General features: G+C 36.6%; 3 protein-coding genes and 1 non-coding gene across 5 annotated transcripts; 2 read left to right on the top strand and 2 right to left on the bottom strand.

Moving 5' to 3' along the window:
- Positions 1 to 20,729: 20,729 nt before the first annotated feature.
- Positions 20,730 to 32,923, top strand: LOC137712722 (villin-3-like). Of its 2 annotated transcripts, XM_068451867.2 has the most exons (25): positions 20,918 to 21,185; positions 21,601 to 21,711; positions 23,632 to 23,763; positions 24,096 to 24,195; positions 24,592 to 24,660; positions 24,762 to 24,998; positions 25,143 to 25,320; positions 25,515 to 25,647; positions 25,952 to 26,111; positions 26,200 to 26,350; positions 26,430 to 26,530; positions 26,633 to 26,791; positions 27,518 to 27,586; positions 27,658 to 27,726; positions 27,820 to 27,957; positions 28,831 to 28,959; positions 29,316 to 29,463; positions 29,564 to 29,574; positions 29,672 to 29,812; positions 29,883 to 30,008; positions 30,770 to 30,832; positions 31,118 to 31,219; positions 31,726 to 31,975; positions 32,090 to 32,286; positions 32,368 to 32,923. In XM_068451867.2, the coding sequence occupies exons 3-25, from the start codon at positions 23,708 to 23,710 to the stop codon at positions 32,479 to 32,481; spliced, it is 2,901 nt and encodes a 966-aa protein (XP_068307968.2). In that variant the 5' UTR covers positions 20,918 to 21,185; positions 21,601 to 21,711; positions 23,632 to 23,707; the 3' UTR covers positions 32,482 to 32,923. The 2 variants fall into 2 exon arrangements, with proteins under 2 accessions (XP_068307967.2, XP_068307968.2); XM_068451866.2 differs by lacking the exon at positions 21,601 to 21,711 and having other exon boundaries at positions 20,730 to 21,185.
- LOC137714010 (U1 spliceosomal RNA) lies at positions 28,221 to 28,375 on the top strand. The gene has a single exon (XR_015956063.1). It is a non-coding gene; the product is annotated as a U1 spliceosomal RNA (small nuclear RNA).
- Positions 32,924 to 51,574: 18,651 nt separating the features above from the next.
- On the bottom strand, positions 51,575 to 53,383 carry LOC137712143 (uncharacterized). The gene has a single exon (XM_068451276.2). It carries the CDS (start codon positions 53,231 to 53,233, stop codon positions 51,698 to 51,700), a length of 1,536 nt encoding a protein of 511 aa, XP_068307377.1. The 5' UTR covers positions 53,234 to 53,383; the 3' UTR covers positions 51,575 to 51,697.
- A 12,894-nt stretch (positions 53,384 to 66,277) lies between these two features.
- Positions 66,278 to 69,037, bottom strand: LOC137713921 (uncharacterized protein At1g65710). The gene is made up of 2 exons (XM_068453278.2): positions 67,497 to 69,037; positions 66,278 to 67,310 (listed from the first exon to the last, which is right to left on the bottom strand). The coding sequence occupies exons 1-2, from the start codon at positions 68,751 to 68,753 to the stop codon at positions 66,435 to 66,437; spliced, it is 2,133 nt and encodes a 710-aa protein (XP_068309379.2). The 5' UTR covers positions 68,754 to 69,037; the 3' UTR covers positions 66,278 to 66,434.
- Between the last annotated feature and the right edge of the window lie 3,052 nt (positions 69,038 to 72,089).

Raw genomic sequence — 72,089 nt, 5'->3', positions numbered from 1 at the left:
CTTATTTTCTCTCACTTAAAACCCATCCTTTTTATTTTTTAAGACTTAAACCCCATTTACTAGAGTTCAACTAAGCAAATTTCCTTAACAAGCTTGGTATGTCAGTTTTTGTCACATCTCGGCCCGCGGCAGATCACTTTCCGGGCCCGCTCCACCACCGTAGCACGATATTGTCCGCTTTGGGTTTACCATTCCCTCACGGTTTTGTTTTTGGGAACTCACGAGCAACTTCCCAGTGGGTCACCCATCATGGGATTGCTCTAGCCCCCTTCTCGCTTAACTTCAAAGTTTCTACGGAACCCGAAGCCAGTGAGCTCCCAAAATGCCTCGTGCTAGGTAGGGATGAGAATATACATTTAAGGATCACTCCCCTAGGCGATGTGGGATGTTACAGTTTTTATAATTCTCGTGTTCCTAAAATACCCTCATAGATTGTAGCATGGGTGAGGGCTTGACTTATGATTAATAATAAATTTTGCATATTATTGCTTTCAATGCAATTAAATGTCAATTAACCTATTATTTTATTAAGCTTTCTTTTCTCAATTTTTTTTTTTTTTAAACTAGCCTACCTTATTAGCATGCAATATATAATATAAATAAAAATATTATGGTGTTTTACGTTGAAACATGGACAAATAATTTGTGTCAAAAAAATTGTACAAAATAATGGTTGTATTTTTTTTTTTCATAGAAAATAATTTACCTATCTATATGTTAGTACCCACTTAGAATAGAAATAATGTAAAAATAATTTACTTACCCCATAGGCATGATATTGTAAAGAAAAAAAATATAGTTAAATAGTTTGTATCAAAAGAATGTAGGTCAATTAGTTTGTATCAAAAGAATGCAGGTAGATTAGTGAATTTTTAAAATATAGGTAAATAGTTTGTAATACGTGGTTTTAAATGAGGAGCTCATTTTTCATTGCTCATTGAGAATAATTAAAGGTGCGTAATAATAATATGGGTTAATCTCAGTTTACTACTCTGAAGTTTTTTTATTTTCAACATTTAATACATGAATTTTTTTTTATCCCAGAGTAGTACATAAAGTCATAATTTTGGGATACTTTCATGCATCCGTTAAGTTTGCTGTTAAATCAGCCATTAACTGGTGACGTGGCACTCACATGGACAGTGACTAGGCGCCATGTAAAATATTTACAACTTATACCAAACTTAACGGATGTGATGAAAAAAACTTCATGTATTAAATGTTGAAAACTAAGAAATTTCAAGATAGTAAACTAAGATTAACCCTAATAATATTTATTGACATATTTAGGGCATTGTGGCATAAGTTGTAAATATTTTATGGGATAGGTCATTTTGATAAATGACGAGTATAGCACCAAAAGTAATGTGGAAAATTTGTATTGGTTGGAGTGTTCTAAAGAAAATAAAATTTTCTAGTAATCTACTTTAGAACGGATTTAAACGGAAGTCGATCTTCCTCTTGCAGATCCGGAATGATCACTAGTGTGTTTGGAAAAATTTGTGCTATCGGGGACCAAAAGTGATTATCCCAAGATGTTCTTTCGTCGAGTGCTACCCCTATAGCACCACATTGTCACTCGAGACATCTCTGGAAGTTTTGATGAAAATTAAAACTTCGTAAGGATTTTAATAAGTGGAACATTAACAGGTACTGCCAAGGACTCAAGACTATCGATGGCTTCCTAACTTGAAAAGTTTGGAAGAAATGACTAGATAGTAATGGAATTGGTAGGAAATTCTCCCCCCGGGATACACAACTATCAATATAGTAGCCCTACTTCAGGGCTATCAAGTTATCTCAAATCTACATCATTCCTTGGCAGGAAAATTCTTCCCTTATAGTTTAGAGGCATTCGCCAAAATGATCTTCTAAAACGTCGACAAGTTGACAAAACTGCCCAAAACTTAGGATAAACTAGCACATTTTTCGTATTCGACAAGGTGGCAAGATTCGAAAATTAGGTTTAAGAATCAAGAATGCTTACATCACGCGTGTGATGAACGCAATACTGCCCAACTTATGCTCTGATACCAAATTGACACAACCCGACCCGGATTGTCCACTAGGACTTCGAATTGAGTTGTGCTGGCCGACACCTAGAAGGTGATGAAGCCATAAAGTATAGTGATGTTGAATATGTGAATAAATTTAAACCTAAAAGTGCCTAAATACGAGAGTGCGCTATGAGCGGAAATGAACCCATTTCATACGTGATGTCAGAGTATAAGTAAAGTACAGCAGAGTGGATTGAAAATCATACCATCGAAGGTAATCTCCAATACCAAGATTTGCCATGAATCCTCGTCGATACAAAAACTCTGCTACTAGAACCTGGAGGGATAAAAAAAAAAAAACAAGAGTGAGTGGGCCTGAAAATAACTTTTTAATAAAGACCTTCTAAACGTTATAATCCGTTGCTATAATATCTGTATAGTTTCCAAGAAATCATACTATGAATAAGTATGAAATCAAATGTAAATTAGCAGTAAATCCAAGAATATTTCAAATCACTACATATCGGCAGCAATATATATAAACAATTAGGTGCTCATCAATCTATGATAACACACGAGTTGGAGTTGCCTAACGCAACCTGTATGACTCATATATCAATCGATGATAACACATGAGTCGGAGTTGTCTAATGCAACATGTACGACTCATAAATCAATCCATGACAACACATGAGTCGAAGTTGTCTAATCCAACTTATATGACTCATAGGCAACCTGTACAATAGTGTCGGAGTTGCCTAGTATTGCAACTTGTACGACAATTTCGATGTTGCCTATTATTGCAACTTGTATGACAGTGTCGGAGTTGCTTATAACAGAATTATAGTCAAGCCATAACTCAATCATTTCAAATAACACCTTAAACTCACCTGAACTTACCTGCGCGTCCCACGTTCACCTTAGCACTTCCAAGCATTCACAACAATTATATGCAAGGAATATGCATATGGATATGCCATGATGCAATCTAAAACTCAACCATATCATAGTATTTTAAAATATATATTAACATGGCATAAAATGCATAAATCAATTTAAAAGCATTTGTGGAACTATCGATCATATATATACTATAAAAAGGAACAAACCCACTCACCTGAGGTCCGGTCCACGACTCCCTAGCATGAATATCGAGACGTCACGAACGATCATCACCTAGAACAAATATTCAATCACGTCTTAGAACTCTTTTCAATAAAACATGTAACTTACATAAAACATATCCCAAGGATGTTCTAGAATGATTTGAGACCCATTCACCAAAAGTCAACCGTGGTCAAAGATCAACGGCAAAGTCCACAACCATACGTAACTTGATCCGGAAGATCCGTACCCCATATTTTTGATCCGTAACTTCCAAAGATCCACATTATGCTTCTAGAACAACATTCTAAAGTTTCAGTACAATCCAACGGTCAAATCTCCGCCAATTGCTAAAATTACGTGGCGGCCGATGTTTTATTTTACGAACTTACAAATCTGATTCAGAAAGATCCATACGTCGGATTCCCGATCCGTAAGTTCCTATGGTCCTCAAATATTACGTACTATAAGGTAATAAGGTTTGGTGATGATCCAACGGTCGAATCATCAATTCATGCAAGGACCTTGTGACGGCCATCACTTTGCCGATTCGCCGGAAAATTGAAAAGAGTGGTCAGAGCATTGTTGATTTTCGTCAACTTTCGTGGCCTCAAACCACCACATACCATGGTTAATCAAGGTGGTTCTTGGGTGGGTTTTGTAGAGGGGGATGAGAGCTTCAAGATGGTGTTGGTGGCGTCGAAAAACTCCATTGGAGTTGGCAGGAATTGGCCTTGGAAAATGGGAGGTCGAACTGGGTTGTGTGGTGTGCACGAGTTGAATGGGAAGGGGATGAGGTTCTTCTCTCTCTTTCCTGATTGGCTGATCCCTCGCTCTAATTTCTGATTGGTCCTCCTTCTAACATATCTAATTGGTCACTTAAATAAAATAGCTGATTGGTCCCCTTATTCTTGCTTAAAATCTGATTGGTTTCTTTCCCACAAGGTGGGAGTTCAATTTATTTATAGCTGAACTTTAAATAACCAATTTCAAATGTCCGTAACTATACCGTTGTAATCCAGACTCGCAAACGGCTTTCGTCTTTGCATTCGTGGCAATGATTACTACGCAAATACTCTAAAAGAATGACTCATACATCTCTCTAAAGAATGGCCAATGGAAGTCAAAAATCCTTGCCTCTAGGGCATTTTCGTCAATTCACACTTTTAAAATTTATAAAACGTAAAATTAGGGACGGGTTGTCACACACACTGTGTATGAACAATTTCATTTCATTTTGTTTTTTATTATGAAGTGGGATTAGTTTTTAAAATTCTAAAAAACAAATCAGTGATGAAATTAGGATAATGATCAGTTGTTTCTTCCAACATGGAATAGTTTTTATTATTTATTATTTATTTTATTTTTAATTTTTAAATAGGGCATGTTATATTAACCTGGATATGAGGTTGTTGTAAAAAACAACAAAATTTATGATCATGTAATTACTAAATTGCTCATATTTTTTACTTGAGTTCAATTTTGGTGAGGAGGTTAAAATGATAATTTCATGGAGTTTTGATTGACAATCAGGGTTATATTAATAGGTACTGTAGATATATATAGGAGGCGGATTCATGGCACCACGTTTTTTTTTTTTTTTAATACATCGATATTTTTACACTAAGGGGAAAAGGAGTTCGGCTAAGCTACACAATAGACAACCTAATTTGGTATCGAATTCACTATCAACAAGATTCGAACCTAAGACCTCTCACTTTCAAGTGAAGAGGAATACCACCAGAATGTCGTACTGAGTGGCTCGTGGTACCATGTTTTTGACATAATATTTGACACAAGTTTTGAATCATTAGATTAGTCTATTTTTAATGGTTGATGTTGTCTGCAATTTATTTAGCATAATTTTTAGAAAAATAAAACATTTTAAATAAAAATTTGAAAGCTTTCTATTTATAACATCTTTTCCAAAAACAATCCCCTTCCTTTCCGATCTTTTCGTCTTCATCCTCTCCTACCAGCTTTTCTTTTCTATTTCTGAAACTTATCTCCAACTTGATGTTGATATATACATACATGATACATACATTACACACACACACACACACACACACACACATATTCATGTCAATTGCACCAGTCAAATTAAAAATATTCCTTTCTTTATTTGTTGTAATAGCTTTGAGCTTTGTACAAATAAGAAATTAATCACTATATTTCTTTCTTTATTTGTTTATTTGGTGTGTGAGAGCTATTGGGTGTATCAGGGTTTTTGAGAAATTGCCAATACTTTGTAAACTCTCATTTGGTTGATAGTGGATTATTGGGTGAACTCTTACTGCTATGAAGATGTACTCCAGTTACACTAACTGTTAAGGAACCTCGTTAAAATCTTGGTGTCTTTTATATTTTGGTCTTACATTCAATTTGATATATTCCATGTGTGTTAACTTGAATTGGTTCTAATTGGTTTGGTGCTATCTACAGCTTCCAATACAAAGAAGGTACACAAATGATTAGACAACTTGATGCTTTTAATAATTTGATTGCCGATTTGATGAATTTAGATAAGGATATTAAGGATGAAGATAGGCCTTAATATTGTTAAATTCCTTACAGGACTCTTATGAGCATTTTGTTACCACTGTTATGCATGGTAAAGGAACTGTGAAATTTGAAGATGTGTCAAATGCCTTGATGAATTATGAGATGAGGCATAGAGATAAGAACCATGATAATACCTCTGAAGATTTTTTTGTTAGAGGTAGATCATCGGAGAAAAGATGCTTCTTTAGTAAGAAAAAATCACAATCTCGACATAGAGGAAATTCTAAAGGTAGAAAAAACTTGGAAATGGATGAATGTGTTTTTTGTCATAATAAGGGCCATTGGAAAAAAGATTGTCTTAGGTTGAAGACCAAAAGAAAAATGAGTTCTGAAGCTAATGTTACTGAGCTTGAAACTAATTTTTCTGATTTTGCTTTAACCACTTCCTCATCATTTGAATGTGCTACTAAGTGGGTGTTGGATACGAGTTGTATTCATCATATGACTCCTCACAATGATTGGTTTTCAAGCTTGAAAGAGTTTGATGGTGGTGTCATTTTCATAGGAGATTACAATCCTTGCATAACAAAAAGGATCGATACAGTTCGTTTGAAGTTGTATGATGGAATGGTTAAAGAGTTGACAGGTGTTTGGTATGTACCGAATTTGAAGAAAAATCATATTTCTTTGGGCACTTTAGAATCCAATGGCTTTAGGTTTCATTCAAATAGACAGACATTGAAAGTTACTTATGGTGCACTAGTTGTGATGAAAGCTCCTCGATGTGGTCATTTATTTTTATTGCAAGGAAGCACTGTGACAGGTGAAACGTATGTAGTCTTAGAAAATATGGGTACATCTGATTCAAATACTACTAGACTGTGGCATATGAGATTACGCCATGCTGGTGAGTGAGCTATACAAGGGCTTGTGAAACAAAGTCTTCTAAAAGGTGCCACGACTTGTAGGCTTGATTTTTGCGAGCATTGTGTCTTGAGGAAGCAAACTAGAGTGAAGTTTGGTATTGCAGTACATTAGACGAAAGTCATTATTGATTATGTGCATTCAGATGTTTGGAGTCCTACAAAGACTCATTCTTGGAGTGGTAAACATTGGTTTGTGACCATTGTTGATGATTATTCAAGGTCTTGGGTCTACACTATGAAGCATAAGAGTTAGGTATTGAGCATTTTCTTGTGTTGGAAGAAAATGGTTTAGAACCAGACTGGGAAGAAGATTAAAATTTTGTGATTGGATGATGGTGGAGAATACATATCTGACCCTTTCTTTAAAGTTTGAAAAAAGGAAGGGATTGTGAGGCATTTTAGTGTCCAGGGAACTCCACAACAAAATGGAGTTGCAGAAAGATTGAAAATTGAACTTTGCTTGAGAAGGTCAGATGTATGTTGTCTCAGTCGGGTTTGAGTAAGTCATTTTGGACAGAGGTTATTACTTATGCATGTCACATTATCAACTAGTTACCCTCAGCTGCTGTTCAGGGTAAGACACCAATAAAGGTATGGACTGGAAAATCTTCTATTGATTATGATTACATTCGTATTTTTGGTTCACCTGCTTATTTTCATGTATTGAAATAAACTTGATCCTAGAGCCAAAAAGGCTATCTTTTTTGCTTTTAGTAATGGTGTCAAAGGTTACAAGTTATGGTGCCCAGAGATGAAGAAACTTGTAATCAACAGAGATATGACACTTGACGAAGAAAGTATGTTTAGAGACTAGGAGAAGAATGTGAAAGATGTCCAATAGGTGGAGCTTGAGAAAATTGCCTCTAATACTTTAAATCTTATTTTTGTTGATCTCGAAGCCACTACAAGTGAAGAAGTGGGAGACCAAGAGGATGTTGAAGAGTTGAACTTGAAGATTCTATTCTAGATGAAGAGCAAGTTTCACCTCAAGAGTCTATTGCCAAGAACAGAGGAAAGAGAAATATTACAAAGCCAGTTCGGTATAGTGATTATGTTTCTTTTGCTCTTTCTATTATCACTGATGAGATTTCGGCCTGGTTTGGTACTGAGGTGATTCTGAAAAAAGCTGGTATCAAAAAAAGCTGGGAGCTATTTTTGTGTTTGGCAAACATTCAACTTCAGTTTTTTTTCACAGTTTTGGGTAAAAAAGCCAAAAACAAGAAGCTGCAAAACCCAGCTTTGAAAAACTGGCTTTTTTTCATATCTGTTTTACATAAAAGTTTACCAAACACTATAATACTGTCTTTTTTTTTTCAAAAGCACTTTTACAAAAAAGTTTACCAAACACCCTGCTGCTTTATTTCACAACTGTTTATTCTCACAGCACAGCAGAAGCAGCTTTTTTTCAAAGCACAGCAATACCAAACCAGCCTGTCATCCAATTTTGAGGAAGCTATTGAGAGTGAAGAAAATGAGAAGTGGTGCAATGCCATGGGTGATGAGATGAATTCTCTCTTGAAGAGCAAGACCTGGGAGTTTGCTAAATTGCCTAAGGGTAAGAAAGTTATCGGTTGCAAATGGGTGTATGCCAAGAAGGAAGGTGTTGATGAGAAAAGCAATGTGAGATTCAAAACAAGATTAGTTGCTAAAGGTTATGCACAATAGGATGGCATTGACTACAATGAAATCTTTTCTTCGGTTGTGAAGCACTCTTTAATTCGCATTATGTTAGCTCTTGTTGCACAATATGATCTTGAGTTTGTGCAACTTTATGTGCAGACGGCTTTCCTACATGGTGATTTGAATGAAGAGATCTATATGTGTCAACCAGATGGGTATAAAGTGAAAAGGAAAGAGAATTTGTTTTGCAAGTTGAAGAAATCACTTTATGGCTTGAAGCAATCTCCAAGACAATGGTATTTGAGGTTTGATAAATTTATGAGAGGCCAAAATTACTTTAGAAGTCAATATGATCATTGTGTGTACTTCAAGAAGTTGCAAGATGAGTCTTTCATTTATTTGTTGATATATGTTGATGATATGTTGATTGTCTCAAAGAATGTCGAAGAGATTGAGGATTGAAGAAGCAAATGAAAAATGAGTTCAAGATGAAGGATCTTGGTGAAACAAAGATGATCCTTGGCATGGATATATGACAGTTGTTGAAGCTATAAAGAAGGCCATTTGGATACATGGACTGATTAGAGATTTAAGGGTTGATCAAAGGCAGGTGGAGGTGCATTGTGATAGTCAGAGTGTCATTTATTTGGCTAAGTATCAGGTTCATCATGCGAGGCCCAAGCACATAGATGTGTGTTATCATTTTGTTCGTGAAGTTTTTGGTGAAGGGGAGATCATTCTACAGAAGATTCTAACTAAAGACAACCCCGCTGATATATTTACTAAAGTTGTTGGTTAGCCAAGTTTGTTCATTGCTTGAACTTAGCTCACATTTTGCCTATATAAAGAAGGCGTTGAGCAGTAGTAGTTTTTTTGGAGCATTTGGCTCGGCATGAGTTGTTCTTTTGCTAGTATTTGGGAGTGGTTTTTTGTGCTAATTGTTGATTATGTTGGTTTGGTTCGTCATGGCACTTTTGGAATTGGCCAAGGTGGAGATTGTTGGATTGGTGGCCAAATTGTAGTGGGCCACTTATTGACCCAACAACCCATTAAGTGGGGTTTTTATTTGGCCCATATGAAAGCCATATAGTGGCTTCTAGGGTTTTAATTGGCAGCAATTGCTGCCTTTTGATTGTAGCCGCATAGCAGCAGAGAAAAAAAGAAAAAAAGGGTGCCGCATCCCCCATTTGAAGAGAAGAAGAAAGTGCTTCTCTCATTTTCATTAGCACTCACTCAACTAAAGTTGTATTTGTTGTAATAGATTTAAGCTTTGTATAGAGAAGAAATTAATCACTATATTTCTTTCTCTATTTGTTTCTTTGGTGTGTGAGAGCTATTAGGTGTATTGGGTTTTGGGTTGTGAAATTGCCAACACTTTGTAAACTCCCATTTGGTTAATAGTGGATTATTGGGTGAGCTCCTACTGCTCCGAGGATTTTCTCCAGTTACACTAACTATTGAGGAACCTCGTTAAAAATCTTGGTGTCTTTTATATTTTAATATTACATTCCATTTGATATATTTCATGTGTGTTAGCTTGAGTTGGTTCTAATTAGTTTGGTGTTATCCTAGCACAACAGAGTAAAGCTCATAAATATGATATTGAGGCTTAACCAAAAGGATTGATTAATCTTGAGAAAACAATTTGATAATTAGAATAACATATTTGGTGTTATGGGTTTTATGGTTCATAGTATACACGGAGCGCCTCTTAAGAATGTAAATTGTAGATAGTAGAGATTGTTATAAGTGGTGAACTACTATTGGATTGATCCCTTCACAAGATACGTAAGGAGTCCAATGTTAGGTGCAACCATTAAATAAAGAAAAAGGCGTATTAGAGCATATCTAAATTAGATGTCAAAACTGCCACATAGACATCAGTAAAAAATGGTACCGAACTCTCTCTAACCGAGCCTTCAATTTCTTACGTGACGTTGAATCAATTGAAGACAAAGTCTTCTGCTATCAAAATTGACAACAACTGTCATATTTATTTAATAATTTTTTAATAGATGCGATGCAATATATAGTAAATGTTATTGTGTGTTCCAAGTATTTGATTGGTTGTTTCAATAATTGGACCCCACAAAAAGATAAAAACAAAACTATAGAATGACATTATTATTTAACATATCAGGTGGAGCAAAAAAAAAAAAAAAATTGTATAAATGTCAAATTGCCAAATAGGCCTCAAATATCATTTTGATGTTTAAAATATGACATTTCATTTGGAGATACTCTCATGTTGTTGAACTATTGATTTTAGTCATGTCTCTAGTTCTGGGGTGTGATAAAAGTCAATCTGTCCCATCCTCAAGCTCTCTCTTTCCTACATATTACATTAATTGTCAAGGCGGTCTGTTCACTCTTTTGTATTCAAGTTTGAATTTGGGACGTATCAGTGACACTACTTTTTTTACACAACTTTTGAAATAAGTTTTTATGGGACCCACATCGTAATGTATTACAATGACTTGAACCTTCTATTTTTTAGGTCTTCCCTTAAATATCTTGTCTACCAAAAATCATCCAAATCTGAAAACTATATGATTGTTGGATTAAGAGTTTAAGGTTTTATTGTAAAACCGTATTTATCTATTTTCTTCACTACAAATAAATGTCTTAATAGTTTTGGATTTGTTTAATTTTTTTAAGGATAATCTATAAATGATGTTCTAAAAGATAAACTGTAATACCCTGGAAAACTTAAAATATATGAAAAATTTATCGATGAGTGAAAAAAAAAAGAAGGAAAAATGCCCCTTGTTGATTAAATGTAATTTTACGAGGACGTATTTTATCCTCGTTTATTTTATCATATTTCTTGACATAACTGGATAGAGGACGATTCTACGAACGTGTAGGCTAAAACCATTCTTGAAACAGAGTTATAATGAAGAAGTTATTAACGATCAAAGTCGAGGGCAAAACAGATATTTTTCCATTAATTTGGAAAGCTCTAGAAAATCTGGAGCAATGGGAGTGCCACGTGTGTGGCTAGGATGAAGAGGGAATGAGGGAAATGAGAGATAAGGGGATTGGGGCTGCCTAATCAGAAAGAAGAGAACGGAGGGGAAAGGAGAAAAAGAAAATGAGGGAATCGGATCCCTTTAAAGACTAGTGACCCGACCCGCGTCGACAACAATATCCTACGGGTTTTCTGCCCATTTTTTCATCGATTCACGGCCTACCACTTCTATCAAACACCTAATCAACCTCCCCCTTATTATTTCCAGCCCACATTTAATGAAAATTGGCTTGGAATTTGTGAAAAACGCACCTATGGGTGCGGCAGCCCATGCCTTCGACCCATCATTTTTGAAACGTTTTCATTTGATCACCACCACCTATAGCATCCTTTTGAGCCCAGGAACAAAGCCCAAGCCTTGGTTAGGGTGGCAGAACACCAGAGGTGGCGGATCGAGGCCACCCAAATTCTAGGGTTCCGGCGATTCGTGGCCAAAATTAGGTATTTTCAGGCCAAATTGGACCTCCGCCCAGATAGGAAAAATGTTCCTCTCCTTGAGTAGTACATTCCTACAAAATTTGTTAATTTTGGAAATAGTTAAATTTTCCGACGAATCAGGCCAGTGAGCCAGCGCTACCATTTTATTTGTATTTCGATATTCCAATTACGTATTTGGCATCCATTTAAGGTATTTCAGTTATTAACACGAATGATGATATTTCAGTTAATTGAGTATTTTCGAAAATGGATTTAGAAATTGAATTTGTGAATTACAAATTGCTTGATCCCTTCATATGGTACGTGGACAGTCTAACGAGAAGGTTAAATACAGCCATAAAATAAGCCAAATTTTAATATTGTGTTTGATTTTTTTTTTTTTTTTGAAAGAGATTTATTATGGTTAATAGCGTAGAGATTAGCCATGATATTTATTTTGGCCTATCACCGGATTTAGCTTCCAAGTAAGAATTTTGGGTCGTTACAAAAGTGTTATCAAAGCGAATGATCCTACTCTACAATATGCAACATTCTCGAGTTCTTGTTGGTGTAAATTATGCTTAGCATTGAGATTGCATTATTTCAAAATTCCTTTGCATAAGGGGCATTTATGAGAAATGCATATATATTGTGAATCTCTCACTGGTAGGAGAGTGAATGTATGTATGTACTCGTGTTCTTGATCGTGTGAAATATGATTGCAGTGATATTCCATTATTTCATAAGTTCTATGAATAATGAGGCATTTATGTGAAATGAATATATGTATTGTGGATTACTCACGTGTGTGGTTATGAGTACAGGTTCCTGTGAATTGTAAATAAGGTTCCATGGATGATTTTGATGACCTGAGAGTGAAAGGCACTGTGAGATTCCCCTGGGTTTCGATCCCCTAAACCTTGAGAGGGTGTTATATGGACATGCTACTCATGCAGGATAGTCTATGTGGTATAGTTGTTGGAAAATGGACACTCTTGGATTGAGAGGCACTAGGAGTGAGGGGCACCGCGTGCTGCCTTGGGTTTCAATCCCCTAAACCTCTGGAGGTCTACACGGCCGAACTTGTACCATATCCCGTGGGGAGGGTACTTGGTTCTAAGGTGCAGGATTAAATGGACACAATCGTTACCCTAATTCATGCTATGGTAGTTAGATTGAAGTGAGGGTAATGGGCTGTGAGACCAGTCATCAGGTTGGATTATGTTGGCACACAAATTCTGAAGGTGAATCGTGGTGACGGTTGTGTATAGCCAATGATGGTAAGTGATTTTGCTAGTGATTGTGATTAGAAATTCAATGATGTTGGCTAGAATTTATGATATTTGATTTGCCAATTTTAATGGTTTGACTTGAAATTGTGATATTCACTTAGCCACTGATGATTATGCCTTGGTATTTTGGTATTTATTTGGCCAATGATGGTTACGGCTTGAACTTATGATATTTCTTTTGCCACGGATGAAAATGGCAAAAATTTTCTGATGTTGATTTTGCCAGTGATTATGGCTAGAAATTTTGAGGAAGAATCGTGGTAACGGCTGTATATAGCCAATAATGGTAAGTGGTTTTACCAATAATAGATGTAATTTGATATTTTGGTATTTATTTAGCCGATGAGAATTATGGGTTGATGTTTGGTATTATTTTTGCCAATGTGTATGGCTCAAATTCCTGATATTATTCTACCAATAAGGGTGGTAGGAAATTTGAGTATCAATGATTACCTTGTTGAATTATTTATTTTTGGAGCTTGAATAAAATCATAGACTGAGGTTATGATTTTATTCACGATAAATGGAATGGTGGAATTAGCTTTCATTCCTTTTTCGTTATTCAAGGGTAGCAATCTTGAGGACGAGATTTATTTTAATGGGGGTCAAATGTAATACCCTGGAAAATTTAAAATATATGAAAAATTTATCGATAAGTGAGAAAAATACGAAAATGTCCCTCGTTGATTAAACGTAATTTTACGAGGACGAATTTTATCCTCGTATATTATATCGTATTTCTTGACATATCTGGATAAAGGACAATTCCACAAGCGTGTAGGTGAAAATCGTTCGTGAAACAAAGTTATAATGAAGAAGTTATTAACGATCGAAGTCGAGGGCAAAATAGATATTTTTCCATTAATTTGGAAGGCTCCAGAAAATCCAGAGCAATGGGAGTGCCACGTGTGTGGTGGATATGAAGAGGGAAAGAGAGAAAGGAGAGGTAGGGAGGGGAAATGAGAAAATGAAAAGGAAGGATCAGATCCCTTTGAGGACCCGTGACCCGACCCGCATCGACAACAATTTCTGATGGGTTTTCCGCTCATTTTTCCTGCGATTCACAGCCTACCACTTCTATCAAACACCTAATCAACCTCCCCTCTATCATCTCCAACCCAAATTTGATGAAAATTGGCTTGGAATTTGTGAAAACTGCACCAATGGGTGCGGCGGTCCATGCCTTCGATCCATCATTTTTGAAACGTTTTCATTCGATCACCACCACCTATAGCGGCTCTTAAGCCCAGGAACAAAGTCCAAGCCTTGGTTAGGGCGGCGGAGCACCGGAGGTGGTGGATCAAGGCCACCCAAATTCTAGGGTTCTGGCGGTTCGTGGCCAAATTCAGGTATTTTTCGGCCGAATTGGAACTTGGCCCAGGTAGGAAAAATGATCATCTCCTTGAGCAGTACATTCCTGCAAAATTTGGTAATTTTTGAAAATAGTTAAATTTTCTGACGAGTCAAGCCAGTGAGCCGACGCTACCATTTTATGTGTATTTCGATATTCCAATTACATATTTGGCATCCATTTGAGGTATTTCGATTATTAACACGAATGATGATATGTCGGTTAATTGAGTATTTTTGGAAATGGATTTAGAAATTGAATTTGTCAATTACGAATGGCTTGATCCCTTCGTAAGGTACGTAGGTAGTCTAACGAGAAGGTTAGATGCATCCATAAAATAATCCAAATTTTAATATTGTGCTTGATTTTTTTTTGGAAAGAGATTTATTATGGTTAATAGCGTAGAGATTAACCAAGGTATTTATTTTGGTCTATCACCGGATTTAGCTTCCAAATAAGAATTTTAGGTCGTTACATAAACAATTTGGATCATTAAAATAAATAACAAAGTTAGCACCGCAAAAACTTGTATCAGAAGTTGTGTAAAAAAATAGTGACACGAATCTGTGCCATATTATATTAATTAGTTTAGAACATTATATTCTCACATAAAAATAAGATTTACAATATAAAAGCACTAGAGGTCGTTGTTATTTTGTGTCCAATAGCGGACCGACGAGACCGTCGTGATGTAATGCTTCACAGCATATCCTCTTCATTTGCTCTATCGTGTGTACAACTGCTCTGGCATAATAACTTACAAAATGGAAATATGAAGAAATAATTAATATTTTAGTAAATTAGTCAAAGTATGTTATATTATTTATTTTATTGTAATATAAGCGATATGTGAATTGTCGCAGTGATTATAGCCTTCCTCTTTAATTTAAATGTTTCATACAAACTCTCTCCTCCCATTACAGACGAGTAGGGTAATTATTGCATGTACTAATGAAATATAAGTGATATTACTACTTTAATTTACAACAAAAAAAATAGTTTAAATCTGAGACGTAATGAGTAGAAGAGAAAAATCATATTCACTAGAAACATTAAAAGATCCACCACTTGCAAAGTCAATTGTTTTTAGGTAAAAAATGGAAATGATAGGTAGATCATATTTTTTTGTACTATATTTGTGTACCATTTGATGTGGCAAGTGATGGGTACATGCCTCATCATTCAATGGATCTATCTCATTGGATGTTGATCATATGCAAGGGCGAAGCCAATAAAGGCTCAAGTTAGTCGATCAGCTGCCACTTCTCAAGTTAATTAACAGGTTGTATATTTGCATATCTACAAATTTAATTTTGTATATAACATTCTCAAGACATGACCCTTCTCACCGACTGGACCTTCAATAATACAGAAGCTGACATTTACTAAATATGCAAATTTTGAGTCTTTGATTGACCCGTATGTTACTAGAGCTCATATGATATAAAAATTGTAATATGGATGCTATTTATGATAATAGTACGTTGTGGTTGAAATAAATTTTCATACAAGTGAAATTTACTAACCTACACGAAGAGATGCACTATAATTATGGCACCTAATGGGAGACAATCAACTTGGCAAATCTAAGAATTTTGTGCTATAAAATTTTTAACTTCGTCACCAATAGTATTTATCACTTACTATATAAGATGATAACTTAATACAATATAAATACCTGGTCTCTCTAGCATCACTTACTACATAAGATGTTATAGTGGCAATTTCGTGTGAGCACAAGCTTGTGCGAAGTTATAAATTTCTACATTGAGACCTCCCACGCGGAGGAAGCAATGGATGTGGACCGATGATACACAAAGAGTGATCCAATTGTGCATGTAGCACCAGATGTTTATGTTTTTGGGTGCGGAGGCTTCCGCTGGGTAGAACTAGAAAGAGGGATTTTGTGAAGGGTGATCGAAGAGAGGATACAATCAGTTTGTCTAACGCCTTTTAATTTTGACTTTGTATTCAATTTGCACGAATATGAGGATGATGTATATTTGTGATGCTAAACAGGCCGTTCATTGTGATTTTTTGTAAAAGTCTATGTATATTGGTTAAATCATGGTCCTTTTTTAGACTCATTAAAACAATATATCATTGTTATTAGGCCTAATGAGATAGGTTTGAGGAGAGCCCACTAGAGGATAGGAAAGATCAAGACATTGAGCTTACAAGCCAAGCCACATAACTCAGTAGACAGAGCACTACCGCGTCAATGAAGAAGACGACTGCTATCGAACGACAACTCTGGTCTTGGATTGTAGACCAACAAGAAGGAACCAGCATAGAACCCAAAGTACTTTTCGACCACTATAGACAGTTGGCAAGCTTGACAACTTTCGGGCACAAAACTCCAAGGATAGGTCTACATAGAGGTCACTCCGGACCACATGTTGGCCATCGACAAAAAAGAAGTCTATGAAAGGGCATAAAAGTTGTTAAGCCTAACGCTCATTAAAGTGCTTTCTAACTACTTGTGGGCGAGCGTTGTGTACATGTCGATTCAAAAAGATTAGTGGATTGTAGTATTAAGTGGTTTTTTTTTTTTTTTTTTTTTTTTTTGTCAAAGCCTAAGGTATCCCTCACCTTGATGGACAGGACTAACACCAAGTGCGGCTTTGAAAGACTAAAGTAATTTTTAGCTCATTCCTGATCATAGTCAAATGGCACATGTTCTCTCAAAGTTTTCAACCAGAGTATAATTCGTGTAGTATCAAGTAGTTTTTTAGTGCTTGTATTAAAAGAGCTTCCGACAAAAATTTTGTTTGGGCTGAAATATTGTTTACATAAACTATCCAAATTGTTGGGTTTTTCAAGCCCATGACGAGTTGTCCTAAGGCTATTGGGAAATATAGTCTTAGAGGATTAAATTGTTTATGCAATTGGAGTTGTTTACCCAATTGAAGTTGTTTACCCAGTTGGACTTGGTTTCTCAATTGGAGAAGGATTCTAATTAGGGTTTGAAATCCTTATAAAAGAAGACATTTGGTAGTCTATATAAAGGGGCTACTGTACTAGTTTTGGTGAGGGCAAAGTGTGTTCGAGAGAAAAGAAAAGAGATAAAAGTGTATTTCTTGTTCTTTCAGGCTTTTTTTGTCACGTCTTAATCTTAGAGGCTTGGCAACATTATGTGTTGTACTCATTACTCATGTAGTGAAACATTGTTGTTGTTGCCCCGTGGATGTAGGCATATATAGCCAAACCATGTTAACTCTTGGTGTTGTTTATCTTGATTATTTTGTTTTCGATTTCTCAAGTTTTGTTCTGTTTTTTTCATTCCTAAACACGATATTCACAACACAAATAGGCTCTAAATCGGGTACTAAACTATCCAAAGAAATGTAATTCATTAATTAAAAAGAATTCTTTGAACATTGTCGAGGTCCTATTAGCCCACCAAACAAAAGCCTCCTTTCCTTCTTTGAGTGGGTTGAAATTGGAGAGTGGACCCTTTGAATAAAACCAAAGCCTAATGCATGAAGAATTGAAGATAAACAAGCTTTTGGTATGAATTTATAGCACCCAAGCAAAGTCATGTCTGTTGTTATATCTCACATTGACTGTATTTATGAGAAAATACGAGTTTAAATATCCTAACTTCATTCCAACTAATACCGAGGTTTTTTGTGAAAAAACCCCACACCTGACAGACAGTTCAGGTGGTAATTACCAAGTTTGGAACAATATCTATGTTGTTGGCAGTGCGCCTTTACCCCCTCTCTCTGATAATTCTACAATGTAAATTAACATTTAAGATGACACAATGTCACACATTGTGGGGAATTTGGATTTGGAAGATTATGAACAAGTTTTGCTTAGTCTTTATAAATAGGGTTAATTTTATTTTCACTAGATACCAAACGTAGTTAAATAACAAAATACCATTGGAGTCTTCATCTAATTTTTTTTTTTTAATCAAACGATATATTTACACAAAATGATGTAGTATAGATCTAAACCATCTAATGAGTCAATTATTGAATTCACCATCAACGAAAGTTAAACTTAAGATTTTTCACGAGTGAAGGGGAAAAAAATACCATAAATCTAGCAGTTATTTTAAATGAAAATTGTAGAACAGCCATGTAGTTCAAAACTTCTCTAAAGTTGATGGGCTCGACCTGTGTGATTTTATTTGGAATAACTGTTAAATATCCATTAAAAAAATTTACTTGGACGAAGTATTTATGTTTACTGAGACCTACTGCCTTGGGCACATCTAAAATCTTAAATGATAGTAGTTAAACTTAATCGTATATATAGAATAACAATACCTTCATGTACATGTTTTTTATTTGGCTCCCTCATATACATGTTGATATCAAAATCAACAAATTACACCAACACGTGACAATGTTGACCAGAAGATAAACGATATTGTGTTTAGGAGAACTTTTTGGTTTGGTGGTCATATTGTGACGTGTTGGTATTAATTCACAAAGTGATTGATATATATATATATATATATATATATATATATGTATATGTATATATCCAAGCTGTATTGTACTAATACAATCTATTTTTATGGTATATTATCTGGTAAATAACTGGAGAGAATAAAATGTGAACTATGCTTAAAGTTAACATGTATTAATGTTATCATTGTCATATTAGGTAAAATCATTGTCAGTGTAGTTAGAGAATCCGTACACAAAGAAAGGTGGTTCAAAAAAGTGTAGCTTCTAAGCAAAATCTTGTATTGACTTTTGTTTTCTAAACTGTTTATGTACCTTCAATAGGTAATATAAGTGACTGAATTAAATTTGACCCACGCTACACAAATGATCAAAGATTCCAATTCATAACTAAAAAAAGTTCTATAATTTTTTTTTATAAGATATTCATGATGGAAATAATACGTATAAGAGGATAGTGTGAGTTTATGTGATCTTGTTAAAATTTTGTTGTAGTTTTCAACTTGGTAAAAAGAAAAAGAGTTACACACCAAATTATCATTACAAGTTATACCATCCTATAAAGGAGGATAACAATCAAGTCAATTAACTCTTCAAACCAAAACCATTTTGCGATCCAACAAATTCCTGAATCGAGCAAATCTACTCAGACACACAAAAACTCAATTTAGCAGCCCCGCCGGGGGGCGCCGGGGTTGGGGGGGGGGTGGGTGTAATATTATATATAGAGTTTCATGATGTTCTGTAGAGTCATGAATATATGGATGTTAAGAGAGTTTATAAAATATATGTGGATTTTAAAAGAGTTTGTGAAACTTTTGTTATGGATTTTAATAGAACTATGCGGATTGACATTTTAGTGACCAATTCATTATTATCGACATTTTTTTTTTAAGTTTTCATCATTTGAAATTGTGATTATGATCATTGTGGAAATGTCACGTGTCGATTGTCGCAAGATAGTGATAGTAAAGGTAGGTGGTGGGCATATTAATAGTAGAGGTGGTGATTGTAGTGGTGCCATGGTGTTGGGGTTGGATGGTCGTGATCATGGTGATAGAGGTGGCAATCATGGTGATGATGGTGGTAAAGGTGGCATTTATGGTTGGGGGTGGCTACCTTAAGGCGGTCATAGGAGGTTGTGGCAGTGGTGGAGGTGGCAATGATGGTGGTGGCGAGGATGATAGCGATAGGCAAGGTGTATAAGATCGTGGTAATAAAGGTGGTGGTCATGGTTATGGTGACGACAACGATAAAAAGGTGGTCATATGGGTATTGGAATGATCATGGTAAGATGGTGGTGCCGACATGATAGTCGAAGTGGTAATCATTGCATTATAGTGGGTAGTGGAGTATTAACGGAAGAAATGATATTCATCAAAGCATTTGGAACAGAAGTTGAATTTGCCATGACAATAAAAGTACCATAAAACACTCAAAGTCCATCAAAATTTGTAACTTCTTAAAATCCATTGAAACCAATAACTACACATGGATTTTTATAAACTCACAAAAAGTCATAAGTGAATACTACAAAATTTTCATAGACTTTTACAAAAGTAATAATTTGAAAGTTTGTGAAAGTCCATCAAACTTCATACACAATACATCATGTTAATTTGGGAAATTGTTGACACACAATAAAAAACAATAATTCTTTATGATACACTTTCTTACACATTCGCTAATAGAACATTAGACGAAAGACCCATATATATTTATAAATGTGTAAATTTTATGTGTCTAAATAATATTGACGAAAAAATAGCATTACTTAATAAAAATATGTACATGTACATAGAATTCTCAATTGAACATGCAAAAAGGTCGACAAAATTTCAACTTACAACATAAAAAGTAGGTAAAATAGTGTAATGTTATCAAATCCAAAGCAAAAAGAATTAAAAAAAAAAATTTTAAAAACTAAAAATAAAAAAAGTGGCGAAAGGAAAAGTCCAAATTGGAAAGTAATAAGGCAAATAATCTTAAATTCCAAATAAGCAAAAAGAGTAAAGCCAACATGGCCGGTGCCACCGTCACCGGTTCTCTGCCTTAATTTAACGACTCTGCCTGTCAAAGCCAAAACTCTCTCTCTCTACTTTCTCTCTCTAACCTCTCTGTCATTCCGCTTCCGTTTTGCGTCGTTTGATTTCTTTCTGTTGCTCTCTTCTTCCTCCTCTCATAATTTCATCACCCATAAATTCATATATATTTCCATTAATTCTCTCTCTCTCTGAAATTACAAATCTCAAAAGGCTTCACAAAAAAGTTAGAGAGAGAAGCGCACACCCGCAGCAATAATTCACTTTCCTTTTCCAACCATCTTCTTCTTCTTCTCTCTCTCTCTCTCTCTCTCTCTCTCTCTCTCTTTGTTGCCAGCTTTTGCAGCTCGTCCTTCCCATAACCCATTTCCCATCTCTCTCTCTCTCTCTCTCTCTCCCTCCCTCTCTCTCCCTCTATTATCTCTCACCCCCACCACCCTCCATCATTACAATTACACACAGAGATCCCATTTCAGGTACGTCAATTCTCTCTCTGATCGTTTTCATACTCTTTTCAGCTCCATCAATACCAATTTTGCCGTATGTTATCTGGATCTCTCTGTTTTCAAAGCTATCCAATTTTGCTCTGATCGTTGTTTTGTTTGCAATTCTCGTTTTTTGTTATCTGGGTTTTTATGGTTTTGTTTTAAATTTAATGCGTTTTGGTTGTTTTTGGATGAAGTTGAATATTTGATCTGATGGGGTATGTTGGTTTTTGCCTCCTTATTGATGTTGTTTCATCTGACCTTTTCTTTTCATGAAGATTTCTTGATTTGAGTCCATAAAGCTCGAATCGATTAAGTCAAAATGATTGAGCAAGTAGTTGAACAAAATAACTAGAAGATCTTAATAATTTGCTGATATGTAGACTTTTGTGACTGCCTTTTGAAGATATATTATCTGGGTTCTTTCATTTGGTAAAATTTTGCGTGTCTGTGGCGTGTGGACGAGTGCACTTTAATCTCAGTGCATTCTGCCGTTGTGTAATCAGCCAGTTTCCTGGTAAGTCTTATAACTTTGGATTTGATAGTAATCTGTATCCAGTCCTATTGCCGTTTCAGTGGTCATGTTGATCACAAGTCATATTTCAGTTCTTGGGTAGTTTTTTACTTGTTTGAATACTGGAAGGGACTTTTAAATCTGCGAAGATATCCTCTGTTTGCTACTTTTGAGTTGGATTCAGGAATGTTATGATCCAGAGGAAAGCTATGTTTGAGGATTCTTCGCATTGATGGGTTCAGTAATTAATTGCAGCGTTTGAATATGAAGTCCTATACAGCTAGCAGATGTTTCATGGATGGATTTTATACAGCCTGTTTGGAAGTATCAAATGTTTGTTACATAAGTAAAAAATAAGATGAGTTGGAAAACATGCATATACAAAAGGATGACCGTTCTTGGCTGAGAAGTTACTGGCGATGATTCTTCAGCATTAGTGTGTACTCGAAGCCAATGGTTACAATAGCTTGTGATCCAAATTGTATGGACAGTAGTAGAGATATAAATTTAATCTGTCCAATATATGATATATGAGAACATAAACTTATATTAGAACAATAGGATCAGCTTTGAGGACAAACTTGTTTTCTCGAATTTTTTTCCCCATAAATATATTCTATAGATTGATTACTGTTATTCATCTATGAGAAAGTTAAGTCATGATGATCTAATGTGAACTTCAAGAGAAGGACCATATGTCAACACAAATTTTTATTGCTGTACAAAGATAATTTAAGCAACATCTATGTAGCAATTTATACACTAGTAATGTCAGGGACTAGTTTTAAGTGTAGAAGCTGCTCCACTCTAACACCAGCGAGTAGTATTAAAGATGGAAAATCTTAGGAAAGTTTGTTCATTGGCTGAAGTACTATTTCGCTCTTGATGCATATTTTCTACTGACATCTGCATGCTCACATGTAAAGAAGAAGGGAGAATAAAGGGGATAAACTTCTAAAGATATGGTCAGGCAGCCAGCAGTTTGGAATTTAGGTCTTTGTATCACTATGAATGGAGGCTTACCTAAAGAAAGCTACAAGCCTACTAGGACGAAGCTTGAAGAGGAGGGTCATACAGAGGTTTTCTAAGTTCTTTGGAAGCATATATGGACCAAATTCCCGATACATGAGAAGCAAGAGATGGAAGCAATGGTGCACTTTTGAGAGTTAGATACCGACTAATTTTATCGGGAAATACCTCTGGATATTGTTTCAGTTGAGAAATTAGTACTGGGAATGGGGAGTTCGTGAAACAAATGTAGTCTGGGAAATGCCTTTGGAAATATCTCACTTGAGAATCAGTCCAGCTAAGAGAGTTTATAATTGTTTTGAAGTCCAACATGATTTGTATTTTCCTATCTGAATATCAAGTGGGGTAACTTGATTATCAGAACCAAGGTTCGATGGGCCGATACAGAAGCTAGACCCTGAGTAAATGGACTGAGACATATCAACCTAGTTAGACAACTAAATTCCAAATACAGTGCATCAGGCCTTGAACTTCATTCTCATGCTTGAATTAACTTACACATGTTTGTGTTATGTCTCATTGGGCAAGCACTTTTACCTGTTGATGTGAAGTTCTTTGTATACGAAATCCAATAAGTTGTTAGGTTAGCTTTATGGAGATGCATAGTGATCTAAGATGTAGGTGCTCACAATTTAAACATCATGAGAAGAGATCATATTCTAACAACTGATTTTTTCATAGTGCTAAGATTTACTGTAGCATCTCTGTTGAATTTCTGTGTTGAGCATCAATGCTGATATTTGTACTATAGATAAGAATTTTTGAAGGATATCTATTACTTTTGATTTAAGTGTCTGTATACTGTTTTTGAAAATGATCTAGTATTCATTTTGGCTTGGTAACAAAACTCCTTTTGTTTATTTTTTATTTTTTTTATTTTTTTTTTCCTTGCAGTGAACTCTTGTGGAATTTATAGGGACGCAGGATTCTGCCTTGCTGAAAGAAACATTCTTAAAAGGGATTTCAGGCAATGTCTAGCTCTGCAAAAGCTTTGGATCCTGCTTTTCAGGGAGCAGGTCAAAGAGTGTATCCTTTTACCAGAGTCTCAATAAAATGAGTCTGCAAAATATTTCTTTTAAAAACCATAATGAAGGACAGGAACAAAAAACTTACTAACTTGCGTCCACTGAATAAAAAAAGTAAAAGTGACTTAAAATAAAATTACGGCCCTGGATAGTCAGAACAGAGGCTAGGGTTCATGTGGCCGAACCTAAAGGTTTTGTTGTTATAGACAAAAAAGTAAGGTAGGTTATACTTTGTGTCAATTTTAGGAATACGTAAGTCTTTCTGGTAATCTTTTAAATATGTTAATCATGTTGTGTTCCAAATTTGAGGTCGTGAAACTTAACATGTTATAGAGGGACTGAAATTTGGCGGATTGAGGACTTCCAACCAGTTCCTTTGCCAAAATCTGAACATGGAAAATTCTATATGGGGGATTCTTATATTGTCTTGCAGGTTTGTCTGGTTTTTACTCTCTTTAATTCTTTTCAAAGCCTTTACTATTTATTCTTTTTTCCCCACAAGATTGCTTTAGAAGAACGAAATTCGTCAGCATAACATAATTTTCTTCCAAGAAATGCAAAAGTGCAATGTTTCTGTTTTGGGTGATTCATAAGTTGATGTCATTCCTGAATAACCTTTTGATGTTCTCTATCAATTTTTTATTTTTATTTTTTTTATCCCTTTCCCTTTCTTTGCATGTTCCACCCTAAGAAAGGGGAATTCAGGGATTGGTGGTTGGGGGGATGGGGCATGGGTGTACGACATATCAAACTTTGGAATAAAAGGGTGTACCTTCAAGGAGGCATTTTTCATTTATATGTTGTCATGTGCTTATCTGACTATTTGCAGACAACACAAAACAAAGGGGGTGCTTATCTTTATGACATACACTTCTGGATTGGGAAAGATACAAGTCAGGTGTGTATGCTTAAAGTTTGAACTTGCCTTGAATTTTCTTTGACGTTATATATAGAAGTAAGAGAAAAATTGTTACTTTATATCGTGGCTATTTATTGTAGGATGAAGCTGGGACAGCAGCTATTAAGACCGTTGAACTAGACGCAGTTCTTGGAGGCCGTGCAGTGCAACATAGAGAAATTCAAGGCCATGAATCTGACAAATTTTTGTCATACTTCAAACCTTGTATCATACCATTGGAGGGGGGTGTTGCTTCTGGATTTAAAAAGGCTGAGGAAGAGGAATTTGAAACTCGGTTGTATACCTGCAAAGGAAAACGAGTTGTCAGATTGAAGCAGGTATCCTGTTCTTCTGACACGAGGATTTAGAGTTTTTCTTTGTATCTTTGTTTTGGTGTGGAGAGTTGGGAGTTCAATGAAGTATCTTCAATCTAATTCTGCTGGAGGTTAAAAGGAATTGCACCCTGCATTCTAATTTTGTAGGTTCCTTTTGTGCGTTCCTCACTGAATCATGATGATGTGTTCATCCTGGACACTCAAAACAAGATCTTTCAGTTCAACGGAGCAAATTCTAATATCCAGGAGAGGGCAAAGGCTTTGGAAGTAATCCAGTTTTTGAAGGAAAAGTATCATGATGGAACTTGTGATGTTGCAATAGTTGGTAAGTGCATATACGGTATAACGATGTATATTATATAAAAGCCCACTGAACTCTTATCATGTTGCCATCTTCTCTAGTACTCAAAAGACCTGCATTATCCAACCAGAATTGTTACCTTACATTTTTGCTGTCTGTGTTGCCCATTCTTAATCGTTTCTTATTTCATTTGTCAAAAATGGTGTGCATTGTGGCAGATGATGGGAAGCTTGATACAGAGTCCGATTCTGGTGAGTTTTGGGTCCTAATGGGTGGTTTTGCTCCAATTGCAAAGAAGGTAACCACTGAAGATGATGTGGTTCCAGAAGCTACTCCTGCTATACTGTATAGGTATTCTCATATTTTGTTATTGTCTTTGTCTAGAACTCTTGATTTTTTAGTAAATGGCAATATCTCTCTCTCTCTCTCTCACACACACGCGCGCACGCGTGCGTGAGCGTGCGTGAGCGTGCATGATCATATGCTTTTCATGCATGTGCATCTGCATGTAGTAGGTGGCATAGTAAGCACATGCTCCTGACACTTGTTTGTGTGTCAGTGTCTGTCTCTGTGCCGGAAACAAAATATCTACTTATATGTTAATCTTTGGTATAATCCTCATAAGGTTCTAACTTAAAGTTACTGGTTTTTGAAGCATAACTGACGGTGAAGTGAAGACTGTAGAAGGTGAACTATCCAAGTCCTTGCTTGAAAACAACAAATGCTACTTACTGGACTGTGGTTCAGAGGTATTTGTTTGGGTCGGCCGGGTGACACAAGTGGAGGACAGAAAATCTGCAAGCCAAGCAGCTGAGGTAGTGACCTGCACTTTTTTATTGATGCTGGCAAGCAGATAGGTTTATGAGTGAATTACATAAATGTAGCTCTTAATTTTGTCACCAGGAATTTCTTGCTAGTCAGAATAGACCAAAGTCAACACGAATAACCCGGGTTATTCAAGGTTATGAGACACATTCATTCAAGTCCAACTTTGATTCTTGGCCATTAGGATCAGCAACTTCTGGTACCGAGGAGGGAAGAGGAAAAGTAGCAGGTAATGATCAACTCCTCAGTTGTAAACTGTAATACTTTCTGATTAGCTTTATTAATATTGTATCTTCATGGTCTGCTAGCTTTGCTGAAGCAACAAGGTGTTGGTTTAAAGGGCATTGCAAAAGGTGCTCCCGTAAATGAGGAGGTCCCACCTTTGCTAGAAGGAGGCGGAAAGATGGAGGTCTAGTTGATAATGATATAATTTATGCTTCTAGTAATGACTTAATTAATTAGGCTTCCTTGTTGATGTCTTTTGGAATATTGGGTATTCTGTTTTTTTCAGGTATGGTGTATCAATGGTGGTGCCAAGACTCCTTTGTCTAAGGAGGATATTGGTAAATTTTACAGTGGAGATTGCTATATCATTCTCTATACTTACCACTCTGGTGATAGAAAAGAAGATTACTTTTTGTGCTGTTGGTTTGGAAAGGATAGTGTTGAGGTAATTCACTTTGTTCCAGGTTAGAATTTTTAAATAATTGAAAGAATCACTTTGCTTTCTGTCAGAGTTCTTGTATATAAAGTCAGACCTGCACTTCAATCTCTTGTTTACATAACCTTTTGTTTTAGAATAAAAGTTCGTGGAGAAACATTGTGCTTTCAGTTGGGGTTGGGGGTGGGTGAGGGTTGCGGAAATAAAATGTTGTGTTTTGGATGTCTTTTTGGGAGTTTTAGTTATGGCTTCTTTGTGGGCCCCAGGAGCTGCAGAATTTGGAGATATTCCTTTCTTTGAGCCATAGTTGGATGATTATTATACTGGTTAAGTTTGCTTTGATCTGAAGTAGGAACGATAGATTGGTGGTGTAGGACCTTTTTAGGTGGTTATTCCTGGTCTTGTTGATTCAGTGTACTTCATGTCCACAAAGAGACAATTTATGTCTAAGTGTGGTTTGTATTTTCTGGAAGGTTTTTCACTGCATTAAACATGGTGTTTGGTCTAGGTCTTCGTTTGTTCTCCTCTTTCTTCAAGCTATTATTAAACCTAGTGTTTGAATTACAGAGGATATCAAAAGAGAGAGTCATGGTTTTGTCTTCATTCTAATGAATTTTCATTTTTTTCATCTATTTTTCACCTTTTTGGTAATCGCTTGTGTAATATTTCGTAAAAGCACCCTTCTGCAATTGTAAGAGGACTTCTAAAGAATATCTGTTATATAACCCATTTCAGGAGGACCAGAAAACTGCTGCTCATTTGGCTAGCACAATTTCCAACTCACTGAAGGGAAGACCAGTGCAGGTATCATATTATCTTTTGTCAATGTTGGACAATGTTTTACGGACGTGCATATAACAGGGGGCCTTTTTCAGGGTCACATATTTCAAGGTAAAGAGCCACCACAGTTAGTAGCACTTTTCCAGCCTATGGTGGTCCTGAAGGTATTCTTCAGTTTAGTCTGGTGCAAAAACCTCTCCATATTAGTTTTATTTGGGGGTTTATTATCTTTTAAATTTGACTGATTTCCTCTTCAGGGTGGCTTGAGCTCTGGCTATAAGAAATTGGTTGAGGAGAAAGGTCTGATGGATGAAACGTATACAGCAGATTGTGTGGCACTCTTTCGGTTATCTGGAACTTCTGTTCATAACAATAAAGCAGTGCAAGTTGATGCGGTATGAGCCAATTCATATGTTATAATCATGTATCCTACATGACAATATATGCTCACATATTTTGGGGAAGTGACCTTAGATAGCGATAAGCACTTCATATCTGATATTACTTAGCTCATTTCCTTGCTGGTTGGTATGATGACCATGGAGGACCTAATGCAAAAAAATGTAGTGAGCCCCAGACATGTTGCACATGGTAAAACTATAAAAGCCAGAAAAACAGAATATGAATCAAAGATTACCCCTGAATTCCTTGTATAGGAAGACTTACCTGGACAGGTCAATGGGCGATCAAGAAGGCTCATGGCCTAGGTTGGTGGCCTTCATTGCACTCTGAAGGTGTGCCTGCCTATGGTCTCCTCAACGTAGGAGAGTCAATGTCATAATTCCTTGTGTAGGAATACTTATCTGTTCCCTAGTAGTATACAAGAACAACAACTCTTTTCCCTTGTAGTATGCATCTTTAAAATTTCCTGAGGTGGTTTTAGATTCTTCGGTTTCCCCTTTGAAATTAGTTATTAAATTTGTAACAATGAGTGCTAAGCTTTTTTACATAGGTTTAGGTCAAGGATGGAGTCACTGGAGGATTTTCACACTGGATTTTTAGCATGCTGTAGTTGGCCAGTATAGAGAATAATATGAGATGTTGGATGTGATTTATTCAGGGGAAGATGAAAAAGGATTATCTGTTTTTCTTCATAAATGTGGTAGGAAGATTTGAATGTAATTGCATGCTTTTGAGAGAATGTTTTCTATGCTATGTTTAAATGTTGGACTTCTTGTTCACTGCTGGAGATAATCTTGTACTCTTTGGGCTTTTTAAATTGTCTTTTCTTTTATCAATGTATACGTAAAACAAATTTCATTGTTTAGGTGGCAACATCGTTGAACTCTACTGAGTGTTTCATTCTGCAATCTGGGTCCTCAATGTTTGCCTGGATTGGAAATCAATGCACCATTGAGCAGCAACAGTTAGCAGCAAAACTTGCAGAGTTTTTGAAGGTACACTTGTATTGAAGATTCTATGCCCTCTGCCTCTTATGTAACTTATTTGCCTTCGAATTTATCATAGATGCACCATTCAGAAGAGTCAACATAACCAAGTAGGCTTAGTAAATGTATTTTAGTCAGGCTTCAAGTAACAATGGTATACTTAGATCTGGCATTGTTTCGACTTAATAAAATAAAAAGAATAAGATGATTGTATACGTTGAGTTGATTGGGCATGGACGATGGATGGACAGCATTCAGTATTCATGCTTAATGTAATTTAGTAGTATTTATTAGGCACTCGATTTTCAGTATTGCCACGGATATACTGTTCATCTATTTGAGCCTTACATGCCTTGCTAATACAGCCAGGAGTTACTTTAAAACATGCTAAAGAGGGAACTGAGAGCTCATCCTTCTGGTTTGCTCTAGGAGGGAAACAAAGTTACACCAGCAATAAAGTTTCTCAGGAGATTGTCAGAGATCCCCACCTGTTCACATTCTCGTTTAACAGAGGTAGAATATTATGACATTAAATGATGTCTGAGTTAGAAATTTTATTTTTAAAGTTTGTTCCATTCTAACTCTGTTTTTTTTGTGTTCATGGATTCCCCAGGAAAGTTTCAGGTGAGTTATATGGCCTTTTGAGTGTAATTGGTATTTACTTCCAGTTTCATTTGGACGCTAGTGCTTCTAATTGCTTTCTGCATTTTTAATTTTGCAGGTAGAGGAAATTTACAACTTCACTCAAGATGATCTGCTGACAGAGGATATCCTTATACTTGATACGCATGCCGAAGTGTTTGTTTGGGTTGGTCATTGTGTAGACTCGAAAGAAAAGCAAAATGCTTTTGAAATTGGCAAGGTATACCTTAAAATATTTGCATTTTCATCAGATGTTTCATTTGTTACATTTTTCATTCATATTTGTGCAGAAATACATAGCGCTGGCAGCATCTCTGGAGGGTTTGGCTCCTAATGTACCATTATACAAAGTTACTGAAGGAAATGAACCTCGCTTCTTTACAACATACTTTTCATGGGATCTTTCAAAAGCCACTGTATGTTCTAAAACAACAAACTCTCTCTCTCTCTCTCTCTCTCTCTCTCTCATTTAGATGAGTTTTAAGGAATTTGTAGTCAAGTAAGGAATAATCAAAACACATTAAGTTGAACGTAACAATTGTCTGTAATTTGGAACTTTCGGAGGGGTTTTTACTTTTCTATTTTAATTGAAATAAACTAGTCTTTTGGACTAGAATCAAATCAAGCGTGCATAATTTGTGTGGAGTGCAGTAAATGATAATGCTGTGCAAATGCCATAACAAAGGGAAGTGATAAACTGCCTAGATGGGAAGGGAATTGTTTTAGGGACCATTACATATAGAATATATATACCAGTGATTAAATATACGAAGAAGTCTGTCTTCTCAAATAAAACAAAAGCTTAGAAGTCTAATTTGGAAATAAGATGCGAGTCGATCAACATTGTTTGGTATATTATTGCTGATTGATGATGTGCTTACCTTCTCTCCCTCTTTAACCATGTCAGAGATAATGATCTAATGTATGACTTTGTTTCTGCTACAATTGGTAATGCATTTGAGATTCTAGACATTTCATTAAATAATTTTAGAGGCGGACCAAAATTTATTGTGAGGAAAAATTATTTTGATAGGTAAAGTGTAAAGCAAAGTGGCATGACAATGTGTAAAAAAACTTTGTAGATATCAACTGTTTTAATTGAAGTACTTTATACGGATGGATAACCATATTCCGTTTAATATATAATTTTCTTACAGTATATCTACCCTAAATGTAGGTTCAAGGAAACTCATTCCTGAAGAAAGTGTCAATACTCTTTGGAATTGGCCATGCTGTGGAGGTAATGTCTATTATCAAACATGTTGCATTGTAATCTCCTCTTGTACATGTGTGCGAAATTCTATATAATACATTCTATCTAGTATATACAAGGGAACCATGATCATATATTGTCTTAAGATTCTCGTTATAAGTTAATTACTGGAATAATGTTCTTTTCCTAACAGTTTGAAATGGTTTAACAACGTAAAGGATTGAAATCTATCAAATTTTGTAAATTTTTTTTGCATTGTCGTATATTATCCTTCTGTAATTCACGGAGAAGGGATCTCTGTTGCTGGATCAGGACAAGTCCACTGGGAATCAAGGAGGACCAAGGCAAAGAGCTGAAGCCTTAGCTGCTTTATCATCTGCATTCAATCCATCCTCTGGAAAGTCACCCCTAACGGTAATAAATTTTTTTTTGTACCAGTATCGTGTGCTACTGGATGCTATTGCCATGTTGTCATGTCTTCACATGAGGTGTGCAGACAAGCAGAAGTTGTAATTCATTCCATGAATGAATAGTAGGAACTTTTGTCCTACTTAAGTACTTACAGAAAGTTGCATTAGAAAGTGTACATCCCCTACCCCATCCCCCCCTTCCCTCTCTATGCTCTAGTTCATGTTATCATTCTTTTTTGGAATAATCAACTAGGGAAGTGGTGCGTGCATACAAACATCCCTTAGGTTTTTTGAATGTTGCATTATGACGTTGGATCTCATATTTATCCCTCTTTGCTTTAGTGTTGTTTCTTAGCACCTTAGCACCTTTTCACTTTTCACTTTTCCTTTGTTTTTTTTAATGATCCACGATCAATAATATTTGGTCTGAATCTCTGATACATGACGGTGTTGATGGATTTTTCTGAGGCCTTGTATTCAATAATTCAACTGCCACGCAATGAATCACAGGGCCAGGATAAGTCCAATGGATCGAGTGAAGGACCGAGGCAAAGAGCAGAAGCTTTAGCTGCTTTATCTTCTGCATTTAATTCATCCTCTGGAAACAAGCCTTCTCTTCCCAAGCCGTCTGCTTCAGGTCGAGGATCACAAAGAGCTGCAGCAGTTGCTGCGCTTTCAAATGTTCTTACAGCTGAAAAGAGTAGGTTAACACCGGATGCTTCTCCTTTGCAAAGCCCTCCCTCAGAAACTAGTGCTTCTGGTAAGAATGTAGAAATACTTATGATTATCCATTATATGCATGGGTTGCGAATGGATCTGATGCATTTGGGTACTTGCAGCTGACGCAAAAAGTGATTTTTTTTTTCTGAAACAGAGGGTCCTTGGGAACTTCCTGAAGTCAAGGAGACAGGTGAAGCTGCACCTGTTTCCGAAGGCAGTGAGGAGGATTCAGAACAAAAGACACTGCAGGACGAGAGTGATAGTGAAAGTAGTCGCAGTACTTTCAGTTATGACCAACTGAGGGCTAAATCCAACAATCCTGTAACCGGCATTGATTTTAAGAGAAGAGAGGTTGGTCGTATGTGAATGTTGTCACTTTCATCAATCTCTGCTTTGAAATCATAGTGACATAACCTCTGCTTGGTTTTTCAGACCTATCTCTCTGATGAGGAGTTTCAGACCATATTTGGGATGCCGAAAGATGCTTTCTATCGACTGCCAAAGTGGAAGCAAGACATGCAGAAGAGGAAAGCTGATTTATTCTAGAGGCCAAATGCAATAGAACGAGTGCTTTTACACTGCTTATTTGCATCCTGACTCGCAATTCATTCATTTTGATCTGTGCTTTCTCTGTGGTGCCTTGTTTTCTGTCTAGCATTTTGCTCTCGATGAACATAGCGCTGTGGTTAGTATCGGTATTGATTGAGATACTGCCCGAAGAGTGATTTTTCCATCTCTTTTTTCTTTGTTTCTTAACTGCTGCTGCCTCATGTAGTTTTCGCAGATGGTAGTGTTAAGCGCAACACGCAGGTCAAATTCTTTCATTTGCTCCACATGTATTTTGATTTTCGGTTTTACTCAATCATCTGTTTTTCATCTTTTAAACTTTTTTTTTTTTTTTTTTAAAGGGGATTTTGTATATGCAACACATTTGTATTTTGCAACTGTGACGAATATGAAGGAATGGGCAATTGTTTGTGGTTTGCAATTTATTGGAGTGCCAAATGAGATTTTTAGAGTACTAATAACAATTCTCTAAAAAAATATATAATTTAAGATGTCATTTGTATCATGAGTCGATTTTACTTGAATTTTGAGGGCATGAAGTGACGTGAATTCACCAACTTACAACAGCATGTTAATGACATGTTTACTTATCAGAAACCTGAACAAAAAGTAAGGATATCATTCTCTTAACTAACTTATCATTTGTTTACTAACACGTCATGACTGAAAAGAATGGCAAGGAGGTCGAGAGAGTGGAGAGATGCAGAGTACATTACCGACTGAAAAAAAGAAGAGCAAGGAAAGGTAGAGAGAGAGAGAGAGAGAGAGTGAGGATAGTTAAGGTATAGAGGGTAGACAGAGGAGTCAAACAAAAATATGTTAATTAATAATTATAAAATATCCATTGACCTTGCGTCAAACGCTTTATTATTTTTATACTACTTATTCCATGCCAAGCCAAATCTATCTAGCTTAGTTCTAATATTAGTCAAATCCGAGATAGTACGGAGCAACAAATGGATCCTAATAAAACTAACTTCGATTGTGTACACTTTTGTGGAGGCACATATCTAACTTGTAATTCTTACCGACTAAATTGATTTAAATACTCGTTATCCCGGAACTTTTAATTAAGACATCTCACTTACAAATAAAATGGAATACTACTAGACCGTAGTACAAGTTTTTTTTTTGTGGGTTGGGACAAGAACTTGGTTTAAAAAGTGAGCTTAAATTAGGGCCCTCCATAATTGTATGTAAAAGCTCATGGACCCCCAGCATCCAGGAACCCACATCAAAGAAAGCATCTCAATCACAAGATTAACAAGCACTTATCCAAAAGCACCTATAACTTATAACTTTTAACAGGAGTATTAGATGTTTGAGTCATGATAATTTCTCCTGTCGAATAATCACAACTTTCTTGGAGCTTAGTGGTTGATTAATTGTTTGGCGGTTCATTTGATTTGCTAATGCTAAATGCTAATCCCCTTTCTCTTCTTTCTTTTTTCTTTCTGTTCAACATAATCTGCATTATTAGAGTCCCATATTACAGATTAAATATCTTTTAATCACATCAACGTTTAATTCAGTGTAATCATTCTTTAACAAGTTGGACAATTAGTTTCACAATCCAACATGTTACGTGTTGATTTTGTGAATCAAAATTATTGATATGTTATAATAAAGTATATTTAAATGCGTAATTAATTATAGATTAACAACATTTGGTTCTGTGACATTGATAGCGTGAGAAAGGAGGGCAGGATTGGAATTTTGAAAATATCATTTCATAGCTATTGTTCACCCGTGTCATGAGATAAAAAAAAAGTCGGTTTTTTAAAATTGCCTTTTGTTGCTTTAGCTTTTTGGCCTTTTTTTTTTCCACTAAAATCATGATAAAAGATGATTACAAGTGTTTACCAAACACCCAAAACACCCCAACATTTTTTGATACCCGATTTTTTTTTAAAAAAGTTCAGCTGTACCAAACTGGTACTAAGTATCCCATAAAAAGATTGCAATGTCAATTTTGCAATTTGTAATATATTTAAATGTAACTCAACTCTTAAGTTGTCCGTTAAATTTTATGGTTTTGTACTATGTAATTGTTTGGGCCCAAATTAATGGATTTGGTCGAAGTAAGGTCATAAGTTCGGCCCATGATTAAACATCTTAGCCCAACATAGAATACTTTGGTCGAGTTTGATTTGATGAAGGATACTTCAATTTCAAAGGTGGATTTAGCTAAGTTCTGATTCAATTAGGAATCCTCAAAGATCAGGATAGTGTGAGAATATTCCTAACATTCTAAGGGTCTGGTTAAAACAAGGAAATGGATTGGATACCAAAAGATGGATAGGTTCAAAGTCCCAGGTCCAATGGTAATGATTGACTCCGATTCGTGTAAGAAGATATTTCATTCAGGATATGCCAAGGAAGTTTAGTCTGAATAGGATTCTACTCCGGCGCCAGGAAAAAGTGTACTATAAATAGAAGAGGATGTGCAATGTTCAAGACCTCTTTAAACACACACACAAATTTGCACTACGCAAACTCTCTCATTCTTGAGAAAACACTGACCTTTCCAACTTCGTCAAGCACTCCTTCAGTTAGTCTTAACAGTATTGTGGTTAACGACAGGTGACACCTTCAATTAGTCTTAACAGCATTGGAGCCGTAGAATCAAGTGACCGATGAGCACCTTCCATTAGTCTTAACAACATTGCTTCGAGACCCACTGGTTATTTATCAAAGTCTAGGCCAGTAAAGAGTCCTTGAGTCCTTGTTGGAAAAAGTCACTTCGTTAGCCTTCTTGACGAGGTGTTACCAAGTTACATTATTCAACGCATTGAAAGCCAAATTTATTTTATGATTGGATACTCACAAATACATTGCATAATTCGACATTCCAACGGCCAAACCACATTTACAATCAAGAAAATTATCTTTTTTGAGTATTTGTGTCTGTATAGTGTGGTACTAATTCGGCGTAGTTATATTTGTACAAATATAATTACAACGGTCGAAACTGGTGCTGACAATTCGTGAACTTTGAAGAAACTAGCAGCCTTGCCTTCAGGCTCTAGAACCCAGAGGTAGAGACGAGTTCCTTTCTCGGCGGCAATCACAAGATAGAAGTCAACAGTGCGTTCAACACCACCACCACCACCACCACCACATTCATTCACTCATTGATCGAGCTTGGTCATCAGGTTGGCATGCCCCGCATTCAACAGAATGACGTAGTTAGCTCATTAGCTATTTGGTCTACACGCCACGTAGGCTTGGTAATTATTTAGGATCAACAATAATGCATGGAGACAAACTTCTTACATGTATGCAAATTTGCACTCGTGCATGATGTCATAATAAATCCTCGAAGGTAAATAAACAAGTTAATAGTCGTGCACTACAAATATGTGTTTAGTCAAGTTAGTTAGAGTATGTGCCTTTTTTATTTGCACCAAAGTTCAAATCTCGTTTCACATAGTTTAGATGAATGTAGTATTGATTATCCATCATTTGTTTAAAAAAAAATGTTTTGTCATACTAAAACAAATCGGAAATCTTTTATATTTTCTTTATACAAGTGATAAATCTAAACCATTTCAATTTACAAGAAAGAAATTCAAACTCAAGCGTGAAAGAATGATCACGCTATTCTGATCAATTGACCTAATTCAGATATACAAACTTTTATTTTAGTGGTAGGTGGTTTATAGTGACAAACTTCACAAGAACTACATTGTCACTTCACATGTAAGAGTGGGGGGAAATGCACCCAATTTGGCTTGTAGTCATAAGCCACCCGTGGGAATATATGCCCCAAGTAAAGCCAGGAAGCCACCACCACTTCTTCTTCTACCTAGATCTGGACACTTTGGTCTCTCTCTCTCTCTCTCTCTCTCTCTCTCTCTCTCTCTCTCTCTCTTAGCCAAATCTCCATTAACTTGATAGTGCTTACATACAATTAACACAAAGATACTTTTATTTATTTGTTCGTTCTTTCTTTCTTTCTTTCTTTTTGATGCTTTTGTGATGTTTGGCACATAGAAAAAGGTATGCATTTTATGGGAAGATAAATGCCATTATTTGTTGTTGTTTGGTTGGTTGGGTCTTCTTTGTCTCCTTTTATTTTCATTTTCCTCATTGGAATTAAATACATGAAAATTATATCCTAACCAACTGCCTTGTGGATTTCCTTTGTGCTTCTTCAGGATTGTATTTAGCTTCTATAAATAGATACTTCAACAAAAAAAATATATAAATAAACTTATCCACTCAATCAACTTCTCAAGACAAATTTATTTGGGGACCAAATGCAAATGGTAAGTTTATAGTTAAATCAGCTACTTGGATTCAATCTAAGGGAGTGGATGATTCTAATAAGCAAAAATTGTTGAATAAAATTTGGAAATTTAACCTCCCTCCGAAAGTGAAGATGTTTAGTTGGCTTTTAATGAAAGCATGTCTGCAAATATTGATGCTAAACGCCTTTTTGCATGGGAATAAGATTATCTCCCTTCATATTCCCATTCCCTTCCCTCCCTTCATCTCATATTTGTCTTTTGTCTTTTAGATCTATCAAAAATCAATATAAGATGTTGACGTGGCTTAAATCTAGCCATTCCAATAGGAGAGGAGAGAAGGGGAGAGAGAGATTAGGATGAGAGAGAATCCTCCTCCTACTGCATGAGAGATGATGAAGATCAAAACCATATTTTTTTTTTACAATGTGACTTTGTGAAAGGAGTTTGGAGAGAACATAATGACAATCAGTTTAATAATGTGGATAACTTTCACTGTATCCTGAATTGGCTTGATGTAGAAAACCAAACTAAGGTGAGAAAAATATTTCTGAAAGCATTGATTTTCATTGCTTCATTCCTCGGTATAAATAGTTACATAAGATTAAGTTACAGGAGTCCTATTAGAATTTTAAGTTCCAATCTATATCAGATACAAGAGATAATGAATATCAACATAAGTCAAAATATAATTCTAAGTGTAATGTATGTTGGACTCTTGTTTAACATCCCCCCGCAAACTTGGCATCAAAGGATGAACAAGTTTGAACCAAAGAAGAAGATGACATGGCTTGAGAAGGCCCTTGGTGAGTAAGTCGGGAGGCTGGTCGACAGATGGTAGAAATTGAACCTGGTAACTGCCCAAAGCTACATGTTCACGGACGAAGTGGTAATCTAACTCAATGTGGCGAATCCGAGCATGAGATACGGGGTTTGCTGCCATGTAAGTGGTACTGAGGTTGTCACAGTAAAGATGAATGGGAAACTGAGCAGCAATACCTAACTCAGAAAACATATAAGAGAGCCACGTAGTTTCAACACACGTATAAGATAAAGCTTTATATTTAGACTTAGCACTGGACTTGGAGATCGTTGGTTGTTTCTTGGAGCACCATGACACCATATTACTATCATGGTAAATTAAATAACCTATTGTTGAGAAACGAATATCGACATAACCAGCCTAATCCGCATCTGAATAAGCTGAAATACAAGAGTGGAGAGGTTGGGATGAAGCAACAACTCATGAGTAATCAAGCTTTTGATATACCACAAAATGCGTTTAATGGCCAGAAGGTGTGGCCGGTGAGGAGAAGCCATAAACTAGGCTACACTGTTGACAACAAATGATATATCTGGCTGGGTTAAGGTCAAGTATTAAAGACAACCAACTAGAGCTCGAAATTCAGTGAGGGAGGAAATAACCATCATTAGCCGAGAAGGAAGTCTTTGCAGCAACATGAGTATAACATGGCTTACAGTCAACCATGTTTGCTCGCTTCAATGAATCATATGCATATTTTGTTTGGGAGAAATGAACACCGGTAGTGGTGGTTTGTACCTGAATACCCAAAAAATAATGTAAATGACCTAAGTTCTTCAAGTTAAAAACAGAACCCAGAGCTTGTATAAAGTCTTGTAAAAGTGTAGGATCACTGCCTGTCAAGACTATATCATCAACGTAGAGTACGAGCACTATAGTATGAGTACCACATTTGAAAGTGAAGAGGGAATTGTCGGCTTGACTTTGAACAAAGCCGTAGGAAGATAGGAATGAAATGAACCTTGTAAACCAGGGCCGAGGTGCCTGTCGCCGTAGAGTGCCTTTACGAGTTGGCAAACATGGTGTGGATACTGAGGATGGATGAAACCAGGTGGTTGGGACATGTAAACCTTCTCCTGAAGATGGCCATGTAAGAACGCATTTTTGACGTCAAGTTGTCGAAGTTACCAGCCCTTGGACAATGCGAGACTCAAAACAGTTGGAATTGTTGGAGGTTTTACCATTGGGCTCAACATTTCATCGAAATCAATCCTGGGTTGCTAATGAAAGCACTTGGCCACCAATTAAGCTTTATAATGTTTGATGGTGCCATCAGCGTTGCACTTACAACGATAGACCCATTTGCAACCTATTTTGTGTTGAGTAGGAGAAGAAGGAACAAGGACCCATGTATTATTTTTCAGTAGGGCATTAATCTCCTTTGCCATGGCTCTACGTTATTCTTGGTGACTATTCGCCTGAGAAAAACAAGTTGGCTTAGTAGTAGATAAAAAAAGATTCAAGGTGTGAGGAAGGGGATAACGGATGGAGCTATCACTCCATGTTTTTTGTTTCCATGTGCCATATCTAGAGTGGGTGACTAATCTCCTCTGCCATAGCTTCACGCTATTTTGGGTGACGATTCGCCTGAGAAAAACAAGTTGGCTCGTTAGTAGATAAAAAAATATTCAAGGCGTGAGGAAGGAGATAACAGATGGAGCGATCACTCCATGTTTTTTGTTTCCGTGTGCCATATCTGGAGCGGGTGACCATAGGATGCGATAGGGCGGGCTGGGGTGGTGGCGCTACAGCAGGAACTGGTGGAGGAGACTACGATAAAGCAAAAGTGGGACAAGAGCAATAAAGTCTGCTGCTAAGGAAGAAGGCATGAGCCTTGGTGTGGGTGTCACTTGTGATAAGTATTGTGGACCTTGGGCTAAAAGATCAGGAGATGAAGTCTGAGCAGTTGATGTAGTGCTTGGAGCAATGACACAAATGGAAAGCTCCACATAGGATGATGGGGCGGGATCTATGAGCTTGTGAAAGGGAAACTTAGCTTTGTTGAAGACAACATGACGTGAAATATCAACACATCCCGATTTTGGATCAAGGCACCTGTAACCCTTATGAGAAGAACTGTATCCCACAAAAGCACACTTAATGAAGCGAGGTGTTAGTTTGTTTTTAACATAATTGCCTAAATAAGGGAAACAGAGACATCCAAAGGTATGTAAATGAGTGTAAGATGGTGAACGGCCAAATAAAAGAGTGTGTGGGGTGGACCAAGATAGGGTAAATGTGGGAAGTAAATTAATAAGGTGAACAGAAGTGAGTACGGCTTCAACCCATAACATGAGTGAGGCTTTGGCGGGAGTTAGTAAGTTCGGGTCAGGTCAGCAATGTAGTGGTGCTTGCGCTTAGCAAGCCCATTTTGTTGGGGCATGTAAGGACACGAAAACCGTTATTGAATGCCAATGAGACGAAGAAATTCAGACATATAATGATTTACGTACTTAGTGCCACCATCACTTTGTAAATATTTAATAGAAGCATTAAATAAATTTTTAGTCATAGCCACAGAGGTTTGATAGTGTAAGAAGACTTCAGATTTGTTCTTCATAGGGTAAATCCATGAGTAACAAGAATAATCCTTAGTAAAAAGGACATAATATCGATAACTAGAAACAGAATCAACGGTGGACATCCATACATCAGAGTGAATGATGAAAAAAGGAAAAAGAGCATGTTTATTATTTAATTGAAAAGGGACCTGGGTGGATTTCCCTAAAGCACAACTCTTACAAAAAGAATGAGAAATAGTAGAATAGGTACCTAGACTAGAAGTTAAACGCGATAGCACAAATGGAGACGGATGACCAAGACGTTTATGACAATCAACGGATGATGCAGTGAGAGCTTTAGGGGGTGAAACCGACAACGGATATAGTCCATTCTTACATGGGCTGTGAAACAACAACGTACAAGTCTGTAAATCATAAATACGATAAAAGAAAGGGAAGAAACAAATAGTGACATTATTGTCATATGTAAAACGAGCGACGGAAAGGAGATTTTTACGTAAGGAATGGACAAGAAAGACATTATGAAGAAGGAATGAAGAAGAATTGAGATCAATAGGAATTGTACCAGTGGATGCAACATTGAAAGTGTCACCATTACCCAATTCAACTGAGTTAGGCCCATGATAGCGTTGGGGATGCTGAAGAGTAGTGGCATCGTTGGTCATATGGTGGATAACACTTGTGTCGGGGAACCATATAAAAGGATCCTAATACTGAACAACTTGGGAGCCAGCAAACGGTGGAAACATATTTGGGCCGCCGTAACGATGAGGATAAGTGGCGGCAGGATGGTGAGTTGTTAAACAAGTAGGACACCATGCATCAGCATTCGGTGGATAAGGGCCCAACAATCCTAAACCTGCCCAAGGTCCTCTTAGAAAGCCACGGGGACCATTCCAAGGTGGTGGAGGCCCATTCCAATTTGAAGAAGCCCCATTCCAGGTTTGAACAGAAGGACGATAGTTGTGTTGAGGACGTCCAGCGCAAGAAGAACTATTGTTGCAACTATATCCACTATGGTTATTGTTAAGGCGAGTCCCATGCCAGGAGTTACCGCTGCCACGAATGGTAGAGCATTAGGGCCCACGTGAAGGAGCCTGGGTGGTGAGAAGAGCAGATTGAGAGGTGGCAGGGCCAGAGGAGGAACGAGGGTTCTACAAGTTAAAGGCGAGGATTTTAGAATGAAGTTCCTCAAAGGTGGGGTAATGGTGTGATGTTGATGATGGCAGTGCGGAGAATAGAATACTCAGGGCCAAGAACAACCGCTGATTTGTAGGGTGTTGTAATTAATTATAAGTCCTTCAAACAATAATTAGCATGCGTAGCAAAAATATCCAAAATGTGATGGTTTAATAACGATTACAAAGTCTTTGTTTACAGGTCGAACAATAAGGATGGCAATAGTTCGGTTTGGGGATGGAAATGCTATATTCATCCCCATAACCCTGAAAATTATCCATATCCATAACCGCAAATTAACCATCGGATATTATCCATAACCATATCCACTGGATAACGGATTCTCTATCGGTTAACGGTTATATCCATCATCGTCAATACTAAAAATATATTCGGTCAATTGACATATGATAATTTAGTAAATATTAATTTCATCATTAAATATTTGATGTATAAAATGATTTAATGAATGGATCTTGTGGAGCATAAAAATTAAAGCTAAATATTGATAATGTTTGCTGATCTTTGATATTTCCCATAAGTACCATTGAATTCTCATAGATTTTGATTCATATCAAAACTTTTGAACTTTCCCACACAATGCAATTTTTGTATTCTCAAGGTAATGGATTTGGTGAATAATGAATATACATATATATTATATAACACTTTAATATTTTATATTATTCAGTTCGGAATCGGGAACGAATATGGATTGAGGACCCTTATAACCATTTCCAAAACCTTAGCCGGATAATATTCACTATTTTTCCGCATACCCAATATATATATGAATTTTCGTACTCAAATCTAATCCATTTGGGCGGTTATCCACAGTTATTGGGTTTAACGGTTAGAATTACCATTCCTATTGACAAAACATTCCCATCACACACCCACTAGCCATACATGGAAAAAATCTCAGTGCGTTGGAAACACGGCTCGGTACACCAAGGGTTCATTTGGAAGTGCTTTTAAAATGACTGAAAGAGCTTATAGTGAAAATGTTTTTGGAATCAATTCTAATGACTCGTTTGAATGTGCTTTTAAAATGACTGAAAGCGTTTTTAGATAAAATATTTTTGGATTGCAAAAGTACTTTAAATGCTTTCTACAAGAAACACCATTTATGTGCTTCTTTCAGGAAGCACTTTAAATGTTTTACAGGGTTTGCTAGCATTTTTACTAAGGATTGTTTTCAAAAATATTTTCACCAAAAGTGCTTGCAGTTATTTTAAAGGCACATCCAAACGAGTTCTAAATAAAATGCAAGTGAATTCTGGAAAAACACTTAAAGTACTTCCTGCAAAAAGCACGAGTTATGTGCTTCTTGCACGTGTTTTTAGAACTCAAAAACATTTTCGCTAAAAGCATTTTCATCTATTTTAAAAACAATTTCAAATGAGCCCTATTTGTCATAACACAAGTGGTAAAAATTTTTTTTCAAGTATCCAACCACTTACATTATAACACTTAAATATACCGACATTTGTTCTTGACACACTAAAATTTCTCCATCCCATACGTGCAACAAATGACAAAACCAATCACTGGAATAAAAATTATACAATAAAATGGATATTAATGCAATATTTCAATTGAATGTCAAACTTGTCCACTCCAATATTCAATAATACACATTACACAATCACCGTAAACATGATTGTGACTCTAGGGTTGGTTGTAGAAATGGTTTTTGAATTTGCCTCAGAGCTTGATTTTTTATTTTGTTTTATTTACCGACTATTTAAGAGCAAAATAGTCGTTAATTCTAGGTCATTTTTACTCCACCATTGAAGAGAGGGCAATCGAATAGCGTGGCCGTCGACGAGAAGAGGGGTGGGGGTGATGTGTCTGAGAAGTAGGAACGACGACACGCGCTGAGAAGAATGGTGGCGGAGTTCATGGCGGGTAACGGTAAGTTTGGGATGCGGTAATGGTCTGGGGAGGGGGAGTGAGTTGATCGAATTTAATGGCAAATGTTGGATTGTAGAATCTAAAAAAGAATTTGAGAGACTAAAATGTAATTCGGATATTAGTACTACGGTCTAATAGTGTTTCTCTCTGCTTGTAAGTAAGAGATTTTAGGTTTGAATCTCGAAAGTAACGAGTTCATAACTACTTAATTCCCTCATATTCTTAGTGTAAATATATACATACAACAACAAAATGTGATTCGAAAATTAATTTAGTGACCATTATTTTACAATTCATTATATCATCAATTTTGGAATCCCTTTCTTGACATATGTGAACATCCAAACAAATTTAAACCCTACATACAACAACAAAATGTGATTCGAAAATTAATTTAGTGACCATTCTACAATTCATTATATCATCAATTTTGGAATCCCTTTCTTGACATATGTGAACATCCAAACAAATTTAAACCCTCATTTTTTTTCTTCAGATTTTGGAAAGAATGGCATCATTGAATTCAATATCGTGATATGGGAGACTGAGTAAGCTAAATTTGGAGTACTTTAATGTCACACTAAATATGGCACCGACAATAGACGTAAGCCAAAGTCATAGGTTTAATGCAGACAATAGTGAATACTGAATACTGAATACGATGGAAGGCGGCTTTAAAGCTTTCGGTGTACCAAATTTTGATACTATTTTGATAACTTGGCAGTGCACTCTTCTTTCTGTCCTCAAATTTGAATTATTATTATTTAGTTTAAATAAATTTAGTGTAAAATATTATTTTATAAAAGAAAAAAAATTGAAAAAAAATCTAGAAATAAGACGATTTCTTAATCTTGGGATAGAAATAGGACATTTTGAATATGCACACGGCGTGCACACGTCATGCACAACAATTGGATAAAAATGGAATTTTTCCTACACCTTGAAATTACCAAATTTTCCTCCTATATAAATGGGTTATCTAGAAATTTCAACCCTCATTTCTCATTTTGTAGAGAGAGAAACAGAGAGGAGAGGGTGAGAAAATCTCTTTCGCCCAATTCCAATTCGAAGAACCCTAACCCACCCATCTTCTTCATCCAAGAGCTATCTCTCTAACCCACTTATCTTCTTCATACAATCTCTCTCTCTCTCTCTCTCTCTCTCTCTCTCTCTCTCTCTCTCTCCACCCAAGTGATTGACCTCACAACTTTAAAATCCACAAATTTAAGCTCGCAAAATTCGTTCGAGTTCAATTCGAAACCTCTAGTCAGTGGCAAGGAACATTTAAATCATATTATCTCAACTGCGGCATAAGAAAATCAAGTTCTCATCAGTAAAATCAAGTGCTAATCAATCTATGCTAACACACGAGTTCATTAAGAGAAATTCTTTTATGAACATGACTAGGTGTAATCATAATATATATGCTCTAGTACTACAATCATGTGAAGACTGGCACTATGCGCATCACATACGAGTCCTAGTTTTCTATTGCAAACTAGAACAGGACTGGCACCTACAGTGGATCCAAGGTGAGTGTATGGTGAGATGTGAACATACACGTGAAGCCTGGCCCTTGCCCGGGGTGAGTACTACACCGGTGCAAGCATGCATGATGAGCAGGTAAAATGTATATGAACATGCCATGACAATTTATAAATCTCAACAATATAATATCACTTTTAAACCTTGTTGTTATTCTTCTGAGTGTTACCATTTTCCTCTTCATCATCATTGTCATTGGGGCCATTTTCAGAATCTTCAACACGAAGTAAAATCTCAAAAAATTCTTGATAAGTGGAGCATGGAGTAGATGCCACCAAGGAATGAAGCTGTTTACGAGTTCTTTTCTTAAACTGACGAAGCATTTCCCTAAGACTTTTAGCAATAGCAGTACAATAACGAGATAAATCAGTGAATTTCTTGTGATACTCTGTTATTGACATTTTGCCCTGTTTCAACTCAGTAAACTCGTCTCTTTTCTCATCCTTGTATTTCGAAGGTGTGAACCTGATCTCAAACAAATGCTTGAAAACATCCCAGCTCATGGCCTTCCGTGCAGACAAGACGTGACTTGTAAGCCCACCATGACTCTGCTCCTCCATGAAATAACCACGTCGCTATTTAGACCCATCGTTCTGCTAGTAAATTCCCTTGTCACTGCAAAGTGAGAAAAGTCTTTTCAACATAAGGGATCGAAAATTATTAGGACTTATAACACCTATGAAGAATGTAGGATTGTCAAACCTATGCTCTAATACCAAACTGACATACTCCGACCGGAGTTAAGGCATGTTGGCCGACACACGAAGGTGACGTAGCCAAAAGGTAAGTGATGTGAAAATATGGATAAATTTAAATTGAAGCTAGAATTTATTTAAGCTAATAAAGAGTTTGCACAGTAGTGGGAAGAACCCATAAAGGGTAGTAGTCAGAGCATAAATAATAGTACGACATAAGTAGAGTAGTCGAATCTAGTTAAGGTACTTATTACACAATCAGAAATAAGCTCCTCCATTTAATTGGGAGAATGTCAAAGTCACCAAAGATCCCTTGTGCGCCACAAAACATTCAGCTAATTAAGTCTTGGAGGGGAGTAAAACAAAAGGTGTGAGTGGGCGAAAACAAAGGTTTATGAAACACATTTCTTTTTCGAACATACTAACCCCTCGTCGTAAATCAAGTATAGTTTCCAGAAAATTATACTACGTATAAGTATGAAATCAAAGGTATTTCAACAACAATTCAAGGAACATTCAAATCATAAAATTTTAATTGTGACATAAGACAATCAAGTTCTCATCAGTAAAATCAAGTGCTCATCAACCTATGCTTGTTACGTATATAAAGTTACAGTGACAGTTTGAAAAGTCTTTTTACGTATATCAACCACTGCTTAACCATGCACGTGGAAAACATGATACTCGTTGTCGTTATTTCATGGACACACATGGCCCTTAAAGTCCTCTAAGCTTTTTCTTAATTTTGTTTTTCGCCAAGGCCAACTAGGTTGTGGTCATACTTGCTAAATTCTGGAGCACAACATACGTGTATCATAACTAGTGAACATTCCCACTTCTCATATTAAGATGTAGCCATGCACACCACATGCACATTACATAAGAAATTTCACATTTTCTGCAATTGGACACTTGAACCAAAAATTGTTACATCCCAGTTTTGTAACATGTCAAAACTTGAAATTTATTCCACAACCCATAGGCCCCAACATGAAACACAAACCCTAATTTCTAAGTATTAATTCATCTTACAAACAACCCATAAATCATTGATGAAGGAACTTGAAACTAAACACCCTACCTTACTATGCTTGTCAAAGCTCCACTCGTCGGAAAAAATGGAACTTTTCAGCCAAAACAGAAAATATAGTACAAAATCCAGCTCACTCTTCGCACCTTTCTCTCACATCCATTTGTTTGAAATCAGAGGTATAAGGTCAACCCAAAACCAAGCTCACTGTTCTCGCCTCTCTTTGGACTTCCTTCTCTTCAAAATCAGAGCTCAGAGATCTGAACTCAACCCAGAAACCCGGAGCTCACATAGCTTCTCACAGAGCTTTCTCAACATCCTTGTCTTCCAAAAGGCAACAGTGATGCAATAAACTGATGATTTTTAGTATTTATATGTGGGTATTTTAGTAATTTTGATTTTGTGCATTGCCGGTTTATCTTATTTTTGTCCCAAGATTGAGAAATTGTCCTATTTCTAGGTATTTTCCAGGAAAAAAAAAATAACAACTTGGCAATGTATAAAATCAATGTAATTATGCTAGAAGTTGGAACTTTGGGTATGAAGGAAAAATGTGAATTTATGAAGGAAAAATGTGTCAGACGGGAGTATTGAAAAGACCAAAAAAGAGACGCTTGCAAATCTCCCAAGTCAATGTCAAAAACAATAGAGTGGAGCCTTTTGCTAGTGTTCAAACAAAAGGTTTGAAATATTCCTCAATTCCTTATTCCCTAAATACTGGTCCTCTCAAAATTGGTGAGATCCCTATCTTCTTCCATAAGGCAATTTGTCATCCCAAGCCTCTCTCACTTAACAAAAAGCGGGCCCTGTTATATTCCAAAACCAATTTTTCGTTGGAAATAATAAACACACTTTTTATTCTGGCACATACTAATGTTTAATTATGTTTGTTGTTTTCGTTTAATTTATTTAATTTGATGATAATAATTAAAAAAAAATGAGAAATCATCTTTCTTTTTTGAATACACAAAGAATTTCAAATATGGAACTTGTTTATAAGCAGAAATATCAACATACCGTAATAATTTGGACATTCCAAAACAGAATTAAACTACCTCCAGCCTGGTGGCATTCCAAAACCAAACTAAATTTGACTGAAATGGAATCTTATGTGGAATCAACATAAGCATGTTTTTTTCTCTTGGTAGCAGGGTCCACCAATACAATGGACCAGCAGCAAGTATGGACTATATCTCTCTACCACAAAAATCAGAAAAGGCTGGTAATTGTCTTATACATATTATGTGATGAATGACGAAGACAAATTTGGCACAGTTGATTTGGCGTCGGTGGCTCATTTGTCCTTTACCATGGTTGGATGTCTCCAGCACTTGGTCGTCGGTGAGCATCCAAGGCAAACGTAAAGTCTAATGTTTTGAAGAACGAATTTGAGTCTTCACCAAATAATATCATATCCCGTATATACAAAAAGAAATACTAACGAGACTCTCAAAAATAAACCTCTACATAAACTCTTTATTACTTTATGTTTTTTGCACAATGTTTTATAATATTTGCACGAAAATTGACATTAAACTGTGAAATGAAAGATAAACTATAAAGAGTCTCACTTTTGAAAGAATTTCATTAGCATTTCTCATATAAATCCCTAACACAAAAACAAATTTTACTTCGGTAAAACTTCGTTTCAAATAAAATGTGAATTTATGATCCATGAGGTCGGAAGAGATCTCGAATTCTATTTCTCCCTTCTAATTGATTGAAGAAAAAAATAGAGTCAAACTTGCAAACTATCTTAATTCTAACATTTTCTCACTCCTCTCCGCTTTGGCTTGCTTATGTCGCTATGGTCAATTAATTGTAAGAGAGCAATTATTTATTTTTTCAACAAAAACTATATGATAATGTGATTTTTTTTTAATAGATTAGATGTTAGATTAGCCACTAACGGGATTTGAATATATGCCGTCATTTAAGGATTCAACACCTCTCCATCCCTGTGGTAAAGGGCCACATGCCAGAGCCTGAGAGTTAAACTCTGAATATATAGTGGAAAGCACATCTTAGCTACACTTCTACCTCTTCAATTATATGATTGTTAAGTTTTGCCAAAAATTGCTAAAACCAAACTGCTCGACTATTATTCTAACGTCAGGGTGAATTAAGTAGTAGTAATGGGGGTCCATAATTATAATACCATACAATATACAACGTTTTCAGTTTTTTTTTTTCGTGGTTCCTGTGGTAAGATGCTAATTTTAATTTGGCCCATGTAGTGAAAAAAAAATATTAATCATGACCTTGTGATCAAGTCCGAAGCAATAGCGATCCAATTTGCAATTTCCTTCGTTCTTTCGTTAAATGTCCATTAAAGATTTAAGGGCAAATATATCCTTCATTCCATTAGTTTTCTTAGTCAACCATAACTTAACACGTGAGCATGTATGTTATTTTTTAATTAGATGTGTGTTTAAATAGTTATATTTTTAAAAATATTTTTGTTTTTACAGCGTAAGAAAATAGTTTCTTTGAGTAACTTGTTTTGAACTATGTCAAGTTTTTAACCTGTTATACCATGCAATTTGATGCGGTAGTATGATGCGTCAATTACCATGTTATGTATGTTTTTTTTTCTCATACAGTAATAATTAATCGACTTTGAATACAATAACAGTAACACTCTCGTTACATGAAATTTGTTCGTTTTACTTTGACTAATCATTAACTTGTGAGGATTACGAAGCTCTTCCCGATCAGTTTGGAAGTGAGTTAATTGCAATCTAAAGCTGTAATTAATTGATATAATTAGGTACCTTTTTTTTTTCAAGGTTTTAAATGAAGTTTGGGCATGATTTGCGCTAGATTTCAGTCCAGCTGCCACAAGCCGATCTCTGGTCTACGACGTATGTCGTGGGAAATGCGCTCCCACCAGAATACCATCATTGGAAAAGAAAAGTCAAACAGATATTGTTTATGTCAGCCTTTAAAATGTGAGCAAGGAATATTTTTACGCACCATCATAACCATCGTGTGTTCATCATATATCTAATAATTTGTCATGTATCATTTCACTTTATTCTAGTTAAATTTCATAGTAAGTGTTACATTTTAATTTTGAAAATTTTTTAACCAAAGTTAAATAAAAAGACACGTGACAGATAATTAGTGTATAATAAGCACATACCATAATTTATGATGATGAACAAAAATGTACGAATAAAGGTATAAACATGGAGTAACACCCATACACTTATTCACTATTTTTATAATAACTAAAAGCAATAATATTATTTTATGAAATAATGTTTGTTTACTAAAGTCTAAAAATCTCGTAGAAGTGAGAGGTTTTAGGTTTAAATCTCTTGGATGGCGAGTTTAATGCTAAATTAGGTTGTTCATTATGTGGCTTAGCCATACTCATGCTCATTCTTTAAATGAATGGAATTTTCATAAATTTGTGACGTGCAAAGCACTCACTAGGAATTGCAAACGTTCATTTCGTTAAAAGTGAACAATTGTTTCGTTAAAATTCCCTTATTATAATTTATAAATACAAAAGATGTTGCAAGTATTAGAATTTTATATTAGTCTAATTATTACGGATTTATAATGTGGTAATTATTATTATTATTCTAAATTAACCCAAGAAATGCTATGGAAAACCCTTCTAGCAAAACAACAAAATGCTATGACAATCCACTATTTCTTGTACTAAGGATACAAAACCTCAAATCTTGTGAGTTCTCAATGCTAGTGGAAAATTCCATTTCGTTTCAAATGGCACACTAATGATTCTGATAACAGTTGCTCACTCGCTCATGAGTGTCTATAAACATTTAATGCACTTGAGTTTCGCAAATATATAAATAGTTGCTAATCCAACCAATCATGCACGAGTGTTCAATTATCACGTACAACTTATTAGATACGAGTCATTCCCAAGTGCTAAAATTGCAAAACAAACACTACCTTAAAGTTTAAGAATTTTTGTTGATAAAACGGTTGAGAATCTAAAGGCATGTTACAGTAAAAACACTTGAGAATCCAAATTTAATGTCAACTACTTTTGTTGGCTAACTAATTATGTGAGCATGCGTTGCATGGGAAAGATGAAGTAAATAAGGCATTGTTTGGTTGGAAGCACAGTAGCGTTAAAAGCTGGCAAAGTGAAAGCAAAAGTGCTTAAAGAAATACTCACACGTTTTTGTGGCCTTTTTGTGGCTTTTGTGCATGAAAAGCAGGGAATTATTAAAATCGACGCGGATGGGAAGATCGCAAGCACATGGACATCATCAATGCCCTTCACTTCTCCAACGCGTAGGTACCTCACACTCCTGCCGTGAACACACACACACAAAATTGACACTTCACCATCTCCAAATCTCTCTATCAACTTTGCTTTTGGAGATTCTTTGATCTTAAATTGGACTGCTGTTAACTGTTCATGCAATTTGAGCGTCCAGATAACTCTTAGTTGTTTACGTAATGTGGAGCCCTCATGGAATCAATGGCATAATGGTACTCGTGCATGAACGATTGTTCTTGACCTACAAAGACCTTCCTTATTTATATTTGGCTAGTCTACTCATCAAAAAAAAAAACAAAAAACAAAAAAATTGGGTAGAACAACCTAATTTTGTGATTGATTTGGCCACTCTTACAAAAACATATATATATAAGAGCTATTGTGTTTTAATCTCACCCGATGTAAAAATTGTCCTAATCAGTTAAATTTGTTCAACAATCTCTCGTATTTGCAAGTCCTTAGCCTTTAGTACTTAGTCTTTGGCTTTGACATTTGCTTTTACAAATTGAGAGTCTCAGATCTATTCGCAAGGGATTGATTCTAGTGGGCAGCTAGGCAAAGCATGTGGAATGAGGTTTTTTATTTTTTTTCCCTTCATAACTCTCTCTCAAAATCCCAAAAGGGCAATAGTTTCTTAGTTGACTTTTTATTTTTGTCACTTTCATTTTGACCTAGTAAACTCACCTCACTCTAATCACTATTTAATACTTCTACCTACCAAAATTTCTACAAAAATAGAATCTTTTTTTTTTTGGACAAAATTACACTATCACATGACGTTATAAATTGCTTTTCCTAATATTGAATATGATACTATAAAAAAAGTCATCATAAAAAGAGAAAGTATACAAAAGAATTGATTTTATTGCTAAATCGATATTATAAACAAGTAACCAAAACCAAAAAAAAGGGATCTTAATAAACATTTCTATTCTTTTATCCTCTAAATTTATTTTATTGTTTTTCCCTAACAATCCCTATAGACAGAAGAATCTATTTCTAATAAACAAATTTGCTTCATGATAATAGACTTAAGCTCGTCGTGATTACTATTACCACGTTGGATAATTGTGTGCCCGCCGGACAGCCCCGCTGCTCCGCCGATTAAACTCGGGTCCGGCACCGACTCACTTGACGTGACCAGATTAATGCTCTTCCTTACGAATGGGTTGGCAACGAGTTGACTCAAAATTCCCGACTCGGTCACCATGCTCTTCCTCTTGTGCTGCATGGTGGCCCGAACTATTTCCGTCAACACGGTGTTCGACAGCCGCCGAATTCCGCGGGCTCCGCCGGTGATAATGACGGAATTAACCGCGCCGTGAGACTGAGTTGAGTCGGAGTTTTTCTTGGGGTGCTTACCCGGCGGCATTGCGAATAAAAGAACCGACTCGGGACTCCGGTGCCGGACTCGGGCGAGTGGGTCCCTGACCACGACCGAGTTTTTCGCGTCCACCAACATAATATGCTTGAAGTTTCTTCGAACCCGGCCGAGAAGCATCGGGTAACATGCCCACCGACGCAGGCTCATCGGCACTACGTGCTCCACGAATCCGGATAGTGAGTTTTCCGGGTCCAGCTCGCCCGCCTCGAACCCCACAACCGACCCGTAACTATACCGAGTCAACTCACCGTCGCCTTCCGAGTTTACACCCTTTTTCCCCCAGAGGGGCTCTTCAATATCCTTTTTCCCGGCCTTGATGAACTGACCCGCGTCGAATCCCAAACCGGGGTTTTCCCTCGCCGCAGCCGTCCGGTTTAGGCCCCCGTAACGGCGGAGCAGCACTAAGAACGAGGCGTTCTCTTCCTGGATTACGGACCCGAATCTCGAACCAGAGGAGGCGAAGACGAACGCCACGTCCGCTCTGGACGTGAGGCCGGACCGGTGCAACACCCTCAGAAACAACCGGAGCTCGGGTTCCGTGACGTCGTCGTGGACGTGGGCGACGACGAGATCGGGCATGGCTCTGGTGCCGCGGCGGTACAGAGTGCCCATCTTCTGGAGGGCAAATTGGGACTTAAACAACTTCTGCTGTTTTTGCTTCCACATATCGGACAACCATGAGGAGGAGAGAAGGGGGAAGTTGTGATGGGTGGGCGATTGGGGAATTTGAGTACTTTGGGAGAGGAACCGTCTGGAAGGTGATGGGACGACGGGGCGAGGCTTGGCGGCGGAAGGCTCGAAGGTTGAGAGGGTGAAGAGGAGGAGGGTGAGGAAGACGAGAAGGGCACAGATGGAGATTGTGGACTGGGCTTTGGAGAGAATAAGGTTGTTGGAGCTGGTTCTTCTGAAAACCGTGCATGTTTTGGAGGAGGAAGAGGAGGAGGAGGAGGACGGAGATGAAGTGGAAGAAGAAGAGAAGAGCTTGGTGATTTTGTGGACAATGGCGGTGGTGGTGCCGCCGTTGTCCTCCGGGAAGAGCACCAGAAGCAAACCCATCCCCCAATTTTCACTGCTCCTGCTGCTACTGCTATTGCTCATGGCCTTTGCTATGAAGCCCATACTGTCTCTCTACTCTCTCTCTCTCTCTCTCTCTCTCTCTCTCTCGCCTCTCTCCTCTCTCTGGCTTTGGCGCTTTACCCTTTGAGGATTATTTGCTACGGTGTTCTTGGCCGCATGTGATCCCCACTTGTTAATAAGTCTGGATTTTTTGCCTCTCTTGCTGTGCAAGAAATTGAAATTAAAATTAAAATTAAAATTAAACAGGGAAAGATGGATAGAAATATAGCATGGTGTTTCCATACTTGGTAAATACGCGTATTTACCAGTTTTGTTTGTTAATTTTTAACTATAATTTAATTTAATTGTTGGTACAAATAAATTGCAAAAGAAACTCAATACTATAAGTGTGGTAACCATCACTTATTTTAACTGTTTACCGGGGATTTTAGTTTGGTTTGTTTTTTCAAATTTGATAAGTGTTTGTTTTGTAGTTTTAGTGGGGGTTTTTTTTTGTTTTGTTTTTTTTTTCATTTTTAGTTTTGTTTGTCATTTTTTAATTTCACACTTGTGTTTTTTCCTTTTGAAAATAAAAAACAGTTAATTTAAGCTTTCTTTTATTGTTGAGAAATTTATGAATTACAATTATTGAATTGAGCAAAATCAAAATGCTAACGGCATATTGATCAAAAGATATAAAATTAAATATTATCGTGGTACGTTTCGGTTTTTTTATATCTTTTAGTTAATAATTTCGACACAAGTTTTCTTTCTTCTGCACATTCATAAATATTATTGTCTCATAATTTTTTTTTGTAATTTATTCAATCCAAACCAGAAATAAATAGGCCTGCAAAGGAAAAAATAGGTGAGAAGAAATCACTTTCTCTAATTGATTTGAAGTGCTATTATGACCAGGCACCTGTCTTATTTTCTCTCACCTTATATTGATTTGTCATCTATCTTTTTTAGTTATAAGGTGAACAAAAAAAATATATTGGGTTATTTGCTCAAAAGCCCCGCTGAAACTCGTACTTGCTCTCCCATTACCTTCTGAAACTCATTTTCACTCACTTAACCCCCATAGTTATACAACCTCTCATTATGCACCTCTTTCTTGGAGCAAAGTGAAAGCAAGTATGAATTTCGGGAAGCGTTGGAGTAAATAAGCCAAAAATATAACAGGTTTGTATTAGTTTGCTACTTTAGCTATGCGGTGTTTTGGTTTGTACGTCTCTACATTCTTTAAGCATGCTAAGTCATAATGTTCAAGGGAAAATCTATCAACGCATTGGTCATTAATTGTTGTTTCACAAAATGATATACTATATTATATTAAGGGTATAAGTTAGAAATACAGTTAGACATACAGTTAGCAATACAATTAGTAAGTTGGTTAGTATTTGGTTAGAATAGTTAGGTGTTCTCTTATAAAAATTGTGTATGTAACTTTCATTCTATCAGTTAATACAAATCATATTTCTCTCTCTAAACTCTCACTCTCTCTAATATCTCTGTGTTCATCCTTTTGTTCATCATATCTTCTTAATTTTCCCTTCAATTCCTAAATATTGCAATGTAGTTAACATGGTATCAGAGCCACCAGGCTCACGCCATGGATTCTAGTGGTTCTGTTTTTCATTAGATTTCATCGTTTTCTAGTTTTATTTTCTATTCAAATTTTCAATAGAAAATTTTTCAACTTCTTCAGTGCTTCCACGATCGTCCTATAATTTTTTGGTGATTTTTTGTCTGGGCTATGAACAGAGATTGTCGGTCAAAATATGGGTCATCAAAATTGTTTCTTCAGGCCAAATAGAAGTGGCAATTTGTTTTTCTTTTCAGTTCTTGAAGTTTCGGTCCTTGAATTCGGGAATTTTTCAGATTTTCATCGAGTTCTTGATACAAGGAAGAAAATGGGATGTCAAGAAATTTTTTATTTTTTATTTTTTTGGATCCAGTGGAATCCCTTCATCTCAATCGGTGACCCTGTGTTGAATTCCTCTTCCTTGTTCTTGGCACCATTTTCCTCCATTGGTCGGCTTATCTCGAACGAAGGGTTTTGGGAAGTTCTTAATCTAACAGCTAAACCTAGTCAACACACGACGAGATAAACGACTTGTGCAATGGGGGTAGGACTACGTGAGATCTCCCAAGCATTCCTATGAAGGTAAAACCGAATTCCTCTCTGAGTTGTCGATTATTGCTTGTCTGCGAATTTGATATGTGCTTTATTCTCTGGTGTGGAAGAAAGCTTAGACTTTCGTGTAGTCCAAGTGTTTGACGAAATGACCAACTCAGAATTTTCAAGTGAAGGTTAAGTTTTTCAGCCACTTCTTCTAAATTTCTTACAATGATTCTTTTAGTATTATGTAAATTAATTAGTTTGTTGTTGTGGGCATGAAGTCATTCGGTTGATATGTTGAGTATTAAGTGCTTAAAGCCATCTTTCTTGTGAGTCTTTTCTGGGTTTTTCCACAACATTTGGGTTCAAGATTGGTCATTGCTTCAAGATCAGTGTTTGTGATATTTGGATTCAAGAATATTGGTCATTGCTGGATTGTGCAATTTGTATGGTGTCTAGTTCTTTCTCTCTCACTAATATGCTGCAGTTCTATTGGGTTTGATTTTTTCTGCAAATCTTGATATGTTTGGTGAAATGGGTATGGATTATTGGGTTTGATTGCTACTGATATCGTTAAGGTGTTCATTGGCGAACTACTCAGGAAGTTTTGCAGTATCTAATTCTTGTCTTTCTCTTTCACTGATTTTCTGTAATTATATTGAGGAGTTTGTTTAGTAATTTTCCCTTATTACAGCTCATAATGTCGAGTCTAACTAGCTCAATTGTTAGCATGAATCTACAGTAAGTCCAGTTATATGATGAAGTTTGAAGAAGTTGTAAACGGTAAATCCCACAAAGGGTAATTCTGTGATGTGAGTAGGTAAATCCCACGAAGGGTAGAAGAAGTTGTTAACAATAAATCTCATGAAAGGTAATTCTGTGATGTGAGTAGGTAAATCCCATGAAGGGTAATCCTATATAGATGTTGATTTTCTGTTGTTGAAATTGTGAAGGCCAATGCCATTGTTCAAAGAAGTTGTTTTTGGTAAAATCCACAAAGGGCAATCCCGTGGTGCTATAGTTAAGGTTGATGCCACACTATAGTTTGTTAATTTTCTGTTTTTGTAAATATTAAAGGCCGAAGCCAAGTTGAAGATTGTTGACAATAAATCCCACGAAGGGTAAACTCGTAAGAAGTTGTTATACTGGTATGAGGGTGTGCTACGACTACCTTATAAAAGGTTGTCCTTTGAGAAACTCCTGTTAGAGGTAGAGGAAGGTTGTCAATTACTGCTACTATTATTCTTCCTATAGGGTGATGAGTTCCACAGACATGGAAGAGGATGACAAGTCTCCACAAAAGCTTACTGGAGGTCATGAGTGCAACCCCACAAATATAGATTCAGATGAACATTTTAGGGCAGAGTCGGATAATGATTCAGAAAAGCATATCATTATAGAATCAAATCATTTTCCTCCAAATGTACCTGATTACACAGAGAATCTGAACACTGCATATACTCCAGTAAACCAGGGAGCATAATTATATGCTAGTGAAGATGTCTGGAAGGCAGTTAATGTGCCACATTCGTACTATGATTCAAGGAATGATGCTCAAAAGTGCATAGAAATGATGAATGGGAGATGGTTTGGCAGTAGCAAATACATGCATGTGAGGATGATGGTTCAATGAACCATGCTTCTATCCAGAATTTGGATGAGGATGTTGCACAATAAGGGCAATTTGGCGCCGAACTTGAAGTTGAATGAGTTTTATATAAATGCCCAATAGTTATGTTAGTCATATGCAAAATTTGATTAATATTGATACTGATGAAGCTATTATGACATGGAATGAATATGAGGTGGATGAATTCAATCATCTAGCAGGATTGCAAGATTGCAGTTGGTTCAAGCCTGTTCTGTTTTTCTGGGTTTCATAGTAGTGATTACAGATGTTCTTCCAATCTCAAACTGGGTTTCCCCAGTTGAGATTGAGGGGGAATATTAAGGGTACAAGTCAGCAATACAGTTAGAAATACAATTATCAATACAATTCGTAAGTTGGTTAGTATTTGGTTAGAGTAGTTAGGCTTTCTCTTATAAAAACTGTGTGTGTAACTTTCATTCTATCAGTTAATACAAATCATTTTTCTCTCTCTAAACTCTCTCTCTAATATCTCTGTGTTCATCCTTTCTTCCTAATTTTCCCTTCAATTCTCAAATATTGCAATGTAGTTAACATATTATTCTAGTTTAAAAAGAGGAAATTTGTCACTTAGTACTATGGTCTAGCGGTATTTCTCTTCACTAGTAAGTAAGATGTCTTAGGTTCGATTCTCGCCATAGGCGAATTTGAACCACATAGCCCAATGTAAGACTAAATCCACCCTCTCTCCTTGGTGTAAATAATATCACTTGTTCAAACAAAAAAAAAAAAAAAAAAAGAGGAAATTTGAACTCATATGCAACTAGACAAACACATTATCTTGATCAACTAACTTAATAATCCGCCACTATCGTGTGGTAAATTTTTTTTTGAGAAAATATTGGGTTGCTAGATACCTCCACTACGAAGTAATATTTTCTTTGTGATTAGCCTTTAGGTGTTTTAGCCTCTTGTTTAACAAATAATAAGTCGAGAAAAATGTCACTGGATTAAGTGATGGGATCTCGACCAAATCAAATACTAACATAACTCTTAAACTTCGCAATAACCTCGTTTTGTTTTGGATGTCGGCGCAAAGCATAGCTAAATGATCAACCATACTATATAATATGTATAATTATTTAAGGTGACCAAGGTAACTTGTTATTAACATTCTAACATTAATTAATTGTTTTGAGACCTGAGTTGCCTCATGAGCCTCAGATCCAAGATATTAGATTGCTCGATACCGTATCTTATGCTCATGCTTCAAAGACACCAATGAGGAAGTACCAAATACTTGACCTAATTAGACCTGACAATTTCTTACATAATTTGTTAATCTGACACAAGGAATACGAAAATAACTAGTCTCGGGTCAACCTCTTAACGAATCGGATTGATATATGGTCACCCGTTAAGAATCCGTTAACGAGTCGGGTCATTATTGGGTCACTTGTTAAGAACTCATTAACGAGTCGGGTCATTATTTTGTCACTTGTTAAGAACCTTATAAGATATCGTTTTGCAGATCTAAACATTAGGCGTGGCAATTTTTTGGATGACCAATTAACCAAACATGAAACAACACGACCCATTAACGAATGAGGTCATTATTGGATCACCTGTTAAGAACCGTTAGGATATGAATTTGACACAACACAACCCATTAAAATAGCGGGTATGATACGAAAAATGACATGAACGTGATAAATACGACCTATTTGATAAATACGATAAATTATTTAAGCATGCTAAGTCATAATGCTCAAGAAAGGTAAAAACCAAGAATAATTTCACAATATATATTTTTTTTTTGGGTAAAATAATATGCATATGTGTATATAAATACAGACTGATAATCATGATAACAACTTGTGTGCAATGAATATATCACAATATACATTTCGATTTGAGAATGTAACAACATTTTATTAATAAAATAAAACACCACATTGATAGTAAGTTCGTTGTATATAAATTGTTCTCCGTAGTCATTAAATCGGGAGATTTGAGGGTCTTATGAACGAAGACATGATCTCTCTGGATCCCATTAAATTTCATTTGGAAGAGGAACTATATTAAAGATCATATTGATTCTTATGAAAAATACAAAATTAACTGAGGCTGTTCAAACAGGCACATTTCAGCTAAATGGTATTCCCGTAGCAATAGGTGCTATGAATTTTCAGTTTATGGGTGGTAGACACTATTAGACTGGCGCTTCGTTGGTCCATGATTGACTGATGACCAAAACAAAGACGTGAAGATCGCTCTGACGGGTGGGATCATCTGAGATGATGCATGATATTGAATGAAGGGTCCCAATTAGTCCAGGTGGGTCTCGAGATTGTTCCTTGGTACTGTTTTGACGGTAGATCTAGTCGAAGCTTCCATGAAACAAAACACACGTGTTGATAATAAAGCCTTGTCCACAGCTGCCTGCTTGTAGCCTTCTGTTTGTACATTGAAACCTTAACCTGTTCGCTGGACGGTACGTAGCTACCGCTCACTCTGTCTCTGAGTTCAGTCATAAACCCTAGTTCCCAAAATAATAGCTTTAAAATTGAAAGAATTACATAATTCGTTTTTCCCTGAAGAAAAAGAGGAAAGTATGGGCTTGCGATCTGAGTCATGGGTTAGATATCATACTCTTTAAGAAAAAGATTCTTTATTTTTTCAAAAAATAAAAATTAGTTGTGCGACACACTCCAATAAGAAGAGAGAAGCTCATCATCTAGGCCGGCTTGGCTCAACTAAGCTACAGTCACCATTGAAAGACTCGAGCCGAGCTGCCTTCATTCCCTTAGTTGACTAGCTAGGTAGTAAGGTCATCTCCAACCGAAGGCTGACTAGATGACTCGTTCTAGCTCTCTGGCCCTTCAAGAAATTAATATTTTAATAAACAGTACAGAGTTACATTTTCTTCCATCTCTAACTGAGGGCCAAAGGGCCATAGGGCTCGTTTTAGCCCTGTCACAAAAAACCGTCTCTAACCGAGAGCTAAAAAGCCATAGGGCCAAACATAATTTATTATTTAAATTTAATGTTATTTAATGTTGTTTCATATTGTTTAATGGTGTTTCATGTTACTTAATTTAATTTAATGTTGTATAATGGCTTAGGGAAGTTAAAGGAAAAAAATAGAATTAAAAAAATAACAATTTTAAAAAATTTTGTAAAAGAAAAAAAAAACTCAAAAATAACGACTAGCTGACGTCAACTAGCCATTGAATTTAAAAATTTGTTTAAGAATTCCTGACGGATATAATCAACATGATTAATAACAATGCTGTTGATTATATCAGACAACAATTCTTAAATTTCTGGCCAATCTGAGGCTAGCTAGCTGGATTGGGCAAACCCTTTGGCCCTTTGGCCCTTTTAGATTCCATGGGGCCCACGATCCCTCTGGCCCTCTAGACTCTTTGGTTGGAGATGGTCCTCCCGACCATGCCCTCACTATTTTGTTTCCGGTAATTCATGCAAGAACTTCCCAGTGGGCCACCCATCTTGGGATTGCTCTTGCCCGAACTCGCTTAACTTCGAAGTTCCGATGGAATCCGAAGCTAGTGAGTTCCCAAAATGCCTCATGTTATATGGAGATGGGCATATACATATAAAGCACATCACCCTCTCTTCGTTGATTGATGTGGGATGTTACAATCCACCCCCATTGGGAACTTCTCGTGCCGAAACCCAAGAACAAATCCATGAAGACGTGGCCTAAAGCGGACAATATCGTGCTACGGCGGAGCCGAGACTAGGATGTGACAGAATGGTATCAGAGCCACTCTGCCGTGTGGTGCAACTATGCCAACGAGGACGTCGAAATGCGAAGCCAGTGAGTTCCCAAAAAGCCTCGTGCTATATGAAGGTAGGCATGTACATATAAAGCACATCACCCCCTCTCTGTTGGGCTATGTGGGATGTTACAATACACCTCCTTTAGGGGCTCGACGTCTTCGTTGGCACACTTGCACCACACAATAGAGTGGCTTTGATACCATTCTGTCACATCCTAGTCTCAGCTCCGCCGTAGCACGATATTGTCCACTTTGGACTTACCATTCCCTCACGGTTTTGTTTCTGGGAACTGACAAGCAACTTCCTAGTGGGTCACCCATCCTGGGATTACTCCAAACTCACTTAACTTTGAAGTTCTGTTGGAATCAAAGCCAGTGAGTTCCCAAAATGCCTCGTGCTATATGAAGGTGGGCATGTACATATAAGGCACATCACCCCCTCTCCGTTGGTTGATGTGGGATGTTACACTATGGCCTTTTGGCCCTCGGTTGGAGACCGTTTTTTGTGACATGGCTAAAATGAGCCCTATAACCCTCGGTTGAAGATGGAGGCAAATATGGCTATGTACTATTCATTAAAATGTTAATATCTTAGAGGGCTAAAGGGTTAAAACGAGCTCTCTAGCCAGCCTTTGGTCTGAAGGGTCTAGAGGGCCAAAAATAGCCCAAAAACTGTCTCCAACCGAGAGTTAGGCCAAAGGGCTTGTGGGCCCCACTGGACAAAAAAGGCCAAAGGGCCAACCAGCTAGCCCAACTCAACCAGCCAGCCCCAGGCTGGGCCAGAATTTTCATTATTCCTATTGATTATATCTGACAACATTGTACTTATTCCTATTAATTATATCTGATAGGAATGGTAGGCCAAAATTTCAAATACAGCGGCTAGTTGACGTCAGTTACCATTGGATTCAATTTTTTTTCTTTTTTCTTTTTTTGTTAGGCCAATTTTTTTTTTTTTTTTTTTTTTTATGAATTTAAAAAATTCCTTTTTTTTTTTCCCTACAAATATCTAAGTCATTCCTACACCATTCCTACACCATTTTCCTTTCTTTTTTTTTCAAGTCATTCCTCCACTTGGAGGTTTTTATATATGAAGGGTAGCTCGAAACCCTTTCAATTTCATTGTTGTTGGGAAATTTGTAAAGGGTGGGTGTTATTTGAAGATCCACCTCAACATAGAGTAGGTCCTGCGACGGTGATTGGAATTGCATCCTCAGCTGTAGATATGGATGAAGATGGATCTTGTACCATTCAACAAACAAGGGTAGAAAATCCGTCTTCGGGTGAAGGTTCCATACCTAAGGCTATGGGACGAAACAAGGCCCAAAAGTTGAAGGAAAATGGCAAGGCAAATGATGATTATGCCTTTCAACAGGAAGTGGCGGCCTCGTTGCGATTAATGGCGGAGAAAAATGCCATTGACGCGGAAGAAAGGAACCATAGGCATGAAGAATGGGCCAAACAAATAAAATAAGAGATGGATGATAAGAATATGGAAAGGAACACTTCGAATTACACTCCAATGAGTAAGACCTATTTTGATAGGAAAAAAAAATATATTATGACACGGCGGCAGTTGTTTACCTTTGACTATACTCCTACAATGACGGATGATTAAGATGAAGAGGATGTTGATTATGGATATTAAATTTAAGTTATTGTAGTTTTTAAATTTAAGTTAATGTTGTTTTTAAATTTAATTTGTAGTTTTTAAATTCAAGTTGTAGTTTTTAAATATAAGTTGTAGTTTTTAAATATAAGTTGTTGTTTTTAAATTTAAGTTGTTGTAGTTTTTAAATTTAAATAATAAATAATGTTTGGCCCTATGGCCCTTTGGCCGTCGATTGGAGACGGTTTTTTGTGACAGAGCTAAAACGAGCCCTATGGCCCTTTGGCCCTCAGTTGGAGATGGAGGCAAATATGACCATGTATTGTTCATTAAAATAATAATATCTTGGAGAGCCAGAGGGCTAAAACAAGGCCTTTGGCTAGCCTTCAGCTGGAAATGGCCTAAGAATAGAGCATTCCATCATCCAAGTTAGTCGGCTAAGTTATGGTAACTGTCTAAAGACCCTAACCTAGTTGATCTCATTCCCTGGTTGATCATCCAGGTCAACTTGACTTAGTCAAACTGACCTCACTCTTCATTTCTCTCATTCTTCGTATAAAGGCACCTACACCTAAGGGGGTTTCTATGTAAATTGCACACTTCTTATATAATCAAATACAAATATATATACACACACACACAAAGTCGATGAAGTCCAATTAAGGGTGAACTACTCTATTCTTGTCTTTATGTGAATGACTTTGTTATTACTGAGCTAGGTCTCACCTTAATCGGATTTGGATCCTTTCTTGAGCTCAGGGGGGCTAAGCCTCCTGAGCAAATCACATGAAAATTATAACTTTTAGAGGGGCCCCCTCTTTGTAGCTGTTGGATCAAAATCCAACAGCTCGTATGCTTTGCTCAAGAGAGGATCCAAATCCACCTTAATCCGACTTACTGTTGACCTAATCTCCTTTGACTTTGCCCAGTCAAGTGTTGACCTCCCAAAAATATAAGTCAATGGACCACATGTGTTTCAATAGAATCAATACTACTACTACACATGTTGAGAAGTTTGTAATTTCTTAATCAATGTGCTTAAAGTACGATCGAGGTGATGCTTCCAACTTTTGTGTTTTTGTTTTGAGAGGAAAACTTCTATGTTTTGGTTTTTTTTTTTTTTTTTTTGGAAAAATTAGTATCTGATCCTTAGTTACTAATGTTCATTGACTGAGATCTTATTAGTTTTCAAATTTTGATTGAAGTCCCTAGCATTAATGTGATAATGAATTTACATGTTTATTACATATTTTTTTAAATAAAAATTAGTGATTGATTTAGGGTTTTAATACTCACACCTCTATTAAACTCCTAATTAATTTTGAATTCAAACATTTCCAAAATTAAAAAAAAAAATTAGAATAAGTTTGTACCCATTAGTTTTTTATAAAAAGATTCTCAATTTTTTAATCTTAAATGTACCCATTCATATAATTTTCAATTTTTTTAATCTTAAATGTACCCATTTTTAAATATACCAATTTGTTATATGTCAAATGCACCCTTTTTTTAATATAAAATGTACATTTTTTTTTAATATAAAATGTACCCAATTTTTAAATATAAAATCCATTAATTTTTTTTAATCTATTTTTAAACTTATATGGGTACATTCTTTTTTCATTGATTTGAGAATCTATCTATTTTACTAACGTTATTAAGTCTAATATCTTCTTTTTTCTATGTTTTGGAGAATGTATCCATGTTTTGGTACAATAAATTTCTTTTTTTTGTTAATTTTGATGAATGTATCCACACACACACGCACAATATAATAGAGGGTATTAATTTATAGTTTATTATTTTTAATCCCACAAAGTATGAGTTATATTTAAAATCTCATTAATATAAACAAATACAAATTTCAATTTTTAATTTTTAATTAAAAAAATATAGTAACTTACACTATTACATTAATTTAGGGACTTCGATAAAAAACTAAAAACAAACAAAGTTTCAGTCAAAGAATATTGATAACTAGGGACCACATCCAAAGTGTACTTTTTTTTTTTTTTTTTTTTTTTTTTTTTTGGTAAATGTATGCTGCAATAGAAGAAAAGAGGGATCAACCAAATCCCAACCGACCGGTGAATGGAAGCGATGGGTGAAAGCAACAATAGTAGGAGTTTATGGGCTACCTCACTAATAATCTTCCTTATCGTACTGCTATAGAAACATCAAACATATTCCAAACCTCTCGCTCCCACCAGCTGAGGCAAAGCGTTGGGTGAAAGCAACAATAGTAAGAGTTTATGGGCTACCTCACTAATAATCTTCCTTATCGTACTTCTATAAGAAACATCAAACATATTCCAAACCTTTCACTCCCACCAGCTGAGGCAAAGTAACTATTGACATGCCGGTACCAAAGACAGTAAAAGATATATATTTCTGTACGTATTTAATTTTAAAAATAATTAAATATTACTCCAAGAGTCATGTTCATTGCTCTTGCACCTCCAACTCCAACAGGAACTCACTTCTTATATATAAGTCACCAGTACCATCTTGTTTAGCACAAGTGTGATTGTAGCCATGTGGACGATTCCCTTGAGGTTGAGGTTCAATACCGAAAGCAGCTCCCGCTGAAGCAATTGTAGCAGCTCCGACACCTATTGATTTTGCACCCTCTAACATTTAGAGAGGTCTTTGTATCCACTATAAATGTTGTAAAGCTTTGGATATAGGATGATCAAGGAAAACTAAAAGATTATGAGGTTGTTAGTAACACTTCAAAATAACACATCGTCTACTTTTTTTCTTTATTTTTTTTTTTCACTAAAAAACAATGCAAAGTGACGATTTAGGAGCGTCAATAACAACTTCATAGCTACTATGTTATAGTATTTTGGTCAAATACTTTGTTTTGAGTACTTGTTATGGCATTAAAGGTTAAATCACTTATGATCAAGGAAGTGATTAATTTTGTAGCATGCATGCATCAATTTAAGTTGAAAGCGAGTGATTTGATGCGATTCATCATTGTGTATGTTGTTGAAATTGACTTTAAAGTTGGAGCTTTATATTTACGGTGGACTGGAGTGGACACCATTCATGATTCGTGTCATTCATAGACACAGTTAATGATTTTCATTGGTTTATTTATCTGATTAGATTTCATCACTTGCTATTTTTGCTGATTTTGCGTTTCACTTTTTATCATGGATCGATATCGTGGCAAATATAGAACCAGTTGTGCACTTCACTTTGGACCATTTCTCAGGTTCTGTATTGATCACAAGACTCAGAACATTCTTTTTATCGAGTGAATTTTTCTCATCATCGTAAAAAAGTGATTTTCACCACCTCATTGGTTATTGTTAATTAGTTTGGTTTAATTGATTTAAGACTCAAATTTTGAAATTTAAACTAATCTAACAGTAAAATTAAAAACCCTAATCCCATTCAAAATCGAAATAAAAGTAGAGAAACGAAACGACAGAAATGAAGCATTGAAACCCTCAATCAAATTCAAACATACAAATCATACGAATTTGAACATCAAAGCAGCTGTAGAATGCCATCATAAGGTCTGCAATACCCCTAAACTGCCCCCAAAAAGTACCTCGTACTCTCACACAACATAGGCTATGAAACTGTTAAAGAGGGACCCGGCTTCTCTTCCCTCTCACTTCCCATACACTCTCATCCTTTCCTATTTTGTGCAGTCACGGTTAAGTCACGTCAATATTTTATATTAATTTTTTTATAGAGATAATAAGACAAAAAACAATAGTAATATAAAATGTTGACATGGTTTAACCGTAACCGCGCAAAATAGAAAGGGATGGGAGTGTATGGAAAGTGGGAGGGCAGAGAAGCCAGGTCTGTTAAAGAGAGTTGCAATCAGTCGTACCGTGAGCCCTCAGTATGCATAGCTTCCAATCTCATGCTTCATTGAATTGTCTGATAGCTAAGAGTGAAGACTCGTGTGACTGCTCGAATTATAAACCATAGCGTGACAGTTTAACAGAAAGCATTTACGGAAAAAAAGAAGACGAATTTAATAAGCAGTTCATATGGAAAATGTTGCAAGTATGCAACTGCCAACACAAATGTAGTCTACACTAGAGGGGGAGTTGCTGAAAGCAAAAGGTACAAATCTGAATGAATTAGTGAAAAACCCTTCACTACATCTACATTGAAGCTGCAGCAGCAACACCTGGAAGTCTAGGAAGCCCTTTGGCGTTGATGGTAGCAAGCCTCCCACGCCCAATCCCACCAACACTGCGCTGGTGGTGGCGGCCAGTCAATCTCCTCTTGGCAGCTTCGTCCTTATCCAAACTCAGTGGAGTTTTGTGATCCTCCTCTTTGGTGTTGGATCTTGAAGCCCAGCAATCAGTGGAGTCAGCTGAATTGGGTTCCCATGAAGAAGAGAAGCCCCAATTATGTTGTTGCGAATGAGAACTACCGCTCACAAAGCTGTTGCTGCCAGAAGACTCCTGGTCCTCCATATCTTCTAGTGCACCTGTACCCCTTCTCACAGTCACATACTTATGGAAGCTTGGCTCCATCAGATCATCATTGACAACTACCTCAGACTCCACAAAAGGATCCTTTCGCTCATCCGCTATGCTGCCTACGCTCTTCCCAACAATTGAAGCATTATAGCCAGGACCAACTTTTTTGTTCAATTGATCAGTTGGGGTGCTTTTCTTGGTAGAGTTGAGGTCGGCAACTGCTTCTGCGATGGAGCAGGCCTTGGATACACATGGAGGGAGTGATACTGCATTCGGCGTGTTCTGCTGGTGGAAATTCTGTATGTCTTGGAGCAATAGTGAAGTATACAAAGACTGCACAGGATTCGAAAGGGTGTTTGTTTCAGGATCAATGTCTAGGTCTCTGGATCGCCTAGACGACCTGCTTCTTGTTAATGTTTGGGGTTTCCCTTGTGGCTGTCCCTTAGCCTCCTCCACTAGCACCTTGTTCTTGTTGTCCATTGGACTGTTGCTGGTTATGTAGTTTATACCCTGGGCAACAATTCTGTTACTGTTGGTTTCGAGAGTCGGTTTCTGCAAGATGATTAATCAAGCTTAAACTTCAGAAAAGTTCATACTGCAATTTGGTTTTCAGCTAAAAAGTAGAAACTTTTGAGGTAAGTGACAGCATTTTGCCTAATCTAAACTACGGAGAGGGCGATTCGAACGAACTTTGGTGAATATGGGGAAAAAAATTGAGGAAATGACAAGATATGTTACCTGAACATGGGTGTGTTCCTTGGCAACAATCTCCTCTTCAGCCTGGATTTCTCTTTTCTTTCGGTTGTTGTTATTGGCTTGTGGATAGGCAAGGGAGTTCTGATCGATCTCAGCCAAAGGGTTCCTTCTGTAGGGCGAGTGCTCCGCTTTTCTTGAGGAGCTTCGGCTTAGTGAAGGCTGCTGCTGGCCATCATTGGGAGCTCTACCATTAACTCTGGCCGGGGACTGAGCTCTAGCTGGGGATTGAGCACGAGGCGATCCAACATTTCTCTTCACCGAAATTCGCTTGATGTTAGTTGCGGATTCCCCTCCATTGTTAATGGCAGCTGCAGGGACGGAAACCATCTTTCCTGGCCTCGGATTCGCATTGGCAGTTGAAGTGGCAGTTGCAGCAGAATTAGCATTAGAAGATGAGCGTTTGCCTGGTGAAATACTAGTTCGTCTCTCCCTACTGCTCGATCGTTGCTGCTGTTGCTGCTGATTTCTTTCTCTGCTGGGTGTCCTCCTTCTCCTCCTCCCTTGAGAAGAAGGAGAAGAAGGCCTTGACCTCGAGGATTGGCGGTGGGTTTTCTCTTCTGCAACCCCCTCACCCTCACCATCAGCATCATTGCAAATATCACTGACATTGGCATGACCATCACTCGCATCGAAATCATAGCTCCTCTTCGAACCGGAGTACTTTCTGGTTCTATTCGCAGGCCCGGAAGAATTGCTCCGGCTGAGCCTCCCACACTGTATGAGAATGGCGTCCAATTCCTCCTTGTTGCAGCTCAGCGTCCTCTCACGCTTCCCAACCTTGTCGACGTCATCTGCAGATTCGCTGCAAGCACCCGTCTTGGCGGCAGTACCAATCTGCGGGGAAGAAGCAGTGGCAGCAGCAAAAACAACCGCCGCGTCTGACGGTGGTGAATTCGTTTGGATTTGGTTTTGGGGAAGTGGGGTTTTTTTGCAATCTCTGTCCCCTCTTTCGTCGTGGCTCCTTCGGTGTTTGATGACAAATACCTCCTTTTTCACTTGGACTTGGGGTTCTTGATCTTGATTGTCTCCTTGTTGGGCAATTTGTTCTGGTTTTCCTCCTGGCTGCTTCTTCACCTTCGTTTTAAGCTCCGCTGCTTGGGTTTCCGATTTGGGCTTGCTCTCGATGCTCGAATCAACCACCCCGTAACCGTAACCATAACCGGTAGAAGACGGATCAGAAGGAGGCAGCGGCGGCGGAGGAGAAGAAGAGGTTTTCTTCCTGCTAAAACAAGTACCCATTACAGAAATTCCAGCGGAAATTGATAAATTTGATTGCGAGATGGAAAATCTGAAGTGGGTAAATCAAATTACAGAAAAGGAAAGAGAATGTTGAGTGAAATCATAGGCGGAAAGACAAAGATTTTGAGGGATTTTGAAGGGTTATCAGAGAAGAATAAGAAGAGGAAGAAGGGAAGAGATGGTGGTGGTCCTTTGCCCGAGACGGAATTTTAAAATGAATGGTTTGTCTCTCTGACTCTTTAGCCGTTGTGGATTTGATTCAAATTACTAATTATGATTTGTTTAATTCAGAGAGGGAGAGAGAGGGAGAGAGAGGGAGAGAATTTGAAATGATAATGTCTCCTACTCGTCACGGCGACTGAGGCCCTCACTCTCTACTTCCCCATTTCCCATTTTACCCTTCTCTCTCAGCAAAATTATAATTTTCTTCATTTTTTTAAGATCCTAAAATGTTGCTTGATTTTTGGAACGGTTTATTTTTTAAGTCACATCTTGAAGATTAACCTTGCATTTACAAAAAAAATAATAATAATAACTGAATCAAACAACATTTAGCCGTTTGATTTACATTATCATAATTTCAGTGTTTAATTGAAAATGTAGTTCGTCGATTTGTTGGATAAAATTTAAATGACCAAACCAATCATTAACGCGCAATTTAGAAACTAGACAATCATAGTTATCAATCAAATAACAATGTAGAATCATTTTAAAAAATCAAAAAGTTCAAACAAGAAGATTGTTAGTGCTCCCCAAATTAAAGTTGACACAGTGTGGTGCCAAAAATCAACAAAAGTAGGGATGGCAAAGGTTTTTAGTTGAGAATTTGAATAATATTGTTTCATTGCTGTAATTGTAGAGGATGTGTGCCTCTTCTGCCAAGGCAAACCCTCAGGGAGTGCAGGTGGTGCACCCACTCAGAGCCCCTAATATTGAAGGTAGGTCTAGACGTTATTTCTTATTTTTCAAATGCTTAGAGATTAAACACATCAGTCATCAACCGCCTAATGCTTATGGAGCCATAGGCAAAGCCTTTAGATGCTAGTAGCATATAATTGTGTGCAATAAGAATACAAGATTTGTGTCCCCAAATAATAATCCATTACGTTTCTCACATACGACGTTATGGGTTCAAACTCGTAAGTGAACATTCATCTTAAGCCATATTTTGAAATACATTCGATATTATCTACATTAAATAGGGGAGAAGTGAGCTAAACTCACAATGGGCTAGCCATATTAATTTGGTTCAAAATTGACTTCCCAATAATTGAAACTAAAATCTTTGACTTACTAATGAATACCACTAAAGCGTAATACTAAATAACAATTTTAAGAGATTAAAACTTTAAAATATCTCAAAAGGATTTAGATCGAGGAACTCTTAGAAGAATAAGGAATGCCTAATCAACTACAACTGATTGTATTCATTGAATTTTTATGTACCAAAACAAATTTAATTACCAATGATTGAAAATTTGATTAATAATAATTTTTTTCTTAGTGCCTAATCAACTTCAACTGATTGTATTCATTGAATTTTTATGTACTAAAACAAATTTAAATTACCAATGATTGAAAATTTAATTAATAATAATTTTTTTTCTTAGTGAGAATCTCGATTATAATTTCATGTAGGGAGTCGGTCCTGTCTGTCTCCTCATATTGTACAAATTTGTTTTGAAGTTTTAATTATCTCCTGTTTGCTGTTATCCATTTATCCTATTTGCACAAGGGCAAAATGGGAAAGTAGATTTTATAACACCCAAAATCACGTGAGATCAGGCTTGTAGAGTTAGAGTGAGACGTTCAGTCGCGCGATTTCAATAGTGCCTGTCGGGTGGACGGGCGGGGGTCGCTCATTTGAAAAATTATGAAGCCGTTTGATGCATAGAGAACCGTTGGATGGAATTTTTCGGACCCGCTACTGAACAACCCGTGACCCACCACCAACTTCAACTTTATTATTTCCACAGCACTTAGAAGTTATTACTAGCTTTATTTGTTTTCGGCTAATGACAAGTTTTCTTTATGGTCCCTAAGAATTTTCTCATTCCAATTTTGATCAATGAACTTTTTGAAGTTGTGATTAAAAAGATTAAGGACTAGTTTGGTATTCCTATGTTTTTTTTAAAAAATTATTTTTGCTGTATTATGAGAATAAACAATTTTATAATAAAATTGTTGAGTGTTTGTGTTTGGGCCCAAAATATTGGTGTGGGCCGAGTTAGGAGTTGTTCTCGGCCCGGTAGTATGTTTCTAGAACCATTGCAAATTCTAGTTATTATGGGCCGCTTGTTAAGATCAGCCGAGTCCTACTATGAGGTAGATTGATGGGGTAAGTCGAATCCTAGTATAATAAGGAGTCTCAATGGAATAAGGATGCTGAGATTCGAGAAGTGAACGTGGCCAAATAAAGAGGTTGGTTCGAAGTCCTAATGGAGGTAGGATTGGCCGAAACCTGGTTAGATTAGGTTAAAGAATCCTAATCCGGGTGTAGTTCTGGCTCGGCCATGATGAGATTGGCTACTTGATAAGCTCATATTTATATATATTTTACATCAAATTCACTTGTCTTTTCTTAGTTAGTTCCTTATATTTTTGAGCTATTTACTTTGTTTTTGTGTTTTGTAGTTCGAAGTCCTAATGGAGGTAGGATTGGCCGAAACCTAGTTAGATTAGGTTAAAGAATCCTAATCCGAGTGTAGTTCTGGCTCGACCATGATGAGATTGGCTGCTTGATAAGCTCATATTTATATATATTTTTAACATCAAATTCACTTGTCTTTTCTTAGTTAGTTCCTTATATTTTTGAGTTATTTACTTTGTTTTTGTGTTTTGTAGGATTTGTCAAGCAAAAGAAAAGAAAAATAGCACAAATGGGATTTTAAGTAACAAATTCATCAAAACTGCCTGTGCAGGTCAGCTGACTTTGGAAGCAAGCTTCGGACAGCTCAGAATGAAATAGAGAATGAGCCTTATATGCTTGGAAAGCTACGGGTGTCTATTTTCCGGAACATTTCGCGGATTGTTAATATCATTTTTCTAGAAGAAGTTACGGCCGTTTTAACACTGAAAAGTTTCCAAGAGGTTGAGCAGTTTGTAACTGACAAGAAAGCATTGAAAACAATAAATCCAATAAAATTAGTAGCCAAAACTAATGCAGCCAAGAACAAGCCAGCTGACACCTATTCAAATATCAGATGAAATGGAATTAAAGATGAGGATTAAGTGGGAGTAATTGGCATAAAGGTTGTCCAAAGAGTTACAATTGTTTTACCATTTCCTCTCACTTATTGTCATCACTAAATGGCTATTAGTGGGTGAGTTAAAGAG

This window comes from Pyrus communis, chromosome 14 (genome assembly GCF_041283825.1).
Source record: "Pyrus communis isolate YQ-2024b chromosome 14, ASM4128382v1, whole genome shotgun sequence".
NCBI classification, from domain to species: Eukaryota; Viridiplantae; Streptophyta; class Magnoliopsida; order Rosales; family Rosaceae; genus Pyrus; species Pyrus communis.
The sequence above is the reverse complement of the archived record's forward strand: the minus strand, read 5'-3'. Positions and strand labels throughout refer to the sequence as shown.

What these genes read in the sequence shown, in the direction of transcription:
- LOC137712722 (XM_068451866.2), top strand. Translation starts at nt 23,708, where the DNA reads ATGTCTAGCTCTGCAAAAGCTTTGGATCCTGCTTTTCAGGGAGCAGGT. An exon ending in GGGAAGAGGAAAAGTAGCAG is followed by an intron (nt 26,351 to 26,429) that starts GTAATGATCAAC and finishes ATGGTCTGCTAG; the next exon opens with CTTTGCTGAAGCAACAAGGT. An exon ending in GAATTGGCCATGCTGTGGAG is followed by an intron (nt 30,833 to 31,117) that starts GTAATGTCTATT and finishes TTGCTGGATCAG; the next exon opens with GACAAGTCCACTGGGAATCA.
- LOC137712143 (XM_068451276.2), bottom strand. Translation starts at nt 53,233, where the DNA reads ATGGGCTTCATAGCAAAGGCCATGAGCAATAGCAGTAGCAGCAGGAGC.
- LOC137713921 (XM_068453278.2), bottom strand. Translation starts at nt 68,753, where the DNA reads ATGGGTACTTGTTTTAGCAGGAAGAAAACCTCTTCTTCTCCTCCGCCG. An exon ending in AGGAACACACCCATGTTCAG is followed by an intron (nt 67,311 to 67,496) that starts GTAACATATCTT and finishes ATCATCTTGCAG; the next exon opens with AAACCGACTCTCGAAACCAA.